The 51,314-nt window shown below is 46.1% G+C and overlaps 1 protein-coding gene across 2 annotated transcripts; it reads left to right on the forward strand.

Moving 5' to 3' along the window:
• Positions 1 to 3,250: 3,250 nt before the first annotated feature.
• On the forward strand, positions 3,251 to 46,438 carry Ppp4r1 (protein phosphatase 4 regulatory subunit 1). Of its 2 annotated transcripts, XM_027397766.2 has the most exons (20): positions 3,251 to 3,716; positions 3,892 to 3,936; positions 15,659 to 15,794; positions 16,604 to 16,710; positions 23,035 to 23,177; positions 23,905 to 24,051; positions 25,536 to 25,643; positions 25,957 to 26,022; positions 26,571 to 26,729; positions 27,856 to 27,983; positions 31,942 to 32,453; positions 33,696 to 33,868; positions 35,296 to 35,391; positions 37,905 to 38,090; positions 40,084 to 40,245; positions 41,412 to 41,512; positions 42,808 to 42,928; positions 43,014 to 43,148; positions 43,917 to 44,058; positions 45,335 to 46,438. In XM_027397766.2, exons 1-20 carry the CDS (start codon positions 3,710 to 3,712, stop codon positions 45,496 to 45,498), a joined length of 2,838 nt encoding a protein of 945 aa, XP_027253567.1. In that variant the 5' UTR covers positions 3,251 to 3,709; the 3' UTR covers positions 45,499 to 46,438. The 2 variants fall into 2 exon arrangements, with proteins under 2 accessions (XP_027253567.1, XP_027253568.1); XM_027397767.2 differs by lacking the exons at positions 3,251 to 3,716; positions 3,892 to 3,936 and adding an exon at positions 7,240 to 7,382 and having other exon boundaries at positions 15,710 to 15,794; positions 31,942 to 32,459.
• Positions 46,439 to 51,314: the final 4,876 nt, after the last annotated feature.

Genomic DNA, 51,314 nt, shown 5'->3' on the forward strand with positions numbered 1-51,314 from the left:
AAAAACACCTTAGTGAAGCTCTGGCACTAGACCTTGCCCCCATATAGTGAGTGTATCAGGAAGCAGAGAAAGAACTGCCAATGTTTAGCTCAGGACCAAGGAATGGTGCCACCCACCCACGTCTAGGGCAGGCCTTGCTCTCTGATAGCCCTGCTCCTGTAATCAGAGAGAGGACAACCTGGGAGTAAGCAGGACCAGTTCTGGGCAGGACTCAGTTATCCGGCCTTTGTCTTTTTGTCTCTTCTGCCGCCTCCCTGCCCGGCCTTTTTTTTATTGCAGTGTCTAGGGTGGAACCCAGGGCCCCGGGCATTGCTAGGCAAGCATTCCACCACTGAACTATACTCCCAGTGAACACCCCTCCCAACCCTGTTTCTTATCCACTCGGGAATGATCTAGTGCTTTCTACATTGCTCCAAGTGAGCAGGGTCAAAGAGGAAGAATTCTGTGGTTCTTCCCACCGAGTCCGGGCATCTCACACATCCTTTGTAAACATTTAATTCCTTTAGAGAAACCAGAGTGTGTAAACAGCCAGCGGGGAGTGGATTCAGCAACAATGTTAATTTTCTTTATGCATTCCTGACACTCTTTGTTCCTTCCTTTCCCATCTCCCTGTTGGGCATATCCTCAAATCCCAGCAACTGCCATCCTGTGGAGCTCTGCTGTACCTGCTTGCTAACATCACCCCAGCCGGGCTTGCACTCTTAACTCTCCCACACTAAGGGGTAAAAGAGGGTCATGAGGCCCTCACCTGTGTAAGCAACTGGCCTTAATTGTACGTGGTCTTGGGGAGGACCTACAATTTTTAGGCCAGGGAAGACTAGGGGAAGGAGGGGCCCATAGATTCACCTATGGGGAAGCCCTCATCCCTGCAGGGTAAAGGCTTCCCAGGTGTGACGTGTCAGGGAGGAGCAGTCACACCCCTGTAAGTAACCTCCCACCTATGCTCTGTAAGGAAGCCCAATAAACTCATGGATTCCTCAGAATGAACTTTGACAGAATACTGTCTCCATTTGACCTTGGACCTGAGGAGGAGGGATAGACCCTGCTTAAAGCTCTCCTAAGGAAGGACTTTTAGCAACACTTCTTTCTTTTTGGTATGAGAAAACACATCTTCAGGTGAAGTAAAAAGATTTCATGGGTCTCTGAAAAACAAAACTAAACTGAAAAAACAAGGAACGGCTAAGGTTTCCGTTGATGTGGAGATTGAACAGGGCTCTAGGAGCAGCACTGAGCAGAGCAGCAAAAATGTCTCAACGATGAGAACAATTTCAAACATTTGCCCTCACCAATTAAAACCGTGTACAGGAGGCCTGGAGAGGAGGCCTGGCGTAAGGAACCTCCATCCCAGCACTTGGGAATGGCTTTGAAAACCGACAGCATGGTAACCTGGTTTCAAACACAGAAATGAACAAATCTTAAGACATTGTTTTAAACATGGGAAATCATTTAAAACAGTAACTAGTGCATATGGCCAAAGCATACAATAGATATGGAAATGTCATAATGGAACCTACCATTTTATATAATGATTATAATACTTTAAGATAAGGGCCGGGCTTGATGGTGCACACCTTTAATCCCAAGTATTCGAGGGGCAGATGCAGACCAGTCTTTTGAGTCTGAGGTCAGCATGATGTACACAGCAAGTTCTAGGCCAGCCAGAGCAAGTACTGAGTCCCGGATTCAGATAACCCTCTGCCCCCACCTTCCTTTATAAAGAGATAAAGGCTAGGGACATAGCTACTGCATCAGGACCTAAATGTAACCCCCCAAACTGCTTTGTGGCCTCAGTGCTGGGATTGTTGATCCCTCTGGTTTCTAGGAAGCCGAGCCCACAAGGTGACTTCAGACCAGTGAGAGGCCCTGTGGATGGATGGGGGAAAGAGAGGGGGGCTAGGGGGGAGGAGGAACAGAGGGGAGGAGAGGGAGAGATGGGGGGAAATAGAGAGGGAGAGAAAGGTGGAGGGGGAAGAGACAGAGAGGAGGAGGAGAGGGAGGGAGAGAGAGAGGAGGGAAAGGGGAGAGGGAGGAAGAAGGGGAGGGAGAGAGAAGGGAGGGGAGAAGGAGGTAGAGATAGGCTGAAAATCACCTGAGGTTTCTCGTTCTAATGGGTGCATTCCTAACTCCTTGTCATTTGAATTCACAAAAGAAAATTCTGCGCAAGTTTGGTCTTTAATTATTCTATATTTGAGAAGTTAGACACATTTTTGGAGCTATGGGGTCTATTTTTTAGTCTCTTGGGAGTTCCAATTCACGCTGCACAGTGTGTGTTTTATCTGTTAAGTGATGTATCCAAAAGGGAGATGTTGGAGTAACTCTTTTCCCTAGGCAGATGTATGCATTCCCGAGGATCCGATTACATCCGTGGTCTAGTCCGACGTTTTTAAAATGCCAAAATGTTGTCTTCATTTAAGACCACAGCACAGAAAGGAACACACTGAACATTTAAAAAAATCTCTCCTCTTTTCATATCAGACTCGCCAACAAACTGGCGTCAAGTACGGAGGTCGGTGTTTTGTTCTGGGGAATACCATTTGGGGACCTTGCGGGCGCTAGACTGAGACTTGAGACTCAAAACTGGGACAATGAACCGGAGTCAGGAAAGCTGGGCTTTGCCCTACTTTGTACGTGGGAGCCCTGGAGAACCACTTCACTCTCCCCCAAACAAAGGGAATAATAATAGTAAGATCTGTGGTGCTGGGTTCACTTGAGAGAAGCGCTGCTAAATGACCAAAAAACTGCCAATCCCCAGCAGCCGGCCACCAGATTCCTTCCTTAGGCGGCCAGCCCTGCGCTGGGGTCCCGAGATATCGTCTGCCATTCCCGAGAGAGGCGGAGGGGGCAGGTATGCTCGCCGATCCTCCCGCCCGGCGGTCACAAGGCTGAGAACCTCGGAGTGGCTGCACTCGGCCTGGCCCGCGCGCCCGCGGCCGCTCAGGGTCAGCTCGGGCGAGCGGGAGGGCGAGCGTGCGAGCGGCGCGCGGGCCCCGAGGCCGGTGCCGCGGCTCTAACGGGCCGCACGGGCAGGGCCGGCCGAGCCGGCGGAACTTTTGTCACCCAACCGTCGTCCGGCCAGGGCCTGGGCTTTGTTCAGTCACTCGCGAGGCCCGGGCCAGCGGGCGAGCAGACGGGCGGGCGGGCGGGCGGGCGAGCGAGCGGGCGGGCGGAGGCGGCGCTTCCTCCGCGCGGAGGCGGGAGCCTGGCTCGGCCGCGGGCCGCCGGCGACGCACGAGCAGGTCTGGGAGGGGCGGGCGACGAGCGGCGCGCGGCGGGGCGGGCGGCGGCCAGGCGGTGGGCGAGGCCGGTGACCCAACAGAGCCGCGGGCCGCGCCCGCGCCGCGGGGACCCCGCCCGCCGGGCTCGGGCACACGCCGCAGGTCCCCGGCGGGCAGCTCGCGACGCGCTCGGCACGCTCGGCGCCAGGGCGCCTCTAGCCGCGGGTGGGAGCGCGCCTGCCTCGGGGGCCGGCCGGCCGGGCGCGGGAGGCGGGCGACGGGCGACGGGCGGCTGGGCGCGGGGCGAGCGCACGGGAGCCGCTGTCCTCGCCGGCCGCCGCCGCCGCCGCCGCCGCCGCCGCCGCCCGCCGCAGGCCCGGGCCTCGGCTCGCCCCGCGCGCGCCCCCGCCGGCCCGCGCGCGCCCACCGGCTCCCGGCCCGCGCGGCTCGCCGAGCGGGATCCCGGGAGACGAGGAGGCGGGGGCGAGCACAAGATGGCGGGTACGTGGCCCCAGTTCCCCGGGCGGCGGCGGCGGCGGGCGGCGGCGGCTCCCCGCGCTCGGCGGAGCCCCAGACAGGCCGGCGCGGGGAGACGCCGCCGGGCGGGCGGCGGGCGGCTGGGGCGCGGCGCCGGCCCGGGACGCTGACCCGGCCTTTCTTCTCTCCCCCGGCGCAGACCTCTCGCTGCTCCAGGAGGACCTGCCGGAGGACGCGGACGGACGTGAGTGCCCGGCGGGCGCGAGCGGGCGGGCCGGAGGGCGAGCGGGCGGCCGGAGGGCGAGCGGGCGGACTCGGGAACCCGGCGCGCCGGGGACGCCCGCGTGGCCCCACTTCGGCCGCCGCCCGCAGGCTCGGGCCGCGGGGCGGCTGTTGGGGAAGCCGCAGCCCGCGGGGCGGAGGCCCGAGAGGGGACATGGGTGTGTTTTTCCTGAGTGTCTTCCGCACCCTCGCTCGCCCCGATCTAGGAGGGCGAGCCGGCGCCGGGAGGTGTTTCCGCGGCGCTCGCTCCGCTCCGGGGCTGCGCCGTGGCGGAGCCGGGCACCGGCTCGCCCTCTCGGGGTTCCCTGGCCCGAGGGTGCGCTCAGGGCAGACCCGGGGTTTCACTGGAGCTCTGAGCCGCTTTAGGTGACCCCCCCGTCCCCGCCCCCGCCGCGGCTCACACTTTAGAGTTGGGGGTTTCGGGGTGGTTGGAAGGTGTGGCCTTGGCAGGCTGCAGGGACTGGGCTCAGAGCAGCAGGTTTCGGGAGTTGGGGATGCTCGAAGCTCGCCCACCCGCAGGACTTAGACGCTGAAATCGAAGCTTTCCTTGAGATACCGAAGTTTTTGGCTTTTTTTTTTTAAAAAAGAGTTTGTTCTTTCTGTACGTTAAAACAAAACAAAACAAAAACGGCTGCTCAACTTTTGGACATTGTTTCCATTGTGGTGAAGGAAGTGAGCCATTTAGAAAGACGTCTTTCTTTTCGAATGTGTTTTTCTAAGCGGAAAATGCTGTGGTCTGGAGATTTGGGGAGATTTTGCAGTGCATTTTAGGAGTAAAGACTGCTCGAAATGCGGCAAGTGTAGATCACTGGAGGCTTCAGGGGGACCAAACACTATGCAGAGGCGAGCTGATTGCCTTGGCACCAGTGCTGTCTACTTAGAGGAAACCCTGCCCAGACCCGGAAGTGAGGTTTACTACCTGCCCAGGTAATCCGCGGCTGCCCTAGTTGAAGTGGCTCTCCCAGATACCATGTAGACAATCCTTAGCATCGTCTGGTATGATTTTCCTGTACTGAGCAAAGGGAGAGACGTACTGCCTAGAGGGTGGCTCAGGCAGGGTGTCTGCCTATAACGGGGCCAAAAGCAGCTGGGGGAGGAAAGGGTTAATTCGGCCTGTGCATTCACACCACAGTTCATCCCAGAAGGAAGTTAGGGCAGGAAATCAAACAGGGAAGAAACCTGGAGGGAGGGAGAGAAGCTGAGGCGAAAGCCGTGGAGGAGTGCTGCTTCCTGCCTGTTCCTCCTGGCTTGCTCAAGCTGCTTTCTTAGAGGGCCTAGCGATGACACTACCAACAACAGGCCCGGCCCGCCCACATCTGTCACTGAAAATGCCCCCCAGGCCTGCCTGCAGCAGGCAAGGAGGTTCCCTCTTCTCAGATTTCTCTACACTGATGTAAAGCGAGCCTGCCCAGAAGGCTTCTCTGAAGAGGGTCTTTCGAGCCGTAAGTCCAGTCAGAATTTGCTGTGGGGAAACAGGGTGCTGTGTTCCAAAGTAGCTGTCCTAAGGGGACAGTGCACACAGTGAAGGTAGCTGTGTTTAATTTCTCCACTGAGGTCACTTAGTGGCCTAGTCTGTGCTTCAGATAGTAATCCACACACTGTTGATTTTAGACCTCCTACAAGGTTAGGATCGCTGCGATTATGTTATCTGGAGGCAGGTAGGGCTTCTTCATATAAAGGATCTCGGTGTCTGGCTGTAGCAGGAACATCTGAGTGTTGGTTCACTTTGAGTTTGGCGCCAGGCTCCCCTGCAGAAGGTGCAGTGCAGGGTCTCCCTGGCTGTTGGGAAGTACTCTCTGGAGGGAGTATTCACCAGGAAGGTTATCTGTGACTCTAGAGAGCTACAGAAGGGGCTGCTGCCTCTGTCTGCCTTGCTGCTGTCTTGACAAGGGACCCTTTGGGTCAAACGGGGTAGCTCACTTAGCTGCATCATGCCTATGTCTTGTCATGGGGACAGGTATAAAAAAGTTCCCTACATTGTATCATCATTCACAACAAGAATCAGTGTGGGAGGCTCTCAGAACAGCACCGCCAGCAAGGTGGCTTCCAGAAGCAAAGAAGGAAATAGCGGTGTGGACATTATTGAGTCTTTACTTAGAAATGTTGCTAAATGGTTGCAATTTGCTTTTTTAAGGCTTGGCTGTCTGCCAGTCGGTGGTGGCGCCGGCCTTTAATCCCAGCACTCGGGAGGCAGAGGCAGAGGCAGGCTGGATCTCTGTGAGTTCGAGGCCAGCCTGGTCTACAGAGTGAGTTCCAGGATAGGCTCCAAAGCTACACAGAGAAACCCTGTCTCGAAATCCCCCCTCCCCCAAAAAAGCAAAAACAAACAAGGCTTGGTTCTCTGTTGGTTTAGGGAAAACATTACATATCTGAAGGCACAAATAGTTTATTAGCTATTTATAATTTGGTTGAAGACATTCTTAGAGAAATTGCTGTTTTTTCTCTGTTGCTAAAGGTTTTAGAATTAACACCTTTACCCAGAGTGTTCTGAACAGTGTGTCTTTGGTCACTCTGATCTCTTGTGATGGGAGAAAGAGTGAGTAGGTAACAGGACGGCTGGAAAAGAGATTCAGGGCCTTTTGGATCCTAGAACAGTGCTTCTCAGCCTTCTTAGTGCTGTGTGCGACCTTTAACACAGCTCCTCATGTTGTGGTGACCCCAACCATAACATTATCTTGTTGCTACTTCATATCTGTAATTTTGCTACTGTTGTGAATTGTAATGCAAATATCTGTTTTCTGATGGTTTTAGGTGACCCCAGTGAAAGGGGCACTTCGACCCCTGGAGGTGGAGATCCGAAGGTTGAGAGCCACTGTCCTGGAGCGTGGGACGGTGGAGGGCAGCCAGCTGGGGTGGGTGCCCTTATGATAGAGAGGAAATACAACTTGGATGTCTTTTCTAGATGCCTGGTCTAGGCCACGTTGGAAGGGAAACCAAGAGAGGACACAGATGGGAATCAGGTCTTATAATTGGTTTCAGGTCCCACAGTCTGTACAGAATTTGTAGAGTGGGAAAGAGTTGACCAAAGACTAATTTAAATGAAACCTTTGAAGAAAAAAGTTCCTTCAGTCATAATAACTAGAATATGTATGTATTGTGTCATTTATGAAAAGGCCATAAAGTCATTATTAGAATGTATTAAAATTGATTTTAGAAAAATAATATATAATATGTATTTACTATGTATGCAGTGTTCTGTCTGCATGCATCCTTGCAGGCCAGAAGAGGGCACCAGATCTCAGATAGTCGTGAGCCCTCATGTAGTTGCTGGAAATTGAACTCAGGACCTCTTGAAGACCAGCCAGTGTTCTTACCTACTGAGCCATCTCTCCAGCTCGGACACTTTCATTTTCAAAGTGAAGGCAAACAAGTGACTCCATTTGAATATTTGCTTCAGCAGATGTCAGAGTAAATACTTTTTAAACTTTATGATTATCTTTCTCAAATAATGGGATCAGCACACATGACAGATTTTTAGAGGAATGCTTAGGCACTTTGTAACTGTTAGTTTTCCAAAGGTACAGTTCGATGTTGCTGAGTTTCTGAAACGGATGAGCTGAGCTAGTAAAAGTTGTTACTGTGGATAGAAAGTCACTGTAGGCATTGGATTAAAATTGAGACTTGTTAAAGTAGCATACTGAAGTAAGCACGTGGTAGTTTATAGTAGCTCAAAGGGAGGTGATGTTCCTCCCGCTGGGCTGTGGGCTGTGGGCTGTGGGCTGTGGTTGGCTGATGCTGATGAGGTTTGTAGACACAGGGACAGGACTCCCTAAGTTCAGGCAGAACTTTAACTATGCCTTCTTCCTAAAATAGCGTATTTCGGGGCTGGAGAGACAGCTCAGAGGGTAAGGGCACTCTGCAGGTTCAGCTCCTCACATCCCATGGCGTCTCACAACAGGCTGTTTGTTACTCCAGTTCCAGGGAATCCAATACCTTCAGGCAAAACATCCAGACACATAAAATAAAAAATTAAATAGGTAAAATACTGTGATTTAAATTGCCTAGTTTATAACACTAATACCCATATAGACAATTTGTTGGAAGCCATGCTGTTCCAGGAGGCTGCCTTGGCCAGGGGTCTAGCTCAGTTCTTGTTGACTCTGGTTATAACAGTAACAACGCACAGTGTTGAGCTTTTGAAGCCGGTGTGGAGTGTGTCATTTCAAAGGTTTTTCCATTGGTGAGGCTTTGGAATCTTTTGACATGTTTTTGGGTGCTTGTGGGGAGTGTTAAAGCAGAGGACAGAAACTCTAGAACAGGCTGTGTTCCTTTCAGACTGCAGTCCCTCTGCCTGTCTCACTAACACACTCCCTATATCAGACTGAAAGTTCCTTAAGTTTGCTGAGAGTTTTGGAAACTAGGATGAAGTGTTAGATTTTGTCGAATAGCAAGAAGATTGCATATTTTTAGTTTTCAATATGATTTGTTGTTTTTTTTTAAAGATTTTATTTATTTTTTATGTATACAACATTCTGCTTCCATGTATACCTGCACACCAGAAGAGGGCACTAGATCTCATTACAGATGGCTGTGAGCCACCATGTGGTTGCTGGGAATTGAACTCAGGACCTTTGGAAGAGCAGTCAGTGCTCTTAACCTCTGAGCCATCTCTCCAGCCCCAGATTTGTTGATTTTTTTTTAAAATATTATTTTAGGGTGAAAATTTAGACACACACAAAAGCTGTCATGTTCCCTGCCCTTGATGTTACGGTTCCTTTATCCCTTCTAATGTGTGCGCCTCTGGGGTGGGGGGTAGAGGGAGCAGGCACAGACTTATCATGTAAACTGGTCAGTACGAGCATCAGTCCTGCACTGTGCCTTCATCTTCACAGCCGGGCTCTAATGCAGATCTTTTTTACATGTCAGTATGTCAGCTTTGTTTGGTAGAAATAACTCATTTGTTTAACACTTGACTTGGTGAGAATTATGGTAATTTGGGCCTGGTTTGTTCACATTTCTTATTTGAACTACCCATGGGAAAAAAGGATTAGTAACCAAAGTAATTGACCAGTCAGACTGTAAGGGAAATGTCTTCTCACTAAGGGGAACCAGTAGCGGGCGGTGTGTTCCTGTCCATGTTTCTGTATCCAGCAGCTAAGAGGCTAAGCATAACCTTGGGAACTCACTTTCTATGCACCCAAGCACCAAACACTGTTTAGCATGTGAGCAAGTCCCTTTACCAAATGACACCTTTGCTTACAACTTAGGCGTACCGTGAGTCAGCTCTACTTTTCTTATAATATCAAGTACATGTGTTCAGTACAGAAGCAGCCCACCCCTTCAGTTATTCATGGAGGATCCATTGTGCCAGAGGCTGTTCTTAGCCTCACAGGTGGTCCCAGCACAGGAGAGGCTAAGGCTGGAAGAGAGCGTGTGAGGTCCTCTAGTCCACAACAGCAATTCTAGACCTAGACTGTGTCCCAGAAACCCAAAGTGTGGTCTGGTGAGATGCATCAGTGCTAAAGGCAGCTGACACCAAGCCTGATGACCTGAGTGCAGTCTCCAGGGCCACTTGGTAGAAGGAGAGAACCAACTCCCATAAGTTATCCTCTGACCACCTGGCTTTGTGCATGCCCATAGAAAAATAAATAAGTGTAAAAGAAGTTGCTTCAAGTTCACCTTTGAATTGTGCTGTACGATAGTGGTTTGGTGGTGGTAGTGGTGGGGTTTTTTTGTTTTTGTTTTTTTCAAGACCAGGTTTCTCTGTGTATGTAGCCCTGGATGTCCTTGAACCCACAGAGGTCCCAAGTGCTGGCATTAAAGTTGTGTGTCACCACCACCTGGCTGGATAGTGTTTGAGTTACTAATAAAAGCCATTTCTAAAGACCTCGTGACATTCATTACCTCAGTAACTTTACTGTGTTCTAATGAACATCTTGCATGTTATTGCAAAGTGCAGATTCAAACCTGACATTTTGACGTGTCTGTTGCCTGAGGCTGTGTGTAACGATGGAGTTGTATGCTCTTCAGATTTGTCTCTCTAACATTAGTGTGTCAGTGTTTGGGCTGGGGTTGTAGCTCGGTGGTAGAGCAGTTGTCTAGCATGTTCGAGGTTCTGGGTTTCATCCCCAGCACCCCAGGCATGATAGCATGTGCCTTTAATCTCAGACAGAGGCAGGCCAGCCTGGTCTACAGTGAGGTCTAGCACAGCCAAAGCTACATAATAGAGTATTTCCCTCCAAAAAGTGACGTATGTTTTTACTACATCACTCAGGTAGTCTAGAATGGGTCAGGTAGTATAAGCAGATTTTGTTAACTTATGGTTGCTTTTGTAGCTGCTCAGATCTTCCATGAAATAGTAAAAGTACCTGTATAAATGCATAAGCCTAACTGTTCTCCCAATAAAACTTTATTTACAAAAGTTGAAGATGGGACTGTTCTTTGGCTTGCTGGTCATAGTTTACTGACTCCTTCATTGTAAAACCCAAGGTCTGACACATTTTTATTTTACCCACAGCTGAGTCCCCAGCACACATTAGGCCTTTGATATCTTTCTAGGACAAAATCCTAACTTGTTTCATATGATTTACTTTAAAATTAAGCTTACTGGGTTTTTTTGGGGGGAGGGGGGTTGTTTTCGAGACAGGATTTCTCTGTGGCTTTGGAGGCTGTCCTGGAACTCGCTCTTGTAGATCAGGCTGGTCTGGAACTCAGAGATCCGCCTGCCTCTGTCTCCTGAGTGCTGGGACTAAAGGTGTGCACCACCACTGCCTGGCACACTTAAGTCTTCACTCTCACACAAAAGTAGCACAAATACTGTGCCTTTCTAGAATGAAACTCCACCTATGTGTGACCCCATTGACAGTCTTCCTTCCACGTGATTATCACACAGGCGGACAGAATGCCGTGTGTGTGTGTGTGTGTGTGTGTGTGTTACTCCTAATTTCGGGAGTAAATTGTTACCTTTAGTCCTCATCTCCTAAGAGCAAAGGCATTCTCTGCTAGACACCGTCACTTTACTCTGAAAGTGTGGCATTGATAAGATTCCGGGGTGTGTGAGTGTGTGTGAGGTTCTGGGGGGGGTGTGTGGTCCATATCCAAATGCCTCAGTTGTCGGCCTTTCTGGGAACTGGCTGGCTAATGGAAGCTCGCGCATAGCACTGTCTGGTTTCCGCTTTCCTGACTCTTGCCTCCTGTGCTGCTGTCATGCGCTTTATCTTTGGCTCTCTTTTACCTATTTTTATTTTGGCTTTAGACCATGTTTCCTATGTGTTGTAAGCTGGCTGACCTCAGACTTGTGGTCCTCCAGCCTCGGTTCTGGAGAGTCTCATTACAGCACTACACCCAGAGGCGCTGGTGTTTATTTATTTATTTATTTATTTATTTATGTATGTTTTTTTTGAGACAGGGTTTCTCTGTGTAGCTTTGCTGTCTATCCTGGCACTCACTCTAGAGACCAGGTTGGCCTCGAACTCACAGAGATCCACCTGATTCTGCCTCCCAAGTGCTGGGATTAAAGGCGCCACCAACGCCCGGCAGTACTGGTGTTTAGAAGGCCCAGCTGGTTGCTGCCCCCCCCCCCCACTTCATTCTCGTTGTTTTGCCTCTTGGTGAGCCGGTGATGTGGTCGTCTTGTTTAATCAGCCCTACTTTCTTGTGTCGCTTGTGGTGTCATTATGGCTGCCAGATTTCAGCACTGTAAAGACTCGCAGTTTCCCTCTTGTGAGGAGTGGAGGAGTGATGCATGGCCTGGCGCCCTCCTCTGGTGTTGACTTACCTTCAGGGTTAGCGTGTACTCTTGTCTGTCCTGAGTCAGTCATATTAACTAGCTGGAATCTGCTCTACAGCGCAGCTTGACCTGATAGTTTTTTAGTATGTTTGTTTGTTAAAATATTAAAGCCCCATTTCTTATTTTTTTATAATAATTTCACACATGTCATACTAATCAGGGTTCTCCAGAGGAACAGAACTGATAGAATGTGTGTGTGTGTGTGTGTATGTATGTACATGTGTGTGTGTGTGTGTGTGTATGTGCGTGTGTGTGTGTGTGTGTGTGTGTGTGTGTGAGAGAGAGAGAGAGAGAGAGAGAGAGAGAGAGAGAGAGAGAGAGAGAGAGAGAAAGGAGAGATTTATTAGTGTGGCTTGCAGGCTGTGGTCCATATCCCCCCCCTGCTGTGTGTGTATGATTTATTAGGGCAGCTTGCAGTCTGTGGCCCACTAGCCCAACAATAGCTGACTACCAATGGAAGGGCCAAGAATTTTTTTTTTTTTTTTACAGAATAACAGCCATTCATTTTTCACTTTTTTAAAAAAAATTTATATATTTATTATGTATACAACATTCTGCTTCCATGTATATCTGCACACCAGAAGAGGCACCAGATCTCATAAGGGATGGTTGTGAGCCACCATGTGGTTTCTGGGACTTGAACTCAGGACCTCTGGAAGAGCAGTCAGTGCTCTTAACCTCTGAGCCATCTCTCCAGCCCCGAAGGGCCAAGAATTTAATAATTGTTCATGAGGCTGGATGTCTCAGCTGATCTTCAGTATACACTGGAATTCCCAAGAAATATGCTCCAGTGCCAGTAAAAGAACAGACTCGCCAGTGATTGAGAGAGCAAGCAAGCAGAGAGCAAGCTTCCTTCCTCCACATTCTTTATGTAGGCTGCCAGCAGAAAGTGTGACCCAGATTAATTAAAGGTGTCTTCCCACCTTAGATCAAGATTAGCCAGGTGGTGGCGGTGGCGGTGGTGGTGGTGCACCCCTTTAATCCCATCACTGAGGAGGCCAGGGCCACACAGAGACCGTGTCTTGAAAAACAAAACACAAAAGACGAAGATTAAAAGTGGGCCTTCCCACTTTAAAATAATTTAAGAAAACTCCTCCACATTGTCCCTGCACTTGGGTTTTAGTTGGAGGCAATGACTACCAGGTGTTGCCACCACAGTGTTTATCCTTTGGGAGCAGTAACCATCAAATGTAGTTAGGGCTGCTTCTGTGAGCTAGGGGGAGGGGTTATTTACAGTAGTGTGGTCCTTCGCAGTGGCCCCTCCTTCCCCCAGTAACCATTAACCGCCAATAGCTCTCAGGTGAGCTGGGGCTCCTTGGAGTTCCTCTCCTCCCTTAACTGCTCAGAAAATCCTCAGGGAAGGGTGTGGCCCTGTGAGCTTCTACCTTCCATAAGAGAATGTTGAAAGGCGCAGTCTTGTGTTGGTGTAATCACAGCTGCTACCTGAGTTCACAGTGAAATGGCCATGTCATGTCTGGAGGACATTCTGCAACACGGCTCCCCTTCATCGGGACCCAGGAAGGGTGTCATGCCTGCACTGGACCTAAAGGAGGGTGCTGGGAACTCAGTGTGGTTTTTCTGGAAGAGGAAACAGTCGCTCTTCACTGCTGGCTCATGTCTCCCTTCCCGAGTCTCTGGTCTTACAGCCTAATGTAAGCAGTTGCTAATCAAATACTCCACCCTGTCTGAGAGACTAACACTTTTTGTGCAGAGTCCTTCTCAGCTGACTAGTTTGTGTTGTGCTGACAAAAACTGATGCTTTTCAGTAAAAAAGGTTTTCTCTTTGTCATAATTTGTGATACATTCTAGATGGTCAACAGTGTTAAGAGCAACAATGAAAACAAACATTTTAAGTTGTACAATTGAAGGAAATACGTGTGCGCTCGAGTGCGTGTCTGTGTGTGTGTCTCTGTGTGTATGTGTCTCTGTGTGTATGTGTGTCTGTGTGTGTCTGTGTGTGTGTGTCTCTGTGTGTGTGTGTCTGTGTGTGTGTGTCTCTGTGTGTGTCTGTGTGTGTGTCTCTGTGTGAGTGTGTGTGTGTCTCTGTGTGTGTGTGTGTGAGTGTGTGTGTGTGTGTGTGTCTGTGTGTCTGTGTGTGTGTGTGTGTGTGTGTGTGTGTGAGTGTGTGTGTGTGTGTGTGTGTGTGTGTGGTGTTATGTGCGTCTTTGTGCACATGAACATGTGTATGTGGAGATCCCAGGGCTTGGAATTCGGAGTCGGGAGGACTGTGAGTTTTGGGGAGGTGCTCTTCAGATAGACTGGGGAAGGTGACTTTTTTGGATAAGGTTGTTAAACAGTCTACATTTAAATTAGTGAGGATATTTATCAAACATAGGTATCTGTAGGCCGAATTCTAGACCTGCCCAATCAGTACCTGAGTATATAATCCAGAATCTTCGTTGTAAATGAAACTCCACACTGGACTTAAACCACCTCTCCTGTTCCGCCCCACCTTTTATGAATCAGAAACATGTTTATCTTTAAGTGAACACATGTGAGACTCTGATGAAACAGTTTGGTCATAGTCATAGAGTTCTAGAGTCTGCATGAAGGTACCTGACGAGGTCAGGCTAGTTCAGCAATCTTCACATTATGAAAGAAAACTGATGGCAAATGGCTGTCCAGTGGCTTTTATAGCTCTTTAGTTCATAATGAATAAGGTACTTTGTGAATTATAGATTAGAAATTATGTAAAAAATTTCTAATTTTACTAAGTAATTATGTAAACGGTTTAATGTTTTTATGCCCAGTTTGAAGTCTCTGTACTTTCAATAGACGTATTTAGGCTACTTAGAATTAATGTTTCCAATTGTAATATGGTTGGGTTTAAATTTCCTTTCTGGCTCTTTTTTCCCTGTGGTTCTTATCTTTATCTTACCCCTTTTATCCTTTTTTCCTCCCTTCATTTTCGTTATTTGTAGAATTTTTTTATTCATCTTTGATTTGTAAAATAATGGTTGTTTTCAAGTTTATAGTTCAGGTGTGACTGACATCACGCAGTATCTCTTCAGAAGCATTTGCAGCAGCCTGCTGTATGCTTTTGTGAGTGTTGCATGTTTGTGTGTCTATATACTATGTATATTATTCCTTTTACTGCAAATATTTTTGCTTTACATTTCAAAGCTAATAGCCTTTTTGTTTTTCACCATTTCTGATGCTCTTTATCCCTTCCTGTGGTTGTAGACTCTGGTCCTCTCCTGGCTGGCTGCTGACGCCAGCCTTTGCATGTCTGAAAATGCTTTGCTTGGAAGGTTCTGGCTGTTGGCCTGGAGTGGGCAGTCTGATCTTTTCTCCCTTTCTTGGTGGTCAGTACTGTTTAGTCCGCCTCTGAACCCTCTGCTTAGCGCCTTGGAAGTCACGCCTTTCTTTTAGCTGCAGCACATCTCCTTGGGTGTGTACCTGCGTGAACCATAGTGGTTGTTTTAACGTGGACTCTTCCCACCAGAATGCTGACTCTTAGAAGACATACATATTTTAAGTCACTGTTCACTGCCTTTTCACAAGCTGTTCTCACTGAGCATGTAAAAAAAAATTTTCAAGGTTTTTTTGAGTCAGGATCTCACTGTGTAGCCCTGGCTGTCCTGGAACTCACTTTGTAGACCAGGCTGGCCTCCAACTCAGAGAGCCGTCTGCTTCTGCCTCCCAAGTCTGGGATTAAAGGAGCGCGCCAGCACACACAGATAAGAAAGTAAATTCTTGAGCAAGTCACATGCCTTTATACTGAGTTTGTATAATCACTGACTGTGCCCTAGAGGCTGTTAAAACTGTGGGTGGAGGAGGACGACTATGGCCAGCAGCGAGGCAGGTTTCAAAATTGTCATGTAGTTCTTTTACGGCTCCAGAAGCAGGCAGGCAGGCAGTTTGAGTGTTACCGGAGTATCCGTGATGTCTCTGCAGCAGGCAGGGGTGGGCTCCAGTCTTGGTGTTACAGGAGTATCTGTGATGTCTCTGCTAGCTGGTGTGGATGACTGCTGCTCAGAGTCTGACGTGATTATTATACCTTCAGCCCTGGACTTCGTCTCACAAGATGAAATGTTGACACCGCTGGGAAGGCTGGACAAGTATGCTGCAAGTGAGAACATATTTAACAGGTATGTGCTCTTCATTAATGTGAAAGGAGAAATCAGGGGCTCTTAGCCTCTGGGGTAGTTATCCACCCCAGAGGTGTCAGGTGCAGTCAGGGTTACCAAGTTTACAGCTTGATCTGTGTTGTACATTGTCCTCTATTTATTGTTTTTTTTTTAGTTGTTGAGCTAATTTTATTATTCATTTAATTGCTTATTGGGAGTGTATTATTCCTCCACCAGATGACATGACACACTTCATGTGTGCCAGGGCACAGGGCACAGCAGTGACCAAGAACTAGAACCCTTCCTGCTACTGTGGCTGAAACTGAGTTCTCTGTATCAGATTTTCCTGGAATCTTCGTCTTTTTTTGTTGTTGTTGTTAATTTTATTTAATTTTTTTTTGTTTTTTTCGAGACAGGGTTTCTCTGTGGCTTTGGAGACTGTCCTGTTTTGTAGATCAGGCTGGTCTCGAACTCACAGAGATCCGCCTACCTCTGCCGAGTGCTGGGATTAAAACCATGCACCACCATACTAATAAATACAACATTTGCTATAATAAAGAATAAATATATTTTACCTTTATTGAGATTAGAAGATAATTGAAATGAAAATTCGGTAACTAGAAATTTCTGCAGTTATTTAGGTAAAGGTTTAAAAAATTGGTAATCTTTTCAGCAAAGTCAGCACCAGCTTTTGCTATCTAGGCAATTCCAAGTTTAGTGTGTGACTTGTAATAAGAAAAATTGTCTTGATGAAACATAAGGACGCTATCTCAAAGTTGTAGCAAGCAAGTGTTGATGACACTGAACTCCATGGATTTCTTTCTGTGTAGACAAATGGTGGCCCGGAGTCTGCTGGATACCCTTAGGGAAGTCTGCGACGATGAAGGAGACTGCGTTGCTGTTTTGGAAAGAATTGGCAGGTTAGCTGATGACTCAGGTATGTGCTCACATGCATAGAGTGCAAGTGTGTTGTTTCTTCTAACCCTGTTGGAGAGATTACCATGGCAGGGAGATTCTTAATATCTCCTGAGAGCATCGCAAGTGGGCCAGACCTCTAATCCCAGTACTCTTGAAGAGCCTGAGTTCAGAGTTATCCTGTACTACACAGAGAGAGACCTGTCTCAAACAAACAAACAAACTAACAAACAAACAAACAAAGATTTTTAAAGAAATTAAAACCCCTAGTCATAGGGAAAAAAATCACTTTATAGTATGCCCATTTTCTTAATTTTGAAAATTTCTCATCAAAATAAATCCAAGAAATTACTTCTATCATTATGTTAATATTTTAGAATCAATAACAACTTTTTTAAATGTTTTCTTTTTTTAATCTTTTTAAAAAAATTTTTTGATTTTATTTATTATGTATATAACATTCTGATTCCATGTATATATGCACACCAGAAGAAGGCACCAGATCTCAGTAGGGATGGTTGTGAGCCACCATGTGGTTGCTGGGAATTGAACTCAGGACCTCTGGAAGAGTAGTCAGTGCTCTTAACCTCTGAGCCATCTCTCCAGCCCCTCAATAACAACTTTTAAGTAAAAGATGTAGAAAGGACTTTAAATGTTTTTTAGGAAAATAATACTTTCTATCTGATTTACATGAAAAAAAAAATTGTTCAGTTTTAGTTTTGTTCTTTACAGTCAGGGTCTCTCTATATAACCCTGCCGGTCCTGGAACCCTCTCTATAGACTAGTCTGGCTTTGAACTCACAAAGATCATCAACCTGCCTCTGCCTCTGTCTCCTGGGTGTTGGGATTAAAGGGTGTGCCACCATGCCCATCTCTAATCATTGTTTGTAAGATGAAAACTGGCTTATTGTTATAAGAGAAGACAGTTTTCTTATGAAAGAGGTAAACTTAAATGTGCCATGTGGTTCATGTTGGTAATTCTAACACTTAGAAGGCAGGCGGCTGTGGTGGGGGTGGGGGAGGGGGGAGGAGTGGGGGGGAGGGTGGTGTTTACTCTAGTTTGAAACCAGCCTGGGCTGTATACGTTCCAGCTGGTCTGGGTTGTAGAGTGAGACCCTGTCAGGAGAGATGGGGGTAAACTTGGTTTGGAAATTGAATAATGTTGATGTGATGTGTTTTTTTTTTTTTTAAGATTTTTTTGATTGTGGTAAAATGAACATATTGTAAAATACGACATTTTAAGACAAGTTGTGTGTGTGGTGTGTTCATGCAAAGGCCAGAGGACGATGTCAGCTGTCTGCTGTGTGGCTCTGCCTTATTCCCTTGAGACAGGGTTTCCCATTGGACCTGGAGCTTGCTGCATGGCTGGGATGGCAGCTGCCTGGAAGTTGCCAGGGAGGGCTTCGTGTTTGTGCAGCAGGCACAAACCATTGGGCTATCGCCCAGTCCCAATAACAAGTCTTGAGCAGATATTTATACTTGAATTTACAAATAATGCAAAAATAATTGTTGAAATCACTTTTTCCTGAAGTCTCTTTATTAAATGTTTTCATTTCCCACAAACTCTGGCTTCTTAATGAGGCTCATTTTTTAAACTTGAGATGAACTAATCATTTCAAAAGCAGTTCATTTATTAGCCTTAAAGTTTTATGGTAAAAAGTTTATACATTTTTCTCAGAGTAGAAAGACATTTCTAAGTCACTAATTGGTCTTTGTCTCGTAATTGTCTTGCGTCTACTTACTCTGAAGGGGCTTTAGGAAGGCCCTAACAAACTATAATTTTAGAGATAAGTTAGATCTTCAGTCATGGGACAGATTATTTTAGATTTGTTAGATTGACAAAGTGCAGCTGGGGAAAAAAGGTGGAACCAGAAAAGTTCAAGATGGCAGCTTTGGTCACAGGTGTGTGGGTGGGGTGTCATGTAGCTAACTACATGAAAAGGGGGACCATGAAGACTGGTCTAACACATGTCGTTAGAGTTAACCCTTTGTGCTTTAGAACAGACTAGCAGCATGAACCGACTTGATGAGAGATGTGGGTGGCAGGAAGATTAACTGAGAGGCCACACTGATTGTTACCAAGGGAGTTGTTAGGTGTGGGCAGCTTGGGTTACCCTGAGGTTCCCTGGCTGGGCTGGGCTGGGCTGGGCTGGCTTCAGTGTCCAAGAAAGAGGCTGTGTAGAGATGCACTATTTCCTATGGAGAAACTTAGCTTGTCTAATTTTGTCTTTGGTTCTTCCTTCTCTATTTCTTGCCTTTAAAAGCCCTGTCGAGGGGTTGGAGAGATGGCTCAGAGATTAAGAGCACTGACTGCTCTTTCAGAGGTCCTGAGTTCAATTCCCAGCAACCACATGGTTGCTCACAACTATCCCTACTGAGATCTGGTGCCATCTTCCGGCCTGCAGGCATACATGCAGGCAGAACATTGTATACATAATAAATAAAATCTTTAAAAAAAAAAAAAAGCTCCCTCGATGGTGAGCTCTAGTTTTATTGTGCGGTGTTTTGGTGTAAATGAATTCTATTCAAATTTGCCATTTTTCTTGAATTTGAGGGTGTCTGTTAGGAAATTTCAACCATTAACTTTTTTTTTTAATTCCATTTGTAACCCTGTTTTACCCAAGATTTTTTTTTTTTAAGATTTATTTATTTATTACGTAACAGTGTTTTGCCTACATGTATGCCTACAGGTCAGAGAGGGCACAGATCTAATCACAGATGGCTGTGAGCCACCATGTGGTTGCTGGGAACTGAACTCAGGACCTCTGAAAGAGCAGCCAGTGCTCTTATCCTCTGAGCCATCTCTCCAGCCCTCAACTATTAACTTTTGGGATATTGTTTTTCCTCTACCTTAAAATCTTAAGTTTGGGTTGGAGAGATGGCTCAGAGGTTAAGAGCACTGACTACTCTTCCAGAGGTCCTGAGTTCAATTCCCAGCAACCACATGGTGGCTCACAACCATCTGTAATGACATATGGTGCCTCTTCTGGTGTGCAGATATACATGGAAGCAGAATGTTGTATACATAATAAATAAATAAAATCTTTTAAAAAAAATCTTAAGCTTAGTTTGGTTGTGTGTCTGTGTGTATCTGAGATAGGGTTTCATGTAGTCCAATTGCCCTTGACTTACTATGTAACTGAGAATAATCTTGATCTTAAAAAAGTCATACAGCCTAAACATTTTTGTTTATTCTTTTGATCTTGAATTTCTGTTCCTCTTGCCTTCGTCTCCCAGGTGTTGGGGTTACAGGCATTTTCTGCCACGTTTAGTTTTCTACAGTGCTAAGCACTGCACCCAGGGTTTGGTGCGTACTAGGTAAACATTCCGACTGAGCTGCAGCCCCAGCTGAGTAGATATTTTTCACATGGTTGAGACTGTGTGTAACAAGTGTATAATAATAGGCCTCCAGTACTTTTCACTGTGAGAGTCCAGCCCATCACCCGATCAGTGAGGGGTTTTGTTGCTGTTAACACTTTTTTCTTTCAAGAGCTTCAGGTTCTCGTCTCTGTGGTCTCCTGTTCTCGCCCCGTTGTGTTCTCTGTCTCTGTGGTCTCCTCTTCTTGCCCCATTGTGTCCTTTTCTCAGTAATGTCTCCTGAAGTGAAATGTTTGACGTGATTCAGCCCTGTCTAGTTGAGGAATTCTTGGTGTGCCCATTCTTCTGTTGGAATTTAATCTTTTTGCTGCCAGGGGCTCATGTTCATGTCCCTCAGGGATTGTGAGTTCGTCTAGTTGGGTCCTCAGGAATTTTGTATTTGCTTCAGTCTTGGTCATGAATGTTCCATGGTGACTTGGAGATGGTCCTGTGACCGTGCTGGAAACATGAACTTGGAGCTCTGTTCAGTTCTAGTGTCTGTCCAGGTTTTCAGAACTATATAGAGCAGGTTTTTTTGTTTTGTTCTTGTTTTTTGCTGTTGTTGCCATTTTAATACTGAGTACAGCGCACTGTTTCAGCCCATGAGTAAGTGTGCGAGCCTTATCACATTCACACAGTCTAGACCTAGCACCTGCATTAATGCCATCCCTCTCCCCAAAGTCAGCTCCAGTTTGACTCCTGAAAGAATGGGGACCAAGTAGTTGGCTCTCCAGACTCCCCACAGATGATACTCAGGGTAGTCACTGTTGTTTGGCTCAGCCATGTAGCTGTGTGTATGGATTCATGGCTAATATGTAGTAATATGCTGCACTTCCTTACTCCTTCCAGGCTCGGCTACTAACACTGCTGGCAGTCGAGCAGAGCCATGGGCGCACACATGTTCTTGTGGGTGCATGGGCAGGGGTCACAAGGTTATAGGTCTGCAAAGATAAATTACCCATGACAGATCGTAGTGTATGTGAGCTACTGTGGTGCACATCTTCGCAGACACTTCAGATGTCACCACAGAGGAGTGGATGGATTTGTAGTGGTGTGGTGTCGTACAGTTAATGTGGGTCTCTGTGACCTATGCAGTGAGCACCTGGTATGTGCTGATTGGCTACTTGGACTCCTTCAGTTTCTAAATATTTGTTCCCATCTCTCCCTTTTAAATTGCCTTTTTTTTTTCTTGGAGTTTTTCCTAAGGAGTCTTTGTCCCAGTACAAGCCCGCATGGTTGGTGTTCTCCCCCAACATGTCTTCACACCTGTGTATTAGTGTGTCTGTCTCACTACACAGCCCTGGCTGCTCTAGAACTTTCCATGTAGACCAAACTGTCCTTCAGCACTAGACTTCCTCCTGAGCTCTCAGATTAAGGGTGTACACCAACAGGCCCAGTTAGGGTTCTTTTCTTTTACAGGCAGTACTGTTTGTATCACCTTTGAGAAATTTCCCCACCTCAAAGTCATAACTATTTTTCATGTATTATCTACTTTATTGTTTTTGCTTTTGACATTTGTTTTTATAGTCTACATACAATGTTTAAATTTGACAAATAAAAGATTTTCATATATATATCACAAGATGAATATATATATTACAAGACAAATGTTAATAGAACTACTTATTTCCAAAACATGTTTTTAGATTTATTTGCTTAAGAATATGTATATGTGTGAGTGTATGTATGTGCACCATATGTGTTTAGGAGCCCACAGATGTCAAAAGAAGGTGTCAAATCCCCAGGAACTGGAGTTACAGGCAGTTGTAAGACACTATGTGGGTGCTGGGAATCAAACCCAGGTCCTCTGCAAAAGAGCAGTACCCTCTTAACTGCTGAGCCATCTCTCCAGCCTTTCTTGAGGGTAACCAGTTAACAGCAGCATTTATTGGAAAGGCTGTTTCTCCTTCCCTCTTGTGATGATGAGCTCACCTCTGTGCATGTCTGTCTCTGGAGTTCACTTCTGCTCCTTTGTCCTCTAGCAGAGCTCTAAAGGAAGGAGTTTCTGACTTGATTCTTAACTAAAACTGCAGCTGTGACCTCGTCTGCTCTTACAGATAGATGGAAGCAATGAAGTCATCATTAACTTCATAGATAGAGCGTGTGAAGAAGAGTATAACCCTGTGTGCCTGTGTTTTACACTTAGATTTGTATTCAAGAGAAGTCATCTCACATTGCACAACAACATAATAAAATTCCAAATGTGGTTTGTTGCTATGATCCTTAGCTTTGTAAAATGCCAGCACATTTTTACTGAAGGCAGATTAGTTTCTCTCTTTGAGATTTGGAATCCCACTGACCATATTCATGCATGTTTTTGGTGAGGTAACTAGTAGCATAGTCACTCTTAGGTGCCAGTGTCCTCTTGAGGTCCGGTATGATTGATGACTGTGACCCTCAGGTCCCCTGTGATGATGGTGACTGTGTCTCTTTCAGCCACATTTTTGCTGTTTTCAAATTTTCAATTTTTTTTTCCTTACGTCCCTCCTTCAGCAGTGGTGTGAACGTATTTAACTGTTAATACTTAGTTTCTCCTAGGCTGTTTTACCTTTTTACTAATGTGATGATACCTTTTGTCTATAATGGTGTTTTTATACAGTGAAATTAGTTGTTTTAAGTCTAGTTATAAATCTTTCATAGATGGTATGGAGAGGAGGAGCAACTGGTCCTTATAATTTGTCCTAGGAGGTTCTTAAATTCTGGAGTTTGCAGACAGCACCCTGTCATAGTAGTGACATAGTCTACAAATACTATCTTGCCGTAGAATTGGTAGAAATACCAGGTAAAGTATCTAGTCCCCAGCTCAGTGTGACTCACTGTTGTAAGAAGTTCTTTACCTAGTGCACACTGGGACTGACAGAAGTGTGGGCTGGGAGTGACTTCAGGAAAGAACTGCAGGGTTAGAGAACATGACCAGTTCTTAGCATGCTGGCTCCTAAGTAGTCTCCGTGAAAGGGCATGTTTGTTCATGTCACTGTTATTTCAATAGAACCAACTGTGAGAGCAGAGCTCATGGAACAAGTGCCCCACATTGCACTGTTTTGTCAAGAGAACCGGCCTTCGATACCATATGCTTTCTCCAAATACTTACTGCCGATCGTGGTTAGATACCTCGCAGATCAGAATAACCAGGTAAGAGCCACAGTCCTTGTTCTGTAAGGAACTTTCTGTAGCATGGCACATGCAGAGTGGGCCGGAACCTAAGTGATAGATTGGAATGATTTTCGGGTCTAGCTTCATTATTGTTTTCTCCAGAACTGACTACTTCTTTTAGATTAAGGTATGTTGAGAGTCTAACATTTGTTAGAGCCCCACAATGCTCAGTAAAAGGGTGCCCATTTACTGGCCTTCCCAGTACCCTCATTGCCCCTGTTTGCCAAGTTCTGTCTCTGTAAGAGTTGAAGGAACCCAGGTGGTGGTGGTGCCCACCTTTAATCCTGGCCCTCGGGAGGTAGAGGCAGGCCCATCTAAGTGAGCTCAAGGCCAGCCTGGTCTACAAAGTGAGTTCCAGGACAGCCACAGCACACAGAAAAACCCTGTCCTGAAAAACAAAACAACAACAACAAAAACAGAAACAAAGAATTGAAGGGAATACTCAGAAATGTCTGCCAGGTTTTGTAAGTTATGGCTTACTGTATTGTGCTTAACAGCATTTGCATTTGCAAAAGTCATGTTTTATAGCTTGGTTTGGTTTTTCAGAACAGGGTTTCTCTAGGTAGCCCTGGATGTCCTAGAACTCAGAGATCCGCCTGCCTCTGCCTCCCCAGTGCTGGGATTACAGGCGTGGGCCACCACCACCCAGCTCTTGTCACGTTTGATGAAGTCATGTCTGTTTATACTGTGGTGTTTCTCTTGGCAGGTGAGGAAAACGAGTCAGGCAGCTTTGCTGGCTCTGCTGGAGCAGGAGCTGATGGAGCGATTGGATGTGGAGACTAAGGTGTGCCCAGTTCTCATAGAGCTGACTGCCCCAGACAGCAATGACGATGTGAAGACAGAGGCTGTGGCTGTAAGTCTGTCGGGAAACTTGGTCACACATGCTGTCATTCAGATCTGTGGTTCCCAATAGCAAGTAGCAAAGTACTAAGTCATCCTGATGGTTATTCACATTTCATTGGACACTTGGCATTTGCTATTATAATACCTAAAACACTGATCTTTTGTTGCTATAAAAAAGTTGTAACAGCGGGTCGTTGGTGGTGCACGCCTTTAATCCCAGCACTCGGGAGGCAGAATCAGGTGGATCTCTTTGAGTTCGAGGCCAGCCTGGTCTCCAGAGTGAGTGCCAGGATAGGCGCCAAAGCTACACAGAGAAACCCTGTCTCGAAAAACCAAAAAAAAAAAAAAAAAAAAAAAAAAATAGTTGTAACAGAAGTTGGCACTGCTTCCAGGTCAGCCATGAGAACAGAAATGACCTCTAGTCTCTGTCCCTTGAAGAATTCCTTCTTTATTATTTCTTAGATACTCACTACTAATTAACAATCAATTTAGATGCTTTTTTTCTCAGTAATGTTTTTATTGATTGAAACTCATATAAAATAACCATTTAAAGTATAGTGTTCAGTGGCATTTAGTACAATCACTGCATAGTTATCACCCTTTCCTAGCTCCAAAACACTGGCTTTTAATTTCAGAAATCCCTTAGAGGAAAAAAAAATCAGTTTAGGCATAAATATTGGTTATATTAAGGTGAGCCTATCATAAAAACACGATTGTAATGTGCAGCACTGGTAGGAAGCCTGTGGTCCCCCCACCCTCATCTGGTTTGTGTTTGTTTTATGAAAAAAGATGAGTAGACAGAGCTTCAGATTTTCAACTGTGCTTCCGTGAAACACAAAGCTGGGTGAAGTCAGCTGAAGCTGGGGTTGTTGGTAGGTGAACCCGCAGGTCAGTTAATGAGAATGGCCAGGCTACAGCCTGTGAACATGATGGACCTTGGGACTCTTGTTGAAGTATTTGACTGTACAGTTATGTTTGTAGTTTCTGTTAGCTTTCCTATTTTAACATTATAGATGATGTGTATTTTAAGCTTTCCAGGTCATCGTTAATTTATAGAAATATAATCCTTTCTTATTCTGTAGATACCATGCAACTTTTTAAAATCTACTTATTTATTCTGGTGGCTTTTTTTGTAGATTCATTGGAGTTTTCTGTGTAGACAGTCTTGCCATACAAGACTAAAGAGTTTCTTTCCAGCCGGGCATTGGTGGTGCACGCCTTTAATCCCAGCACTCAGGAGGCAGAGGCAGGCAGATCTCTGAGTTCGAGGTCAGCCTGGTCTACAGAACGAGTTCCAGGACAGACAGGGGTGTTACACAGAGAAACCCTGTCTTGAAAAAAAACCCAAAAAGAAAAAAGGATGGGATTTCTTTTTTTTTCTAGATTTAGAATATTTTCTGTGTATTGGGCTAGTACATACTTCTTTAAATTATTAAATTTAACTGAAAAGGCCTTAGATGTTTTCAATGTGAATTTCTTTCTCACTTATTCCAGATAATGTGCAAGATGGCTCCTATGGTTGGGAAGGATATTACAGAGCGTCTCATTCTCCCCAGGTTTTGTGAGATGTGCTGTGACTGTAGGATGTTCCACGTTCGGAAGGTGTGTTTGCATCTAGTTTTGGTCTTTGTGTTTAAGAGTACATGGTGGGCGTTGGTGTTGCACGCCTTTAATCCCAGCACTTGGGAGGCAGAGGCAGGCGGATCTCTTTGAGTTCGTGGCCAGCATGGCCTGCAGACAGAGTGAGTGCCAGGATAGGCTCCAAAGCTACACAGAAACACTGTCTCGAAAAACAAAACAAAACAAAACAAAACAAAAAAAAAGAATGCATGGTGCTCTGATAGTGAAATTTAGTAGATTGTTTTTAAGGAACTCTGTATGTGATATTGAAATGTTAGTAATGGTTTTGTTACAGGTATGTGCTGCCAATTTTGGAGATATTTGCAGTGTAGTTGGCCAGCAAGCCACAGAGGAAATGTTGGTAAGTGTCCCAGATAGTGAAGAATAAACGCTGTATTACAGAGTAGTAGAGATTATTAACATGGCCCCATGACTCCAAACCAGAATGATGCTTACAAGTTTAGTATTTTAAATGTCTTCAAGGCGGCATTTGGAATGTATGTTGATAAGGATGGTTGGTTGAAAATTAAAATCCATGTGAGAAACACTGATAGACTTTAGCTTCCCCATTTCTGCCTAGTAAATCAATTGACTCAGCTGAGTCTTCAGTCTTACTTGTATACTCACATTGGCACTTAGACCTCATGGCAGCCTCAGTCGTTACATTGTAGCATGTGTGTACCCCGTGTACAAGTTCCTTCATCAAAAGGAGCGCAGGTGTGAGCTCTTGGGCAACGCCAAGTGTGTGCATTGGTGCTTTTGCACTTCTAGAGCGAATTATAAGTGGATGTAATTTATTAAAATTTTCTGATTACCATCATTAAATACATTTTCTACTTTTTAAGAATATCCAGCATTTAAAACAGAGACTAGAAGGTAACTGGTGACCTTGTGTTTGTGCTCACATAGCTGCCCAGGTTTTTCCAGCTGTGCTCTGATAACGTCTGGGGAGTGCGAAAGGCCTGTGCTGAGTGCTTCATGGCTGTCTCCTGCGCCACCTGCCAGGAGATCCGACGGACAAAGTTGTCGGCGCTCTTCATTAACTTGATCAGCGACCCTTCACGTTGGGTAACATTGAGTCTGTTTCAAACTAAGTGTGATTTTTTTTTTTTAAGAAATTTGTTTTTAATTTTTTTCTCTTGTGTCTATGGGTGTTTTGCCTACATGTAGGTATGTGCACCCTGTGTGTCTGGGGCCCATGGAGGCCAGAAGAGGGTGTCAGATCCCCAGGACAGGAGTTACAGGCAGGTGTGAGCTGCCACGTGGGTGCTGGGAACTGAACCTAGGTCCTTTGGAAGAACAGTCAGTGCTTTTAAACCACTGAGCCCTCTCTCTAACCCCATGAAATTGAAGAAATAATTTTAGAATGTCAGGTGGTGGTGCACACATTTAATCCCAGCATTTGGGAGGCAGAGGCAGGTGGCTCTCTGAATTTGAGGCTAGCCTGGTCTACAGAGTGAGTTCCAGGACAGCCAGGGCTAAATAGAAGGTTACTAAAGGTTGTCTTTTTGGTACTTGGAAATTTTTTGTTTTATTTTGTTTTTGTAAATACAAGTCATATTGACTTGATGTTTAACACTCACTGGCTTTGTCTTTTTCTTAATTTCTTTTTTTTAATATGTAGTTTTACCAGGCACTGAAGGTCTACACCTTTAATCTCAGTAGTCAAGAGATAGAGGCAGGTAGTTAGAGACCAGCCAGGTCTACATAATTAGTTCTAGGCCAGCCAGAGGTACATGGTGAGAGCCTTTGTCATTCTTGAGTAAGTGTGTCTGTCCGAGTGTGCCCTTGCGGCAGAAGTGGGGTTAGAGCCTCTAAATCTAGAGTCATCTTTATAGCTGTCAGTTTCTCCTCATTGAAAGACTGAGTGTACTTCTGTTGGACAGTCTCAGTTCTCATCACTTGTTTTCAGAGCTTACAAGAAGGGTTTGTAAGGGTCTGTTTTGTTCTGTGTATTATAGTCTGTAGCACTCAGGCTCCTATTGTTAGAATAGCCAAGTCAGAAGAAAAACTGAAAGTTAAAGAAAAAAATTATAAAGCTTTTTAAATCCCAAGGAAAGATGGATTCAGGGTTCTCTGACAGGGCTTTCCTATGGTCCTGTACTTTGGTGTGTGCAGAGTAGTCACTCTCTGTGTGTGCATTGTTATTTCATTTGTCTTTTATTGTTTTCTTGTTGTCCTCATTTCTCCTTAGGTACGCCAAGCAGCCTTTCAGTCTTTGGGGCCTTTCATATCTACGTTTGCTAATCCATCTAGCTCAGGCCAGTGTTTCAAAGATGAGGGCAAAAATTCAGAAGATTTACCAGCAGAAGAGAAAAACAGGTATAATATCAAACAAAGCTTTGTATTCCACTTGTACTATTTGCAAACGGCATTCTCACTATTTTACCCAAATATTTTTTAGTTAGTACATGTTTTAAAGTTACTTTTTTAAATATATGAGTGACACATTCGGTAGTTTCTGGTATTTAATGGTGATTTGCCTAGGAACCTGTTGTTGTTCAGCACACAGGCTTATACATTTATTAAATACTTTCTAAACTTTGTTTCTAATACCTACTTTAATATGTTTGCTTTTATTTATAGTTCACTCTGACTCTTATTTTTCTTTATAGTCAATTAATTTAATGTGGGTCTTGGATTCTCTGTCTATAAAATGATCATTGTAATATTAATAATTGGTCCTAAATTAATGTGCTTATTAAATAAAAGCATAACTTAAAGATAACCAAAATTGTAATAAAGGTTGGAAATCTTATTGTAAGATTTCTGCATTCAGGAATTGTAATTGGCACTTAGTTCTATGGTTTATTGGTTACACATTCAGAGAACTACTTGGGTCCGACAGTGCAGGGGACGTGCGTAAGCGTCTGCGGACATGTTCTTGAACAGCCCCTTGCCTTGGTGCTAATGCCCACTTTCTTCTGTAGGTCTTGATACTGTGGTATTTGCTTTCTTGGTGTTTTGATTTGACAGTCCTTCCTTTCTCCTCTGCTGCCTTGTTTTACCTTTTTGCCTGTTCTCCTACTGTCCTGCCAAACACATCTGAGGTACTGTTTTTTTGTAAAGGAAGACAATGGCATCTGACTTGGTCTCTCTAGCAAGCTCGGGCTTGGTGCTTTTGGGAACCGCTGCTGGAAGGGATGTTATAAAAATGGTGGGGTGGGGTGGGGTGGGTGTCGCCTGCTTTTCATTTCTGAACTCAGCTTACATTTTTTTTTTAATAATCATTTATTTACATTTATTTTTAATGATCAATTTAAGTATACTGAAGATGGCATATAGCTTGGTCTTAAATGTGGAAAGGGTCTGACGAGTGAGTGTGTAAATATATAGACAGGGATGTGTATAAGACAGCAGGGACCACTCCCCGTAGATGCAGATAGTCAGCCTTTTCATTCTCGGTCATGGCGCTAGGCTCTGCTCGCCTTGCTGTGCTTGGGTGGCATGTTATTAATAAGAGCAGTTGCTGGGCTGTGGAGTTGTGCTTGATGGCTAGAGGGATGTCGCTGGAGAACAGCTATTTAGCAGTAGTTTGCCGTCTTGATTGGCTTTGCACTGTAATACCAGCTGTGTCTTGGTATCAAGTCTGAATTATTTGTAGCCCTGGACTTTACAGTTGTCATTGAATTGTTAACGACTTAGGAAGGGAAAGGAAACTCCTGAGCAGGGAAGGGCATGCTTTAAAAATGCAATAAAAGCTTGTGCAACACTTGTACGTCTAGTCGGGCATGGCCACCTAGAACCAGAGGTTTGATCGCTTTGCCTTAAATTTAAGCACTGCTGTGTTTCCAAACCACTATGAAAGCGGAGAACCCAGGATGAACTAGAATTTGGTTTCTGTTCTCAGGTTTTCAGTTCCCTAGGATTCATATTTCTCAGTGTCAGACTAAGTAAGGGATTTTTGTATTTTTTTAATGATGTGTATGTTCCCCCCATGTGTGTGTGTGTGTGTGTGTGTGTGTGTGTGTGTGTGTGCCCGCCCGCCCGCTTGTGTGCAAGCCACCCACTGTGGCTGCTGAGACCCAAACTTGTGTCCTAAACAAGAGCATTGAGTCTTAATGGCTAAGCCATCTCTCCAGCCCCTGGAGTAAAGTTTTGCCTCTAGGTTTTTCCGTCTTTTTATTTTGTGTGTAATGTTTTATCTGAAACATGTACTGTCACTTAGCATTTTTATAAAGATTTATTGGTTATAGACATCTTGTCTTTATCAGACCTGCTGGCTATTAGTACCTCTTTCTTTGAAGATGGTACATACAGAGACCGAGTAAAATAATGAGGTCTGGGCTGTAGCTCAGTGATGGAGCCATGGCCTAGAATGTGCCCTGGATTGGATTCCTATCAGAACAAAAGTAATTTTGAAAAGTGGACACTGCTGTATTTGTTGAAACAGTTGCATTGTTTCTGGCTGCTTACTGTTGTGGGTGCACCCTGTTCCTTGTGCTCACCCTGCCTTTATTTTGCCGCCCGCCCTCTGTTGGGAAGCAGGTTCATTTCGTGTGTATTGTCTGTTAACAAAATAGTTGTCAGTGTGTCCACTGTCCACACCCACACCCCCAGAATCATAGCCTATGTGACAGGCTGTCTACAGTCGCATCATCCTTTGTATAGCACACAGGGTAAGTTCAGAAGCAAGTGGCTGAGGTGCAGTGGTCAGCCACTTGTTCCTTCCTCTTAGCTCCAGAGCATCCAGTAGTGCTCTCATTTTGCTGTCTCTCATGGCAGCACTTGCCTTTATGTTGCTTTTTCTTCTTGAATGTTTTTCTTCCATTTACCCCATAAACACTTGCTGGTTGACCTGCAGTTTCCTCTAAGACCTTGGTTCCCACTCCTTTTGCACCCTCTGCTTGATGCTCAGGCCCTCCACTTGGGACCACACCCTCCTCTTGGGGATGGAGTAGACATTTCTTCCTGTATATGTAGTTTGACTGTCCTGAAACCCACTCTGTAGACTAGGCTGACCTGGAACTCACAGAGATCCTACTGCCTCTCACTTCCTTTCTCGGGACTAATGGTGTAAGCCAGCACTCCCAGCTGCATTTTAATTGTCACGATGGTGATTTGCTTTTGTAGTTTATTGTTTGTTTACCTGTAATTATAATCTCAGGAGTAGGTGCTACAACATATACTCAGTTTTCAGGGTTTTGGTGAGGATTTTTGGTTTTATTTTTAGCTGTTGTTGTAGGGCCTGGCTGCTTTCAAATTCTTGATCTCCAGCCCAGCCTTTCAAGGGCAGGGTTTACAGGTGTGAACCACAACTGCTTATTTCCTTTTGTTTATTATTATTTGTGTATGCTAAAGATTGTGTACGTGCGTGCCTAAAAGCCAGAGGCCAATTCAGGCATCTTTCAGTTGTTTTCCACCCTGTTTTTTGAGACAGGGTCTCCCATTGAACCTGGAACTTGACACTTGACAATTCAGCTGTGCTAGGAGACCAGCAGGCCCCAGAGAGCTCTTGTTTTCGTCTGCTGGCACTGGAATTATAGGTGTGCATCAGTGCTGGGCGACTCAACTTGGGCCTTCACATTTGCACAGCAGACACTTTACCTAACTCTGCAAACCAAATCCTGAACCCTGGTTTATTCCCGGGTCCTCATAGGTGCCCAACAACTACTCACTGATAAAGGACAGGGGGACGGAAGTCGTGAAACTGAAGGCTGTAGTTGGGGGGACAGATGGCAGCAGCCTGTTCACTAGGAGCTTGTGCTGCTTTTCCTTATCTGTTATATCTTGATTTCCTTCTGGAAAAAAACCTGTTTTTGAAGTAGGATAGGAGATGAAGAAATAAAAATAACCCTTTATTTACACTTAAGTAGATTTTAATATATTTTTATAAAATAGTTAATAGGTATTTTCTCTACTGCCCTATAGAGTTTTTTTCTTATTCCTCTTTTATAAGCAAAAATGGTTTTGATTCTTAGCTTTCACTGTGTCATTGAACAGTGGCAATACAAACAATCCCCAAATAAATAGTTTGTACGTATCTTAGAATCCACTTCTTCCTGCTGTTACTGATATTCCAGTAGTTTGCAGCACCCCAGGATTCTTAAGTGTCACTTTCTCCTGCTCTTGATAATGCTTGCCTGCTGAGATAAGTTTGACAGGTGTTTACATGTCTGAATACAGGACCATCAATGGGAAGACCATTTGGTCCCTGTGGGTGATGGATCCTCTGAAACACTTAGCGAGTCTAAATGCTGTGTGTCCTGCTTTCCACTAGTTTTTCCCAGTAACTATTTTGTGTGCTTCCATGTTTCTTTTCTCCCTAAATGAATCAAAGGCTCAAAGATCACTATGCTGCCGAAGAGGAGCAGATGGGGACAGAGGATGCTCCCGCAGACTTTAGTGCCAGCCTGGAGAGCACACGGGAAGACTGTGCCGCCAAGACTTCTGGGAACTCAGCAGGTGACATAAGTGTCCCAGAGGACAGCTCCTCACTCTGTACTTTGTCCTCAGAGTCTCATCAGGAAGCAGCTAGCGATGAGAATGATAAAAAGCCTGATAACTGCAAGTCTGCAATCCGGTCAGAGGTTGGCACCAGCTCCCCAGATTCCACTCCTTTAGATCAGGAATTGTTCAACTCCTTCTATTTCTGGAGGACTCCTCTACCTGAAATAGATCTTGATAAAGAGCTCCAGCAGGACTCTGGGGAGAGACTCAGCCCAGAGAACACAGGAGATGCACCCGGAGTCCCTGAACCAGCTTCTCCTAATATCACCATGGCTACCCGGAAGGAATTAGAAGAAATGATAGAGAACCTAGAGCCACACATGGATGACCCAGACGTTAAAGGTATGGGTGAGTCCATTATGTTCTTTCTTTACTCCAAAGGTGATCTTAAAAATGTACTAACTCATAAGCGGATACCAGACATAAAGCAAAAGATACCCAGCCTACAATCCACAACCCCAGAGAAGCTCTTCCAGAAACAGATGGAAGCAGATGCAGAAATCCACAACTAACCATTGGGCCAGGCCTGGTTGTTCGAGACAGGGTTTCCCTGTGACTTTGGAGCCTATCCTGGAACTAGCACTTGTAGACCAGGCTGGTCTTGAACTCACAGAGATGCACCTGCTTCTGCCTCCCAAGTGCTGGGATTAAAGGTATGCGCCACCACCACCCGGCGGAAAAACCCTTTTTGTTAACTGTCGATACAGTAGATTCCCAAGAAAAGGTTGGCAGAACAAACAGATCCTATAAGGTGAGACACCAAGATAGTAGAAAGACCCCTCTCTAAGAGATGGCCTGGAGAAATGCGGTCCGGGTGGACATGCCTGGGTGGGACGTAGGTACTCTGCTAGAGACAAGTGAGCTGTCTGTGTCAAATATGTTCTAATGCTCTGAGGAGGCAGAAGTCCTCATGTCACGTCAGTGGCATGAGACATTTGCACACTGTATTCTGTATAGGCTGCTTTGAGCACAGTTCTCTTCAGCTTTGGAAACTTGAAAGACCCCAGAGAGAGCTGAAGTGATGGTAATGATATTTACAAATTATAGCTGGATTTCTGAAAACAATGAAAGTCACCATTGAATTTTCTGTATAAGGAAAGCAGTATTAATTGTCAGGTTTAGTAACTAGTGCTTGCTAAGTTGTTGTTTTGACTTTGGGCAACTAAGACAATATTCTTGGGATCCTAGTGTTTGGAACAAACTGGTGATTTCAGTATCACAGAAGGGTGGTGACCTGTGCTAAAATGGAGACGTTCTAGTGTCTCTGCCGTTACTTGATGTTGCCAGGGTTCTTCTAGAATAGGGAATAAGTGGCGCTGGTCCTCTTGACGCGTAACAGCAGCGCCCGAGCCCCGTGGTGACCTGCGGTGCCTCCAGCAGCTGGGCAGCAGAATGCATTGCAGGCTCCTGCTTGCTCTCCCGAAGGACTGATGATTTGGCCACAGTGTCAGAAGCACACATTGTCCTGCTAACAGATAATCATCCGAAGAGAACGTCGGCTGTCGCTGTCCCGCTCGCTGTCCCGCTCGCTGTCCCGCTCGCTGTCCCGCTCGCTGTCCCGCTCACTGTCTCCTTTGTCCACAGCACAGGTGGACGTCCTGTCAGCTGCACTTCGCGCTTCCACCCTGGATGCTCACGAGGAGGCCAGCAGCATAGAGCATCGGAGTGAGCTACAAGATGACCTGGGTGTCAGTGAGCTGCCAGACTGTAGCATAGATCAAGATGCTCCTGGGCCGTTAGTCAGCGCTGTTGAGGAGGTAATGAGCTCAGGGGTGTTTACCGAGTGAGGTGTGTGAACTCGCAGTCCTGTTGGGGACAGTTGTGACCAGCTCTCTAGTCAGTGACTTCTTCTCTGTTGTTCATTCTCTAGCTTTTCCTTTCGCATCAAGTAAAAATAATTATTCTCATCCTGTCCTTGTGACTTCAGTGTCATGCTAAAGGCTCAGAAAGGTCAATCCCAGGCCTGTCTGTGTGACCATTCTAGATGAGTGGGTGTTAACGTAGCTCACTGCAGTGAAATAGTCTTGCTGGAAACAAAGCCCTTTATCAAGAATAATTAACTCTTCCCTTTTCTTTTTGGAGAGGTGCTTTGTTTCTGATCGGACCATTTCACTGCAGCAAGCAACACAGTGCTCTGAGCAGAAGATCGGGACTTGAGGCCATGTTGCGGAGGGCTGTGGCATTGTCTGGACTCAAGTGTGAGGGTGGGTACTGTTAGCAGCTTCGTCTTTGCTGCACCCATGTAGCTGTCCACATGATCCTATGGTTTCCTGATGCGCTCCCCTGAGCCAGAGTCACACAGCATCTGTCTCTTCTCCCCTGTTTATAGACAGAGAAGGAACAGCTCACTCCCAGAATGCACCATGCAACCCTAGCAGCCGAAGTGATAGCCCTCGGGGAAGAGTCACTCAGTGGAGGGCAAGAGAGTTTTTAGCGCATTAGTGCGTTTCTGGTTTTGTTGTTGTTATCTGGTGCAGTTGGGTCACACACAGTTCTTGTGCTTTGGAGAGAAACTCCGCAGTGGACATTTGACTGCATTTTTTTTTTTTTTTTGTACAGCAGATTTTGTGTGTGTTTGTATAGGAGTGTGGCTGTTGGAAGCAGCTACTTGCAAAACCAGTTGTTAAAAACCATGACTAGGAATCATAGAAAAACTACCATTGGACTCTAAGAAAGTTGACTGAAAGAACCCTCCCTATATTTTATAAATGGGCTGATTAATTTTTCCTTTAAAGTCTTCTTAAAATTTATTCAATGTGTATGAGTGTTCTGCCTGCTTGTATGTCTGTGTACTATGTGCATGCCTGGTGCCCACAAAGGTCAGAAGAGAGCATTGGATCTCCTAGAACTGGAGTTAGAGAGGGTTATGAGTCAGTGTGTGTGGGGTGCTCGAGATTGAATCCAGACCATCTGTAAGAACAAGGCTCTTAACCATTGAGCCATCCTGCAGCCCCACAAACTTACACTTTCCTGAAACTCACTTCTGGACACTTAATAGCTAGTCCACAAGCTTGGTTAAAAGCACTCGACTTTAGGAGGCCTTGATATGTTTATAAACCCTGTAATCTAAAGAATCTCTGTCTGTATCTTTTGACAGTTGTGAGGGTAAGTAGCCCAGTGAGAGAGGCTAATACGGGGAGCGTTTCCAGGAGGCAGCTCTTGAAGTAGATTTTTCTCTTAACAGAGTATGGATGCCACCCCTCACTGTGTCGATGAAGGTGCAGACGTGATCGCCAGTGATGGCTTAAGCCCTGATGAAGAAAGGAGATCGAAAGTACAGGTGAGTGGCAAGCTGTGACACGAAGTCCTTATCCTCCTCCAAAGCCTGCTAATGAGCCACTTAATTTAACTTTTGTAATGGCTGAACACTTCAGCTCATCCCGTGTGGTGAGGGGGCTAACACACACAGAGCACATGGCTCTGCTAACTCTGGTGTTTATGGGGTATGTAAACAAAGGTGTGTGCCTGCTTCTTATCATTGGAGATAAATGCAGTAATCTCATGCTACTTAGTGATTTCCTCAGCTCCAAGTTGCACGGATTACACAGTATAACTTGATTTAGGAGATTTGAATATAAAAATTTGCCCAAAGCCAATATAAAGTATTATTGGTACTAAGTTGCATTCCAGTTTTAGAGATTTTATTTGCCTTGTTTTGTTCTTTAGTCAGGGTCTCACTGTATAGTCCAGGCTACCCTCGTACTTCAGGAGCAGCCAGGCTGGTCACCAGTCACAGATCTGTAAATACAGGTTGTGTCTATCATGTCCTTCATTTCCTTAGTGGAAATGTACCTTGGCAGTCTTCCCATGAGCAGGTTGGAGCCTGTTAGCCTGACAGCTGTGGCCCAGGCTCATCTCCACAGGTACCTGTGGAGCCCTGCAGATCACAGACCCCAGTACACTCTATTGTAATATCTGTGTGTTGTTTGCCTCTGGGAGGTGATACTCTAAGTAGACTCTTAAGTCAAACAGTACGTTGTCGGAATTGTGTTTCTTTTTTAAAATAGAATCATTGTGCAACCTGTCTTATTTTTGTTGTTGTTGTTTTTGTTTTTATTTTTTGAGACAAGGTTTCTCTGTGTAGCTTTGGAGCCTATCCTGGTACTCGCTTTGTAGACCAGGCTGGCCTCGAACTCACAGAGATCCGCCTGCCTCAGCCTCCCGAGTGCTGGGATTAAAAGCGTGCACCACCAACACCCGGTATGTGCAACCTGTCTTGAAACATACTTTTCTCACCTATATTGTAAAAGTATTTTAAAGTCTCACGTAGATCATCTCAGTTTTAGTAAAAAACAAAAAAAATGGGAGGGCGGGGCTTCGAGACAGGGTTTCTCTGTGGCTTTGGAGGCTGTCCTAGAACTAGCTCTTTGTAGACCAGGCTGGCCTCGATCTCACAGAGATTCGCTTGCCTCTGCCTCCCGAGTGCTGGGATTAAAGGCGTGCGCCACTGCTGCCCGGCTTTTAGTAAATTTCTTCTGTGCACAAGCAGCAGAGTTAAAGGGGAAAGGCGTGGACTCCTCGCCGCTCTCCATTTTACTTCCTTGGAAGCAACAGTCTGTTACCTCGCCTTCCAGAAGTACATTGTACACACCTTAACGAGACAGTGTGCACATGTTCCCCCATAATCTCCAAACAGATGTGTGCACTCTGTTTTGTTGTTTTTAATTTCTGTAAAAGGAATGTGGCTTTAATTTTTTGTTTGTTTGTTTTCTTGAGACAGGGTCTCGATGTGTAGCTCTGCTGGCCTCAAACTCAGATCTGTGTGCCTCTCTCTGCTTCCTGAGTGGTGGTATTAAAGATGTCCATAGCCATGTCCAGCTCCAGTATGTTTTAAAATTTCCATGGAAGGAACATGGTTTTAACCTTTTTTTTCCTTTGTTTGGACACAGTTCTGGTACATATACCTAGCGCAGGCTGGCTTTTAAATTGACCCTCTTGCCCCGGCCTCCTAAGTGCTGGGATTACAGGCACACACTGCCATGCCCCTGCTAGGAAGCACAGTTAGTTACTAATCGTGTAAGGCTCAAAGGAAACTGCCATAGCTTTGCTTGTGATGTATCTTTTCTACTTAGTAATTAGTTCTGCCCTTTAACCTGCTCTATTTTGTGTGTGTGTGTGTGCATATGTACATTTGCTTAGCACATGGCCTTTTTTGGGGTGTGTGTTTGTGACATGAGTAGTGTTTGTGCATATGTGTGGAGGCCACAGTGTCTGCTTCAGTCACTCCCAACCTCTTCTTAAAATTTTATTATTTTATGTGTATGGGTGTTTTGCCTGAGTGTACATGTGTGCACCACATGTGTGCCTGGTCTCCCAGAGGCTAGAAGCGGACATTGGGTCTCCTGAAGCTAAAGTTACAGGTGTTTGTGAGACACCGTGCGGGTGCTGGGATGTGAACCCTGGGTCCTCGACAAGAGCAACGTTCACTTTCAACCACTGGGCCATCTTTCCAGCCCCCAACCTTATTTTTTGAGACAAGGTCTTTTGCTGAACCTGGAGCCCGCCAATCTGGCTAGATTAGTCAGTAGCAAGCCCCAGGAATCCTTCCATCGACTCGACCACCATCCTGACTCCAGATGGGTGCTGGGATTTCAACTCAGGTTTGCTTGCACCAGATTAGCTGGCTCCTCGGTCTTGTGTATCATAGTTCTTAATCTCAGTCACTAGAGTTTTCCATTTTTTTAACATGAATACTGATATATTTTAAACTTAATTTGTCACATTGATGTCTGACCTGCTGAAAATGTGTCTAAATGTTGAAAATGTACTATGTCATTTCCCTTTGTTGGTTAGGACGTTGTTCCACAAGCGTTACTAGATCAGTACCTGTCAATGACCGACCCCTCTCGAGCACAGACAGTGGACACTGAGATCGCCAAGCACTGTGCATACAGTCTGCCGGGCGTGGCCTTGACTCTGGGCAGGCAGAACTGGCATTGCTTGAGAGAGACGTACGAGACCCTGGCGTCAGACATGCAGGTGAGTGAGTGTGTGTGACTGTGACTGAGTGTGTGAGATGAGTGGGTGGGAGTGTGTGTGTGTGACTGTGTGAGTGGGAGTGATTGAGTGTGAGTGGGTGAGAGTATGTGTGAGTGGGAATGACTGAGTGTGAGAATGTGTGGGTGAGAGTGTGTGTGAGTGGGAATGACTGAGTGTGACAATGTGACTGACTGAGTGTGATTGTGACTGAGTGTGATTGTAACTGAGTGTGTGAGTGGGTGAGTGTGACTATGACTGAGTGTGAGTGTGACTGAGTGTGAGCGACTGAGTGTGACTGAATGAGTGTGACTTGAGTGAGTGTGAGAGAGGGTGTGAGTCTGGGGTAGTGTATGTAGTGCTTGGCCTCCAAAGTCTCAAGAACTCTATGTCCTAGCGTGCGCTTGGTGTCACAGAGACGTCAAAAGCTTAGAGCAGTCTGAGCCCTCCTCCCAGGCAGACGTGTTCTCTCCTTTATAGATTTGTTCTTGAGACTAAAAGATGGCACATCCCCCCTAAAACTCCTGCGCTAAGTGCCGCTTTGGTTTTTGCACTAACTGGGTTTTTCACACCTTGATAGAACTGTCTCCGCTTAACATAAGCTTTGGTGCCAAGATCCTCAAAGATGGAAGTGAACCCTTGGCCTCTAGGGGATTGTGTGTGGACTTCTGTTTCTCTTTCCAGGCCTTCTTTGACTTAATTTCCTCTAGGTCAGTCTGCTTTCCATGTGCCAAAATTTGACCCCCTTGCCCTCTACCCATCCCAAGAAACAAACCAAAACCAAGAAGCCAGTAACAGAAACGCTGTTCTCTTAGTGTAGTTACTATTTCTTATAAAGAAAACAGTTGTTGGGCCTAGTTTCCACAGGTGGTAAATGCAGAGGTTATACCCATTCAAGACACAAGTACGGTGACTCAGCAGGACAGAAGAACCTTCCTGTGACACAGGCCCTTGAAGCGTCTTAACCACCGGCTCTGCAGGGAACCATTTTCCATCAGCAGTTTTCAGTTTCTGTGCTGAAGAATTCTAGGGTGTCCTTACATGGCCTTTTCTTTCTGCTCCCATCCTCCACAGGGCATCTTTGCCTTTGTCTCTTTCATATGGTGAGCTAGAGTGTACAGGTTTACTGTGTCTGTGTGCGTGTGCCATACACACAGAAATATTTTGTTCTTGGGTTTCTTACATTGCCAGTTGCGCAAACAAGTTTTGGGTTTTATTGAGATAAGGTAACGGATTGTGAAGAAAGCACTGTGTGGAGCAGCAGAGGGCACAGCTTAATTCATGTGGCTGTCAACACATCTGCCACCTAGTGTTCAGAGAACTACACAAGCTGGATTAGTGATGCCCAAACGTTTTTTCTTTATAAGTGAAAGGGAAACAGTAAGTACCATAAAGAGAATTTAAATTTTTATCATGACGTTTGACACAGAAATATGTTAATTGTATTCTGATGTAATTTGTTATTTTGTTGCGGGGAGGGGTATTTTTGTTTTTGTTTTGAGACAAGGTCTCACTATGTAGCCCTGGGTGTCCTGGGACTCTGTATGTAGACCAGGCTGGCCTCGAACTCACAGAGATCCACCTGCGTCTGCCTCTGCCTCTCAAGTGCTGGGTGGGATTAAAGTCATGATGTAATTTTTTTAAGTGTATCTGTGCATGTGGATGCCAGGAAATGCGCTCGTGTGTGTGTGTGTGTGTGTGTGTGTGTGTGTGTGTGTGTGTGTGTGTGTGTGTGCGCGCGCGCGTGTGTGTGTGCTCACGCGTGCATGCCTGTGCACACGTGCATGCATGCCTGTGTAGGCCCGAGGACACTCTGGATTCAGCTCCCTGCTACCAACTGTGGGATCCCCAAGTCACACACAGCTCATCTTTTTGTGGACAAGTGCATCTACCTGCTGAGCCATCTCATTGGCCCTGACGTATTTTTGAGGTTAATAACATTTAAAGTACAAAGCACTTTGTATTTAACTTTCTAACCCAGTTTTTATTTCTGCAGTGGAAAGTTCGAAGAACTTTAGCATTCTCCATCCATGAACTTGCAGTTATTCTTGGAGATCAGTTGACAGCTGCAGATCTGGTTCCAATTTTTAATGGATTTTTAAAAGACCTAGATGAAGTCAGGATAGGTGTTCTCAAACACTTGCATGACTTCCTGAAGGTAACTCTTAAATCCCTTTGCATAAAAATGTACTAAAAGTCTACTCTCAGCCTAAATTCCTCTGTGTGTGTGTGTGTGTGTGTGTGTGTGTGTGTGTGTGTAGCAATGTCTTTTGTTTGTTGTTGTTGTTGTTGTTTTTGAGACAGGTTTTCTCTGTGTGTAGCCCTGGCTGTCCTGAAGCTCACTCTGTAGACCAGGCTGGCCTTGAACTCAGAGATTTGCCTGCTTCAGTCTCCTGAGTGCTAAGACTAAAGGCATGCACCACCACTGCCTGCCTGTTTCTGTTTCTTACTAAAGAAATATTGTAACAATAACGTTTTCCGCCAGCTCTTGAGGCTTTAGGGCTCCCACATAACACACAGAGTCTTATATTAGTTACAATGCTGCTGGCCAATGACTAGGGTTTCTTAATGGCTAGCTCAGTCTTAATTATCAACCATAACTACTAACCTATATATTTTTATAAGGACTTAACCGAGGACGCCAGCCTCAATACACTTAGGAATAACTTGATGTTCACACCTTCCATTGTGGTATTAAGTTTGCTCACTTTCATGTGGGGTCTACTAGATTTCCTTGAGAACCAGCCACTCTTCATGATAGTGAGAAACTGGACAGAGAAGCTTTCTGTTATTGCTACAGCCACAGAAGAGTCTGATGTGTGTGCGTGCCCACGCCCGGCACATATGTGTAGAGTCTGAGGTGGCCAGAAGGGGGGGTCTGATGACCCGGGAACCCAAGTGACCAACATGTGGCTGCTGGAAGCAGAACCTAGGCCCTCGTCAAGAGCCCTCATCTAGAGCCGTCTTCTCTCCAGTCTCCAGTCCCTAAGACCCATTTTAATACAAGGGCTGGGAGGTGGCTTCTGTACTTGCTGTAAAAGCAAAAGGCCTGAGTTCAAATCCCAAGCACCTGCATCTGTCCTCATGATGGGTTATGGAATGGGCGGCCAGCCTAGGCAAACAATGCAGGTTGGGTGAAAGACACTGTCTTCAGAAGCAAACTAGAGCACAGCTAATTTAGCCCCTGCTCTCTTGTGGCCTCCCTGCCAGCACATTGCTTCTCCAAGGGAATCACCATGTTATTCAATCTGCTTTCCTCTAAGAAAAGAAACAACGCCTGTGCCTTGTCCTAGTTAATCACAGGGTTTCCTTTTGTTGCAACAGCTCCTTCACATTGACAAGAGAAGAGAGTACCTTTATCAACTCCAGGAGTTTTTGGTGACAGATAACAGTAGGAATTGGCGCTTTCGTGCTGAATTGGCAGAGTAAGTTCTAACCCTGTTGACGCTGTCTTGCAGGGGTGGGTTTTTCTCAGCTTTCCCTTTTTACTGTCCTCCTGGCCTCATGCACCTCTGAGCTTCTCTGAGGTGGTGTGCCTTCATCGTTCTCATCACTCCTGTCTTACTGTCCTGGATCCCGTGGAGCTGGGTGTTAATAAATCTGCTGTCTCTGTTCATCCCCGAGGCCCGTCACTGTCGCTCAGGGCAGCATTGCCAGTTCCTCTTTGCCCCGAGTGTTCCGTTCCACCCTCAGCTCCCTGTTGTCCCTGTACTGATAGACAGCCTCTCCTCCAAGTTCTGCCTGAATCTTTGGCATCTGGGCTTTCTCAGAGGCTGTCCCCTCTGCTGCCAGCTTCAGTCTTGTACAGGCCTCCAGCAGTAGGATGTTTGCTTGGTATCAAAAGGAGGCCCTTAATTTCAGTGTTGAATTTTACGCATGTCAGTTTTTTGCCTTCATGCGTTACCTGTGACTCTGGGTGGTTGTGAGCTGTCTGGTCACATTGCTTAGCACACACTCTATTCCCTGAGATGACACTTTGTGTCCCCTTGGGGCTTGCCTCTGTGGGAATTAATGTCAGGAGAGGATTTCTAAATCCTGTTGACCACAGCAAGTCCCCTGAAGACTGATAGAGTCCTGTCCTGACCTGGGTGTGGCTGTCTGCTTCAGCTGCCCACTGAGCTCACTTGCATCTTTGTGTTTGTAATCTCAGAACCTTCTAGCACAGTGGTTCTGAACCTTCCCAATGCTTTGACCCCCTAATGTAGTTCCTCAGCTATAAAATCTTCATTGCTACTTCAGAACTGTAACTTTGCTAGTTATGAATTATGATGTAATGTCTGATATGCAGGATGCTCTTAGGCGACCCTTGTGAAGGGTTGATAATCGCTGTTGTAAACCAATGCCGTAGGAAAACCATGAGTGACGTTCCAGTCAAGGAAATGCTCTGCTCTGTCTCCATTCCTGAATGTTTTTAGTCTGCTGATGCTGTAACAAAGTACTTGACGCTGGGTAATGTGGACAAGAAATGCATGCTTGGCACCTGAAGCCGGTGGCCCCACAGAAGCACCCGCCCCACCTGTTTCTCAGGGATGTGCAGGCCCTGAATTCACTGGTGTGAATATCCCCTTTTGTGCATTCCAGGAGGCCTAGAGGTCACTTGGCACAGAAGCCTGCTTGATCATAAGAACTTGGTGTCCAGTGTTACCACACAGTTAACCTGTTGTCTTGTTTTTAAAGCTTGGTTGAATTTTAATTGTTTTTGTCATTTATGTCGTTGCAGACAGCTGATTTTACTTCTAGAATTGTATAGTCCCAGAGATGTTTATGATTACCTGCGTCCTATTGCTCTGAATCTGTGTGCAGACAAGGTCTCTTCAGTCCGTTGGATTTCCTACAAGTTGGTATGTCTCAGCTCGTTGGCCTTTCCATCGTTGCTGTGCAGTCACAGGACTGATGGGAGCCAGCCTTACTTTCTGCTTCCCTTAGGTCAGTGAAATGGTGAAGAAACTCCACACAGCAACACCCCCAACATTTGGAGTAGACCTCATCAATGAGCTGGTGGAGAATTTCGGCAGGTGTCCGAGATGGTCTGGTCGGCAAGCGTTCGTCTTTGTGTGCCAGGTAAGAAAGGCCGGGCACACCTACTGAGTGCTCCCAAGCCCAGCTCCTCCCTCCTCATAAGAACTGCAGTCCCTGGCTGTCTGTCGTGAGGTTGCGTGCTTCTCACAGTCAGGATCTGTGTGGTTCATTCAGCCAGACATGTGCCAAACACAGCACAAGGCACACCAGGAGGCGGCTGGGAAATAAAGGTCTCTGCAATTTAAAATTGCAACTGAAGCCAAGCACGGTGCACGTGACACACCTGTAATCTCAGCACTTGAGAAGTAGGTGAGGCAGGATGGTGAATTGCCAACGACCTAAAGGGACTGGGGGAGAGGAGCTGAGGGACATAAAGTCAGACCCGTGAGAAGCCCTAAACTCAAAGGCTCTGACTGCTTTTACCAAAACCACAGGTAGCATCCGAGTAGACACCACCTGTTTATCTTGACTGGAACATCATGGACTTACTGAAGCATGACATGGTGTCTTACCTAGCATGTACAGTAGACATGTGTTCCTAGCATGTACAATAGACATGTGTTTGGGTTAGCATGTACAATAGACATGTGTTTGGGTTAGCATGTACAATAGACATGTGTTGTTTGGTTTAGCATGTACAATAGACACGTGTTGTTTGGGTTAGCATGTACAATAGACATGTTGCTTGGTTTGGGTTTTGAGTTTGCATACACCTGGAATTCTGGTCTAAGCATGGACCCTAAAATCTATACCCCTTAAGTTGCCACGAAGGGTTCTGTCCTCTGTGTGATGGTTGCTTCTTTCCACTAGACTGTCATTGAAGACGACTGCCTCCCCATGGACGAGTTTGCTGTGCACCTGATGCCACATTTGCTGACCTTGGCAAATGATAGGGTTCCAAATGTCAGAGTGCTGCTTGCAAAAACACTGCGCCAGACTCTACTAGAGAAAGGTGGGTGGCAGCTGATAGGACGTATTGGACAGGAAGGACAGTGTGTGGATAAGGAGCAGATTCCTGGGTCACACTTGAGCAATAAAGAATCTGCCAGGAAGATAAGTTCATGATCGTTTTCTCAAGTGTACAGAACACTGAAAGGTCTTTTTACTAAGATACTGGTGTTTGGGGTAGAAATTTCTTTTATCCTGGGCATACCGTATTTTTTTAACTTAAAATTCAGTAATCTTAAAGGTTTGGTAATGATGGTGTCTGGGGAGAGGCTCAGTCTGTTTTGCTCTGCAGGCATGAGGATCTGCATTTGATAACAAGAACCTGTGTGGAAAAGTGTAGTGTGGGCATATGCCCCAGTGCATGCCCCAGTGCTCCCAGGCAAGGGCATGCAGATCCTGGGAGTCACTGGCCCTCCAGTCTAGCTAAGTTGACAAGCTTAAGGCTCAGTAAGAGAATCTGTCTCAAAATACAAGGAATGGCTGGGCGTTGGTGGTGCACGCCTTTAGTCCCAGTACTTGGGAGGCAGAGGCAGGTGGATCTCTGTGAGTTCGAGACCAGTCTGGTCTACAAGAGTGAGTTCCAGGACAGCCTCCAAAGCTACAGAGAGAAACCCTGTCGTGAAAAACAAAAAACAACAAAATACAAGGGATGGCATTCAATCATGCAGCTCCACCTCCTGCTCACACACACACACACACACACACACACACACACACACACTTATAATAATCTGAATATGGAGCATCAGGACTGGTTCTGCAGATTCTACATTTGCTGCCAACCCTGAAGACCTGAGTTGGACCCCCATTACCCACAGGATGAAAGAGAGCACCAACTCCCAGAAGCTGTTCTCTGACCTCCACATATGGCAAGGCATATGTGGACTGTGAAGACACTGCCTGCAGTGTGAACCTTGACTGCCAGGCCTCTTTGCCCTTCGTTTGTTTGGCAGAAGACACAGGCACCCTGTAGCATTTGTTGTTTTGGTTTAGGTACTGTGACTGCCTTCTCCAAATGCCACACAAAAATAGGTGCTCCCACCCCCCAGAAAGAGTGTGCATATAGTTTTCCTTTTCTGAGCTAATAGCTAAAAATACCATAAAAACAAGAAATCTCGCAATCCCTTTTGATGCTTTTTTCCCCTGCAACAAATGAGCTCTCAAACTATTACACTTGGGAAGAGCTGTATTGATTAGACAGTGAGCTTTCTGTATCGACTAGACTATCCTTGCTCTAAAATGCCAAGGTTAACCTTGCGTACTGGACATGTCATTTGTAGAGTACTTCCTGGCCTCTGCCAGCTGTCATCAGGAGGCTGTGGAGCAGACCATCATGGCCCTTCAGATGGACCGAGACAGTGACGTCAAGTACTTCGCAAGCATTCACCCGTCCAGCACCAAAGCCTCTGAAGACGCAATGAGTACGGCTTCCTCGACGTACTGAACCCGGAAGCGTGGTGTCCTCCTGCCCCCTTCTACCAGAGCCAGGCTCGACTTGCCCGGCACCAGTGTGGGACAGCTGTGGGGGGGACCTCCTCCTGCCATCTCGTTCCCAGGTGCAAGTGGCCTACTCCCAGTACCAGTGGTTTTAAGAGTCAAGAGAAAGTACAGTAAACACTATTATCTTATCTTGACTTAAGGGAAAGTAATTTCTCAGAGGATTATAATGTCACCAAAGCCTTAACTTGTTACTTCATCTTCCTGACTGAATGACTTGAATTGGCAGAGCGGTTTCCCTTGGGCAAGGATGAGGTTCCCAGAGACCTGCATTGCTTTCTCCTGGCTTTGTTTAATGGCTGATAAGAGATACTCGAGGCCAGAAGGTGGATGCACCAGACGGGAAAGAAAGACCTTCAGTATTAGCCTAAGCATTCCTCACAGGTGTGAGCCTGCCCGGCTCCTTGGCTGCCTTGCCCAGCCCTAAGTGTGAATAGTTCTTGGCATATGTAAATGACAAAGGAGATTTTTTTCTCTCCTAAGGTAAGGGCTTGATGTTAACACTAAATAGAATCTGATTTTGACCCCTATTGCAGCACATTGCTGTATATTTACAGAATCTCTCTCCTGATTTGTTTTTCATGCTGGTCATGACCTGAAGGAAATTTCTTAGCACAAATATTGTGTCAGGTGTTTTAACTTGATCATGGTCAGCTCTGAGGTGCAACCTTTTCGTCCCACGCTGCACAGACCCGTGACCACTCTGGGGCCTGCAGCCTTAATCATGAGGTTAGAACTGTTGTGGTAAAAGTTCCAAATAAAATTAATAGGACCTATAAAGAGATGCCACCCACTTTGTTTTCTAAATGTCTACAAATAAATGGAATATGTGACCTGTATTACTTAGCATAAGACGGGGGAAAGATTAAAATATTTGTCTTTACCTAGCTCAGTAGTCTCTTTGGGATCTGCCAGGTGTTCGTCAGTCAGTCCTACTCCTAGCTCACAGCAGCAGCCTCAGACTAGGGATGCTGTGATCAGCAGCCTTACCCTGAAGCTCCTGAAATGCAGACAGACATCTCCGAGCCTCGGTTTCCCCATCTGTAAGATGGGAACTAGGAAGGCCCTATTGCCCACAGGGTTGTGCAATTGCACGAGGGTGTGTGAAGGCGCCGAGTGCTGTGATGCAAATTCTAGTTGTTCCTACTGTGCAGTCCCCATCACTCCTGGGGGAGGGGGCACCCACTGAGGGCTGGGTTGCTCCCATGTAAACTCCCACAGACAAGCCCTTGCAATAAAAACGAAAGAGTGAGCAAATCCCACTGGCAAACGAGTTAGAATGGATAAGAAACCCACACTAGCACACTGCTTGGAGAGTGGGTGGGCCAGGGCAGCAATGTTCTTGGTGTTGGGCCTCACAGACTCCTGAAGACAACAGCAGAGCTGTGTTTGGGTAGCTTCAGCCTTATTTACTCTTAACTTCAGCACGGTCCACTACAGTAACCCACTTTTGCCCCTCAGACCTTCAGTTCTGCAAATGATGTTACCAGCTGCTGCAGTTTTTGAAGACAGTGGCAATGAAAACAGTATTTTCAGTCTGTGGTGTGTTAGAGCACTGTGTCAAAGGCGCAGCTCCCTGCTGCTTGACATCCTCCTGGGGCATCCCTCCCTCCAGACCCCGCTCACCGAGAGTCCAGTGTGGCCACTAAAGTCAGGAAGGTCCCTGCATTGTTGAACAACCTTAACACAGTGCGTGCAAAAAGCCTGTGTTTGATTACTCTCTGGCGAATTCAAAATAAGAAAAAGCATCTCCATTGCTGGATAAACACCATGACCAACAACTTGAGAAGGAAAAAACTTACACTTTGTAATCACTGAGGGAAGTCAGGGCAGCAGCCATGGAGGACACTGCTTGCTGGGACACTCTCACATACCCCTGGACCCCTTGCCTGTGGGGCAGCATCTCAACACTGGGCTGAGCCCTCCCACTACAGTCAATCAAAATGCCCTCCATCAATTGTGAGGCCCCCTTTCCAGGGGACCCCACACATCACTATCAACCACAGTCTTTCCTTTGTCCCCAATATCTCACGTTAACAGGACAAAACACAGCCTGAAAGCCCTAAATTTAAATCCGTTCAACACTTTACAAGTATGAGATTCATGTAATTTCTTACTTGAAGAGGAAAGAACAGCAAAACCAAACTCCCAACAATGTAAACATCTCAGTGTCTGAGACACGGGGGAGCAGCACTCTACACTGCCACTGTCATTGGTGCTGGGGTGGTCACTGTAGCCGAGGCTGTAAGCACAAATAGCCTTCCTGGTTCTTTAGGACTGACCCTGTCTTACCATGGCAAGCATTAGCTCTCTCCAGGACCCTCCAGTACAACTCCAGCACCTTCTCCAGTGGCCTCTTGGCCCCTGCAGGAGTTCCAACCTGGCTTCCTGGCTCCAGGCATCAGCTGCTCTCTGTGACTCACCCTCTCATACCTTCAAAACCAGGACCATGTGGAAGATTCTAAGCCCCACTGCTAAGCTGAACAGCAAACTCAGAGATACAGCTCTGCCCACCCTGGAACATACCTGTGTGCTCAACCTTAGAGACGCTTCCCAGAGACTTGACCTCAGTGATGCTGGTTCCTTAATCACAGCTGGTTTTTCAGCCTGAGTCAACCAACATCAGCTGTCTTGGTAAAGCAAAGGTTTCTTTCATTCAGTGGTACTGGTCTCTTGTTAATCACAACTCAGTTTTCAGCCCTAGCGGACCAAAACACAAATACCTGATTCAAAATGCTACACAAACTACAACAGTCTTTGAGGGACTCCAACTTGACAAGTCAGACCCCATCATCTGCATTTCTCAGTATTTACCAAGTTCCTACCGAAGAGTTCACTAAGTCGAGCGCTCAACTATCTTTGCAGACTGAGTTCCTAACACTTCTATAACCCAAAACAAGAGTCGCATCTACAACAGCAGTGCTCCACTCTGGGACCAATGTCCACCCTGGTTTGCAAGGGAGGAAGGAAAGACTGTCTCCTATGACATCATTTATATCAAGGAAGCCAGGGCAGGAGCCTGGAGACAGGAACTGAGGCATACTGTGGAGGAGCACTCTGTACTGTGGAACAGACTGGAGGAGCACTCCTTATTAGCTTGCTCCCCAAGGCTTGCTCAGCTGGTTTCTTTTACACATCTCAGGACCACCCGCCCAGGGTGGTATTGCCCACAGTGGGCTGGGCATTCCCGTATCAATCATTCATTCAAAATGCAAGGAAGATGAAGACCTGCCCCGTCCAGCCTGATGGAGGCAGTCCCTCAGCCAACACTCCTCTCCCTAGAGATAGCTAGTACTGTGTCGAGTGTCAAACCCAGCATAGGGAGGAGACAGCTGATCTGGCTTTCAAAGTCCATCCCTGAGGGAAGTCAACGCAGGACAGAAACAAACTGGAGCAACACTGCTCATCAGCTTGCTCCCCCAGGGCTTACTAGCACCACCTACCCAGGTGACACTGCCCACCCTATATCAATCACTGATTAGAACAGTGCACCTCAGGCAACTGTGATGGAAGGGAAAAAAAAACCCTCAAGGGAGGTTATCTTTCCCCCAGTGACTCTAGTTTGAACCAGATTGACATGCACCACCTTTTAATGCCAGCTCCTCGGCAGCTGGGATACAGGGCACAGCAGTAGACTGGGAGAAAGCCTACAAAGCTGCATGCCCCGGGAAAAGCCAAGAGCAGTTAGTGCGTGAAGGAATTTTCCTGATGTAAAAGCAAAGAGATAACACATTCTCATGACAGTTTATGAACAGTACAAAATAATCCATCCCCTATAGCTGCTTGATGCTGTGTAGCTAACCATGGAAGGTCCTTGTTCAACTGTTGGGTGGGTGACAGCCAGGCAGAGGGGTCGTCATAGCTGGCTGGCCCCATCTTCCACAGGACTTGTGACCATCCCTTCTATAAACTGCCCTCTCCATGCAAAATCTGACGGCAAGAGTAGCAACGCAAATACTTTTTAAAATCTCTGAGAAATTCGAAACGGCTAGTGGATCTTTTGCAGCTGAAGACGCCTGCCACAGGCTACCGCCCCAGACAGCACTAGTATTCCTCCATATCCACTGTCTGACTCTGCCAGAACCCCTGTGCCCAGAGTGAGCAGGTACACACACTCCTGCCGTCTAGAAAAGGGTGGACAGGGGTCAGGTTGGCCTTGTGCTTAGTAGTGTGCCTGCCACACAGCATAAAAACGTAAGCCACAGTCCCCAGCATTTCATATATAAGATACTGGATGATGGTGGTGTGTGCCTATAACCCTAGTGCTGGAAAGCACGTAAGCAGGAGCCCAGAAGCCCACTGGCCAGCTGTCCAGATGAACCATAAGGAATCATGAGACCTCATATCAAGAAATAATTCAGTACATACACACAGGGGGCTACTACTCAGCTGTAAACAATGAAATAATACAACACTGCACACATCCAATACAGGATTTGCAAGAACTGACCTGGGAACCGCCTCATTGAGAACTAGCTCATGATGGTTTGGGATGGAGTCATGCAAGCTGCCAACAGTAAAGCTATCAATAGCCCCATCCAGCTAATAACACCAGTGAACCACGGTGACCAACATGGTAAAGTATTCGACAAGGTACAATAGCAGTACTTCTATCCCATGGGTAGCCAACAGTCACTGAATACATTTCATGCCTAGCACTGTCAACTTAGCCAATCTCCCATGCCCGAAGAGAACAGGGACCCAGGGGAGAACCTAGGATGGTCACTCTCCTAACCAGTGCCATTCTGAATACTGTCCTACCTGCAGACCATCTGCAGCAGCAGTTTACAGAAAGCCACAACTGGTCAAAGCACAGAGACCAAAGGACTATGGTGTTGCTTCCAACCAATACAACACAACCTCACTCCTCAGGCTCAGGGGACACCCTGGAGGGAGATGCAGGGAGATTCTAAGAGCCAGAGGACCAGGACATCTGTGATGGCTATAGTCTCTTCTTAAAAACAGACACAGAGCTGGGCGGTGGTGGCGCACGCCTTTAATCGTAGCACTCAGGAGGCAGAGGCAGGCGGATCTCTGTGAGATGGAGACCAGCCTGGTCTACTACAAGAGCTAGTTCCAGGACAGCCTCCAAAGCCACAGAGAAGCCCTGTCTCGGGGGGAAAAAAAAAAAAAAAGGACACAGAAAGAGGAAGGATGAATACGATCAAGATATATATGAAATCTCCTAAGGCTAAGAGATTATTTTTGTATGTTTTGACATAGGGTCTCCCGCTGAACCCAAAGCTCACCGACTTGCCTAGACCAGCTAACTACCAAACTTGGGAATCCTCCTGTTTGCATCTGTGCAGAGGTAAAACTGCAGGCTCTCCCCAGCACTCCTGGCTGCTGATGTGAACACTAGGGTCTCCATGCTGCACGGCAAACACTGATGACTAAGCTACCTCCCAACCCACACACGGCTTTTTATGTGGGTCCTAAGGCCCGAACTCAAGTCTTCATGCTTGTACAAGCCCGGTACCCTCCATGCTGCCTCTGGCCTATGGGAGACATCGTTTCACAGAGAACCCCATGGAAGCTGTGGGTCCCTGCTTGGGAGCTGACCCATATCCTCACCCCTCTGTCTCCAGACTGTAAACCAAGTCACCTACATAAATTCTGTGGTACAGTTTAACTACACGAAATAGAGTCCAGATATTTGTCATGCTTTAAATATTAGATTTTTTGGTTTTTCGAGACAGGGTTTCTCTGTGTAACAGCTCTGGCTGTCCAAAAACTCACTCTGTAGACAGGCTGGCCTTGAAC

The sequence above is a fragment of the Cricetulus griseus genome, chromosome 2 (genome assembly GCF_003668045.3).
Source record: "Cricetulus griseus strain 17A/GY chromosome 2, alternate assembly CriGri-PICRH-1.0, whole genome shotgun sequence".
NCBI classification, from domain to species: domain Eukaryota; kingdom Metazoa; phylum Chordata; class Mammalia; order Rodentia; family Cricetidae; genus Cricetulus; species Cricetulus griseus.

Excerpts from the sequence above, each read along its gene's own strand:
- Ppp4r1 (XM_027397766.2), top strand. Across the intron at positions 15,795-16,603 it reads AGTGAGAACATATTTAACAG|ACAAATGGTGGCCCGGAGTC; the intron begins GTATGTGCTCTT and ends CTTTCTGTGTAG. Across the intron at positions 23,178-23,904 it reads TCGCAGATCAGAATAACCAG|GTGAGGAAAACGAGTCAGGC; the intron begins GTAAGAGCCACA and ends TTCTCTTGGCAG.